The sequence below is a fragment of the Manihot esculenta genome, chromosome 15 (genome assembly GCF_001659605.2).
Source record: "Manihot esculenta cultivar AM560-2 chromosome 15, M.esculenta_v8, whole genome shotgun sequence".
NCBI lineage: Eukaryota > Viridiplantae > Streptophyta > Magnoliopsida > Malpighiales > Euphorbiaceae > Manihot > Manihot esculenta.
In genome coordinates, this window is record NC_035175.2 from 6,834,958 (window position 1) to 6,904,603 (window position 69,646).

At 37.9% G+C, this 69,646-nt stretch overlaps 7 protein-coding genes and 1 long non-coding RNA gene across 10 annotated transcripts; 4 read left to right on the forward strand and 4 right to left on the reverse strand.

Moving 5' to 3' along the window:
• Positions 1 to 2,848: 2,848 nt before the first annotated feature.
• LOC110601841 (ribosomal protein L11 methyltransferase) lies at positions 2,849 to 9,565 on the forward strand. Of its 2 annotated transcripts, XM_021739192.2 has the most exons (7): positions 2,850 to 3,187; positions 3,384 to 3,467; positions 4,522 to 4,662; positions 5,451 to 5,516; positions 5,818 to 5,985; positions 8,345 to 8,674; positions 9,107 to 9,565. In XM_021739192.2, exons 1-7 carry the CDS (start codon positions 2,936 to 2,938, stop codon positions 9,209 to 9,211), a joined length of 1,146 nt encoding a protein of 381 aa, XP_021594884.1. In that variant the 5' UTR covers positions 2,850 to 2,935; the 3' UTR covers positions 9,212 to 9,565. The 2 variants fall into 2 exon arrangements, with proteins under 2 accessions (XP_043807211.1, XP_021594884.1); XM_043951276.1 differs by lacking the exon at positions 5,451 to 5,516 and having other exon boundaries at positions 2,849 to 3,187.
• Positions 9,566 to 9,852: 287 nt separating this feature from the next.
• On the reverse strand, positions 9,853 to 13,010 carry LOC110601839 (micronuclear linker histone polyprotein). 2 transcript variants are annotated; one of them, XM_043951274.1, is made up of 4 exons: positions 12,931 to 12,949; positions 12,678 to 12,799; positions 10,314 to 12,122; positions 9,853 to 10,173 (listed from the first exon to the last, which is right to left on the reverse strand). In XM_043951274.1, exons 2-4 carry the CDS (start codon positions 12,726 to 12,728, stop codon positions 10,108 to 10,110), a joined length of 1,926 nt encoding a protein of 641 aa, XP_043807209.1. In that variant the 5' UTR covers positions 12,729 to 12,799; positions 12,931 to 12,949; the 3' UTR covers positions 9,853 to 10,107. The 2 variants fall into 2 exon arrangements, with proteins under 2 accessions (XP_043807209.1, XP_021594882.1); XM_021739190.2 differs by having other exon boundaries at positions 12,678 to 13,010.
• A 27-nt stretch (positions 13,011 to 13,037) lies between these two features.
• On the forward strand, positions 13,038 to 17,527 carry LOC110601840 (putative pentatricopeptide repeat-containing protein At3g15200). Its single transcript, XM_043951275.1, has 2 exons — positions 13,038 to 15,232; positions 15,909 to 17,527. Exons 1-2 carry the CDS (start codon positions 13,626 to 13,628, stop codon positions 15,910 to 15,912), a joined length of 1,611 nt encoding a protein of 536 aa, XP_043807210.1. The 5' UTR covers positions 13,038 to 13,625; the 3' UTR covers positions 15,913 to 17,527.
• LOC110601613 (RING-H2 finger protein ATL16) lies at positions 16,629 to 18,726 on the forward strand. The gene is made up of 3 exons (XM_021738806.1): positions 16,629 to 16,758; positions 16,956 to 17,035; positions 18,364 to 18,726. Exons 1-3 carry the CDS (start codon positions 16,629 to 16,631, stop codon positions 18,724 to 18,726), a joined length of 573 nt encoding a protein of 190 aa, XP_021594498.1.
• A 465-nt stretch (positions 18,727 to 19,191) lies between these two features.
• LOC110600858 (30S ribosomal protein S20, chloroplastic) lies at positions 19,192 to 22,012 on the reverse strand. Its single transcript, XM_021737763.2, has 3 exons — positions 21,726 to 22,012; positions 21,309 to 21,475; positions 19,192 to 19,591 (listed from the first exon to the last, which is right to left on the reverse strand). The coding sequence occupies exons 1-3, from the start codon at positions 21,886 to 21,888 to the stop codon at positions 19,355 to 19,357; spliced, it is 567 nt and encodes a 188-aa protein (XP_021593455.1). The 5' UTR covers positions 21,889 to 22,012; the 3' UTR covers positions 19,192 to 19,354.
• A 10,768-nt stretch (positions 22,013 to 32,780) lies between these two features.
• Positions 32,781 to 35,384, reverse strand: LOC110602524 (protein CUP-SHAPED COTYLEDON 2). The gene is made up of 3 exons (XM_021740062.2): positions 34,643 to 35,384; positions 34,262 to 34,545; positions 32,781 to 33,653 (listed from the first exon to the last, which is right to left on the reverse strand). Exons 1-3 carry the CDS (start codon positions 34,821 to 34,823, stop codon positions 33,072 to 33,074), a joined length of 1,047 nt encoding a protein of 348 aa, XP_021595754.1. The 5' UTR covers positions 34,824 to 35,384; the 3' UTR covers positions 32,781 to 33,071.
• Positions 35,385 to 52,515: 17,131 nt separating this feature from the next.
• Positions 52,516 to 55,624, forward strand: LOC110602571 (D-amino-acid transaminase, chloroplastic). Its single transcript, XM_021740120.2, has 5 exons — positions 52,516 to 52,739; positions 52,816 to 52,892; positions 54,117 to 54,292; positions 54,444 to 55,117; positions 55,356 to 55,624. Exons 1-5 carry the CDS (start codon positions 52,721 to 52,723, stop codon positions 55,463 to 55,465), a joined length of 1,056 nt encoding a protein of 351 aa, XP_021595812.2. The 5' UTR covers positions 52,516 to 52,720; the 3' UTR covers positions 55,466 to 55,624.
• Positions 55,625 to 62,748: 7,124 nt separating this feature from the next.
• Positions 62,749 to 64,492, reverse strand: LOC122721993. Its single transcript, XR_006348831.1, has 2 exons — positions 64,431 to 64,492; positions 62,749 to 63,025 (listed from the first exon to the last, which is right to left on the reverse strand). It is a non-coding gene; the product is annotated as an uncharacterized LOC122721993 (long non-coding RNA).
• Positions 64,493 to 69,646: the final 5,154 nt, after the last annotated feature.

Sequence of the window (69,646 nt, forward strand, 5' to 3'; positions counted from 1 at the left end):
GTTTGAAGTTTTTAGAGAGTAGAAGGAAGGATTTTTATTCATATTCTCAATATAACAATTACATTGTACATCTTATGGAAAATACCTCTTTAAATGATGTATGTTCCAGGCGTGAGGTTCTGGATTCTCTTGTAAGAATTCAATTCTGTATACTCTTGGTCTGATGACTTTGGTGACTCTAAATGGTCCTTTGCAAGTTGGTACTAACTTTTCCATAACAACTCTTTTTCCTATTACTTCTAGCCTTCCTAGGGTGAGTACCGAGCCGCTTTCTACTGATAAGCAGTTGTTCACACTTGTGCTTCATCCTTGATTTCCTCTAGGGCGTCCAGATTACTCCTCAATTTCTCACCATTGAGGTCTTCATCATTGAACTGAATCTTGTGTGTGGGGATTTGCAGCTCTATGGAAACTACAGCTTCTGTCCCAAAGGCTAGTGTAAATGGTGTTTCCTCTATCGGTGTCTGAGGTGTAGTCCGGAATGTCCACATAATACTATTTAGCTCAGATGCCCAATTCTTTTTAGCTCCGTCTAACCATTTCTTCAGCCCTTGAAGGATAGCTCGATTCGTTACCTCAATTTGGCAATTCGTCTATGGATGAGCTATTGAGGAAAACTTATGCCATATATCCATGTTTTCATAAAATCTCAGAAAGAGTTGCAGTCGAACTGCTTTGCATTGTCCGATACGAGTGTCCTGGGTATCCCAAACCGGCAGATGATGTTGCCTCACACAAGTCTATCACTTTTCGAACTGTGATGGTGGGCACAACCTCTACCTCAGACCACTTGGAGAAGTATTCTACAGCTACGATCATGAATATTTTCTGCCCCAGAGTCTTAGGAAAAGATCCCAGAATATCTATCTCCCACTGCGAAAATGACTATAGACTAGATATACTTGACTGTGGCATAGCCGGGCTGTTGATTATATTGGCGAACCTTTGGCAAACATCACATTTCTTCACAAATTCTCTGACTTGCTTCTCGTCTCCATCTTTTGTCCTCCTATTGCTCTATTGAGGGATTTGGTAGTTCAATGTGGGTTGGAGCTCATTGGTATTAAGCCCTTCGGTTACAGGTGGTCTGCTCAACGGGATATTAAGCCCTCTCTACTATAACATATGGCTTAGCTAGTGGGCAGTGTTCTATAACTGGAGAGCCATGCTTTGCAGTTCTTGGTCAGATAGGAGAGTTCGGGGCATGGTCCCGATTAAGCTTGGTGAAGGGTTAAGCAACATGGGTGGCTGATTTGCTGGAGCGGTTGGGCTAGAGAACTAGAACTGTGGACCTTCCTGAGTCAGAGATCAGGTCGTTTGGGGTGTTTTCGGTATAGTTTTCGCTGCGATTGGCCATGTGAATTCCAGTGGGTAAATAACGATAAGGTCTCCTTCGTTCCCACAAATGGCACCAATTGATATCTGAGATCTAACAAAAGGTTAGGCTCAAAGTACGTTTTGATAAGCTTGGTTTGTCTCTCCTCCTTGTTTCCTTTTATACCTTTCTCTTTTATTCTCTAATGACGTATAATTGTCGTCATGCACTCGTACCCTACTCTAGGCGTATATATGGGGCGTATATATGGATATATTGCGCCCTTTTCTTCCATCAAACGGATATTGAATTCCATCCGGCACCATTTAAATACAATTTCAAGTATTACGGAGTGATGACCGCTGGATTTCACCACCCCGGTCTGAGGCCTGTCCCATGATAACAACCCATTACTTGAAGGCTCTTAAGCCTCCCGCATGAACCAGGTTCAGCCCGCTCGGCCTGAAGACCGGACTCCCTCTAAAGCCTCTCAATCGGGTCGGTCTAGTCCTTTCGGCCCTAAGATCAGACCTCCCCTGGGCTCCAGTCCTAATCTCATCTTCCAGCCCAGTCCGGAGGAGAAAAGGTAGCCAGCCCATTCGCCTAATGTGTCCATCCGCATGCGTGCCTAGGGGAATTAAATGGCCGTTACGCATGGAGCAGAGATCTGATATTCTCGTATGTTCATATCCGTATGGCAGAGACAGGTGGCCCATTGGCAGTGAGGCCGTTACACGTCACTGGTAGACAAAGAAAAAGAATAAAAGGAGAGGAGGACCCTCCTCTCAAACTAAGTTCACTCAACCATTGTAAAATCCTATTTTTCTGAATTTCAGATCATCACGGAGTTTGTTGTCCCATAATATTAATGAATATTCGAGATCAAGGCCTTACGTATTGGTTCGCGTGCAGTCCGACTTGTTGAGGCAAGTGCTGGACTTGTATAAAGAGTAGGCCTGCACATTGAATCCTAATTGAACTAAAGTCCAATCTTTCTAGCATTAGTATAGACTTTACCAAGACTCGAGTGTCTAGAGCCCGACCGATGTTTTTAAAAAATAAATTATTTTTAAATTAAATTATATAAAATTATTTAAATTAAATAGTTTTATTTTTGTATTTTAACTCTTCTGCATGTAATTTTTCAAAAATAATTGAAAATATGCTTAAAGATATATATTTTTTTAATTTATGATTATATTAAAATTAATATACAGATTTTTAATTTTTTAAAAATTGATAATTTAAGTTTTGTATTTTATAAATTAAAAATTCATTATTTTTAAATATGAAAAAACTTTTGGTTGAATGAACTTAATACATTAAGCATATTTTAGGGTGTGTATGTTGATTTTGATATAACTAAAAACGAAAATGTAATTTATCATTTTTATCCGTCGTGTAAGTGGCATTGCAGGCCAAAATTAGAAAATTCGTAAATGGAAAAAAAAAAAAAAAAACCTTGTGAACGATTTTTTTCTTTTTTGGCACTAAATCTCTGAAAATGAAAAATTTAATAGAAACTTAACGAAGATATACAATCCCGTGCCAACTAGCGGTTGCTTCCCTCCCGTGGCCCCGGGTCTGCTAAGTGCTAACGGCATCCGACTGCAGCGAGAAATGTCAAAGAGTCGCTTCTTCAAACACCTATCTTACACTTTCTCATGGGGTCTCCACCGCCCATTATCTCTCTCAACCTTCAAAGCTTGTCAATATCAATCAAAACCCAATTCTTCCCTCTTCTCAAAGATGATTTCTTCTTCCTCTTCTATTCGTTCTTGCACTTCACTTGCTGCTTCGCACGATACATCTGCAACTACGGATTCCTCTGCTTACCTTTCTGTTCGCATTCGCTGTCCAAAAGACGTCGCTGTGAGAATCATTTCTTCTTTCCTTCGAATTTTGCGTTCTTTTGGAACAAGCTTTTGTGGCGTATTTGAACCGAATTTGATAATACAGTCCTATAATTCATAGTTTGATAGCGTTATAAGCTAAAAATCTATGTCATGTAGTAGAAGAAGGCTTCATGTGATTTGACCTGCATGCTGCTGCTTTTGTTGTTTATCAGGATATGCTTTCAGAAGCTCTTTTGTGCTTTGGGGCAAGTTCTACCAGTATAGATGAACAAGATGACTGTGAAAGCTCTCACGAGGTTCCCTATATGATCTGTTATTCATTTATTTATCCTGTTTGGAACACAATGCTAAGGGATATTTGATCTTCTAGATTTTTTTTTTTTACGGAATACTTGCTTTATTTTTCTTTCTATTTTCTGATCTCTTGGAAGAAATGTTAGCAAAAAACAGTATCAATTCGTTACATAGGCACGCCCATGTCTGAAACATGGCCCAACTCATTTTCGACTCTGAAAACAGGGCAGCAATGGCTAACCCGAATTTTCTTGTTTCCAACTTAGCTTAGTGCTTATACCACTTCTCCAAATCCAAAAAGGATTCTCCCAAAAGTAAACTTCCTAAAAAATAATACGAATTAAAGAAAGCTAAAAGTTAAAACTAAAATAAATATTTAAACCATATGATCTCTAAAATATATAAAAATTAAAAATAATATACCTAAAAATGCAAATGTAATACATAAGAATTTATGCTAATTATGACACATAAAAAACCTCGACTGAACCAAACTTTTAGAACAAAAACCAAACCGATTGGACCAATTTGTTTTGGTTGGTTTGGTTTCAGTTTAAACTGAAAACTATACAGGCCTAATGGCTAATATATACTTTTGTTCAATTACATGCAGATGTTGCATGTAAAACGGCATATATGCAAGTGGCACAGCTATTTTGAAGTCAAATACTTCAGAGAGTATGCTGCCTTACCATAAGCTTTTCTTGCTGCTGTAATGGATTTTTAAATTCTCGACAGGCTATTCTGCATAGATCATAACCTGAATAGATGTCTTTCACTGTGACAAACTTCAGGAATTGTGTCCCCCTTTTGTGTCTAATATTTCGGTAGTAATATGAAAATTCCAGCTTTGGATGACCTTGTGATGATACAATGCTTGATTCTCATTTCCTGAATAAAAAAATGATCCTATTGGCAATCTCTTTTAAGTCGTGTTAATTGCATATATGATAGGCTGCTATTTTTCTAGTCCTCTAATTATGGTGTGCAGTATAGCAAACCCATAATTCAATGTCTGCCTCACATTCTTTTTTTTTTTTTTTCCTTTTTCCTTAGATTCACATTGATTCTGTATTTCCTCAATTTCAAGATGTGGATGTGTCCCTGTCACAAGCTGCTGATTCCATAGGCTTGAAAGAGATACCTGCTTACGAGGTTAAGATGGGGAAGCAATGTGACTGGATTAGAAAGACTCAGGTTGATTTCTTTGATTATTGGTGGTTAATAGTTGATGTAACTTTATTTTTTTTCTCCTTTTGTTGATTCTTGGTTTCAGTTAAATGGATGTTTCTTTATTTTATCTAAGTTTCTGTGTGATTGATTATCTGTCCAAAACTTAACTGTGAAAAGAAGACACTTTTTTTGTGCAGATTAGGGCCCTTTCTTTTATTGGCTAATTTCTTCAATTTTTTTCATGAGTATCACAATTCTGTGTGTATGACAGAGAGATGGAATGAGAATGCTATATGAAATGTAACAAAGCAATCCTATGTGTGCATGGATTCTAAGACCCATGAGCCATGACAACCACAGCTGAGGCTAGAATATAATTTTGCTGGTTACCAGTATTCTTGTCTTGCTACAGTGCGTGTAAGAATGGATTAAAAGCAACTATTCTCTTTGCCAAAGTAGGGCACTGAAACTTCCAAATGATTAAGCATACCCAGCAGAAATTTTCTTACAATTTAGGAATTATACATTAGTTTTGAGTTGGAGGTCCCTGGTAATAGTTCTTTATTTGGATACATGAACATCTATGTGTATGTTGGTTTTTGACGCACTATCATGGACTATCCAGTAACAAGAAAGAATAAGAAACTGTAAGTAATTATTTATGACTGTAATTTGTCACAATGTGTTGACAGATAATGTTTTTGTAACAACATGGATCGTTAATCTTATTTTTTCCCAAGCAAATGACATTGAACTGTGCTATGAATCTCTAATTATTTTATTGCATTTTGGTGTATGTTTTGCTGTTACAGGAATCATTTCATCCTGTGGAAGTTACTGAAGGACTTTGGATTGTGCCTGACTGGAGAGCCCCCCCAGTATGACTATCTAAAGTCTTCTTCAATATTTTACTGGAATCACTGGTTACCATATTTAGGCATATTTACCTTTTTGCTTTAAACCAACCTAGAAAGCCGGTGCGTGTGGAAACATGCATGTGGGCTCATGCCTTTTGACTTTTCTTCAAGAAGTGAGCATTGAGCTGCATTTTACTTGAAAGTTCTGTGTGTGTTAGGAGACTCATGAAGTATGCAAATGCAACTAAACATTAAATGTAAAGTTGCCTCTTGAATATTCTCAATCTCTTAAGGAAATATCATATTTGCCTATCCTCCACAGGATGTTAGAGCAACAAATATAATTCTGGATCCTGGATTAGCATTTGGAACTGGCGAGCACCCTACCACTAAGTTGTGTCTACTGCTGCTACGGGGTTTGATAAAAGGAGGAGAACTTTTCTTGGACTATGGTACAGGTTCTGGAATTCTTGCAATTGCAGCACTTAAGGTAATTATTTTTGCTTGTATAATCCAACTTCTGATTTAAATTAAATTAGGGCCTCATCTTTCTAAGTTCTCAGTTCAAGATATTATGGGTTATATCCTATCAAGTTTATGTGTAACCTAGTAATATGAACCTTTGATAAATTTCTTGTCGGTTTGTGTCATTTTAGTCTGAAGAAAAAAAAAAGAGTTGATAACTTGGGACTCCAAAAAAATTCTTCTAACTTGAAGTCCTTGCATTTGTTTATCTAGTAATCAAAAGTAAGAACTTCCTCATCTTGTATGCTTCATTAGCATGGAACATGGTTCACATACTTATGGGATGAGCTCGTCTTTGATAAAATTAATAAATTATTTGCTCAGTATCTCACATGATATCTGTCTGTACAAGTACTTGTAGAAACATCCAGGCAACTGAAATAAAGATGACCAAATAAGCTTTTGATAGTGGATTCAGTGCTATTGTATGTGACTGAATCCTCATAACTACATCTGAAACATGCACACTGAGTCATATCCTGAATAATTAGACTGATCTTCCTTTGTTTGCTAGCGATATCTGGAGTTCTCATTAGTTATTTGATCAGTATAGAAGTTAAGAATTATGTGCATAACTGTTTAATTTTTAGGGAAAATTACAAAAAAGTAACCTGTGATTTAGCGCATTTTCAATTCAGTCTGAACTTAAATTCGTGTCAAAGTAGTACCCTGTATTATTTCGCTGTTAGCAACGCCTTTTGAATTTGATGACGTGGCAATTTTAAAATAATTTAAAATATTTAAAACTAATATTTAATAGATAAATTAATATTAAAAATAAAAGAAAAGCTAAGTAGACCCATCGTTACTCTCTTCTCTCCCATTGTTACTCTCCCATTTCAGTTCTTTGAAATCTCTAATCCCCAATTCAGAGAGAAATGAGTTCACAATAGATCATGTATTCCCATTGTTACTCTCTTCTCTCCCATTTGCAGTACTTTGAAATCCCTAATTTCCAAATCAAAGAAAAATGAGTTCAAGCAACCTGAAGCAATGATATGATTAAAGGAAGGAGGAACATTGTGAGGTGTCGATGCATGCTTCCAGCAGCTGTAAGGACAGCAATGACCGAAGGCAATTAAGGTAGAAGATTCTATAGTTGTGGTCATTTTCAACTTCCCTATAGATCTAATTTCTTTAGATGGATTGATGGTGAAAATGGCAAAAGTTGTGCTGTAGCTATTCCAAGAATGATATCAAGAATAGAAGATTATGAAGATGAAATTTGTTGAATCCCATGTCGGTTTGAGAAAGGGCAATGTGTCCCGGCCATAGGCAATCCTGCCCCCTTCAACTAGCTTTTGGAGTGAGTTAGATCTGGCTTAGATTTCATACGGTATCATGAGTCTCCCACCGATATTGGGCCTCCTATAAATGTGTCACAGTGTGCTCTCCTATAAATGTGTCACAGTGTGCTCTGGGCGTGGGAGTGTTTGAATCCCACATTAGTTTGGGAAAGGGGGTGTGTTTGAATCCCACGTGAGTTTGGGAAAGGGGCAATGTGGCCCTTATATGGGCCATAGGCAGAATGAATTAGGCTTGACCTAGATTTAACAAAATTGATGAATTTCATGCAAGAGATATAGAATTGGTATATGAGATGTACAAAATGAAAGATGTGAACAGGATAATGGAAAATGAATTACAAGCTTACATTATGAAAGTTGATGCTCCGAGGAAAATGGAGATGAGCAATACTGTGACTTTACCAATCTTACTAACACAATGTCAGTATGAATGGAATTCTAAACCTTGCAATTAATTAGATGCACCTTTGCTTCAATCAATTTAATTAAAAACAAATTAGAGCAAAGCAAGAACCCTAATTTGGAACACAGTAAAAACCCTAATAATTTAGAGAAAGATGCTAGAACTGAAAGAGTTTAGTTTTTTTCTCTCCTTTTCTTGGCTTCTAGTCAAAATATGACGACACTTTTTTTTATTTCATTTAAATCATTTTAAATTAATTTAAATATTTTACATTATTTTAAAATTGCTACGTTTTCAAACTGCGTTTGCTACATTGTTGTTTTTTGCTAACGGCAAAATAATACAGGGTACTACTTTGACATGAACTTAAATTCAGACCCTAAAATGAAAAACACGCTAAACCACAGAGTACTTTTTTGTAATTTTCCCTGATTTTTAATATTCATTGTTTCTTTCCTGAATCTTTTCTTTTAATCTGGCTTCTTTCAATTGTCATTACTAATTTCATGTACTTGTTTTTCCATGGTACATTCTCATGTGATTTTCTAATATGAAATTTTTGTGATGCCAATTGATTGTCAAGTACTTTTTCGTCAATTTGACTGGGAATGCAGTTTGGTGCTTCTTTGTCAGTTGGACTTGATGTAGATCCCCAAGCAATCACATCTGCAAGTCATAATGCTGCTCTGAACAATATAGAGCCTGAGACAATGGAACTACGCTTAGTTTCCAAGAAAACCTGCTCGCCCTTGATGGATGAGGGGACAAATGAGGTTGTCAAAGAGCAAAGAACTGATGGAATGGTACCTGTATCTGAAACAGAGAAATATGATGTGGTCATTGCTAATATACTTTTGAATCCTCTCTTGGAATTAGCAGATCAAATTGTTTCTTATGCTAAACCTGGGGCAGTTGTTGGCTTGTCTGGTATTCTATCTGAGCAGGTATAGTCCAGAATGGCTGGGTGTAGTTTCAGTTTTTATGGCTATTTAAATAATTTCTTGCACTTAAAAGAGTTGAGGCAAAGAAAGCCTGCCGTAAAAAAATCTTTAGCAGTGCATCTCTTCTTTTTCAAGTACCCTGGCTGCTCGAAACCTCAAATTCCCGTCGGCCATTATCAAATCTCTGATATCTCATGGATCAATAACTTTAACCTCTTGTTTTTCCGTACTACAAAATATGAAAGCCAGTGGCTAAGCGTTGCATGCTTTACCTCTTTGGATAAAACAACCTCAAATCTACATGTGATAGGACAAATTGGTGACAGCTGGCTTATGAAATGTCAGAAATGAAATCTATATCAGAACTTTGGGAACGTTGAGGAGAGTTCATTATGTGCTTGGATCTGATTCAGTGTTATCATTTCTTTCATGCAGCTTCCATACATCATGGATCGATATTCAGTGCTCTTGGAGGACATATCCGTGTCAGAGATGGATGGCTGGGCATGTGCAAGTGGAAAAAAGAAAAGTAGTCTATAGCAGATGCAGATGAAGGAGGCAATCAGTACTGTAGGAACTATTCACTTAAGAATTTGTTATTGGACTATTAGCAGAAGCACCAAATGCCCAAATAAGAACTTTCGTCACGTCAGGCGACAGTGTTCAATTTCCAATCTTATTTTTGCCTAACCGGATCTGAAAGCCAAGAGTTCACTCCTCCAACATGGATTGTGGAACATCGTGAAAAGATACCCTTTTTTTTTTTCCAGACTGAAAAAGAAATTGAATTTTTGTCCAAGTGATATTTCTGACCCTTGATTTGATCTATTTTTCTTTTGTAAAAATACCATGAATTGGTGTAATTATTAAGTTTAAATTTGCTCATGTTGACTTTAAGATTCCTGCAAGTTTCTCTCTCCATTCATGTACTTCCCCATATACATATTGTAAAGCAAGTAAATAATTTGTTGAAGCAAATGTACATCCAACAGATATGATGAAGAGGTTTAACAGCTATTGGGATCTGTTGATGAAATGTTCATGCAATTGTTACCTTGAAGTTCTATAGTAACTGATGACTACTAAAGCAACTAATATTACTGAACGTGTCCCAAGACTTGTTAGCTTTGATATCACATGAGAAAACACTCGATACTGCTATTACAGATGCAACAACAATATGAGAATCTAATTCACTAGTAATTATGGGTTTGTCTCATGTACCGAATACAACATTTGATAAAGTAAAATATTCATTTGTCAAAAGAAAGATACAATGCCATTTTATTTTCAACAAGTGCAGGTGCAACATAAAAGGAAAATAAAAATTACTTTCTACAGTCATATTCTGTTAGAAAAGTAGCACCATTCGTTTGGTGATAGCCAGAAAACACACAACATGCCAAGCATTCTACAAATGATGTGCACCAGAAACATCACCGCTTGAGTTGCCTCCTAGCCAAAGCTGGAGCCTTTTTAGGGATGTACACCTTGTAGCTTACCTGGGTCAGGAAAAGAGAGTGAAAGTTGAGAGTATATAAATAAAGTAAATATTGGAACATAAACAGATAATTATTACAGATATTCGCACCTCAGGTTCACAAACTACTGAAGGAATTTATGAAAGATTTAGAGTACTTACCTGTACCATTTCCCCACCCCGCATCACAGACATTGTCTTCTGCTCCAATTGTGAACCATCCTTACCATCATCTTGCACTTTATTTGAGCTTGTGTCTCTTACTGCAGTTGCGAGGTGAGATGACAACGCAGCAGAAGTAGAACTAGAGGCATTATTAACTGTGACACCTTGGCCACTGCTGTTTAGTCGTGTCACAGAAGATACCGACTTGTTCTCCAACAGCGAGACCTCCTTAACTTCCTCTTGCAATTTAATCAAGCCAACATCTTTTCCTGTAGGTGCATGGCAAGATGAAGACTTGGCAGAAGCAACGCCAGAGATGTTGTTAACTATGTTGATATCATCATTGACGCTTACTGGAGTTGCATTATGTTTACCAATTCTACTTGCATTCACCAGTTTTGGCTTGTTAGATACCTGTGAAGCAGGCATTGCCACTGCAGCAGTGGTAGCATTTGATAATGCTTGTTTCATTGCTGATGTATCAAGCTTCGGTTTGTTAATACCAGAGCCAAAACTCATACTGACCTTTTCCCTGCCAGAAGCACCCACATGGTTGGGTAGATAAGCATTGTTCTTAGCAGGAGCAGATTCATTGCGGCCACTCTTCACAACAACAATCTTCTCATCTTTTTGCACAGAAGAGGAAAAATTTCTCTTATCTCCTTGAGCACCATCATCCTTGGGAGACTCAGTTTCACTAAGTTCAGCCTTTGCAGTGGATGGTGACTTCAGAGTAACGATACTTGTATCTTTCTGATTAACAGCACCCTTTGCATTTGTCTGGAACCTTCTTAGATTCTCCAGGGCCTTTTGCCTTAAAATTGACTCCAAATCATCACTATTCACATTACCGGAAGCCTTACATATGTCGTTTTCCTTTTCCTCTACAGCATCATTCGTTGCAATCCCATCCCAAGCAGGTTGACTACTCACATAGTGGTCATCTCCCTCTTCATAACTGTCTGTGAGTTTGGCAGTCTTAATGTTTAAACCAAAAGTACTTTCTATTTCCTCAGTCTCTAAGGACCTTTTCTTATCAAATGCAACATGAGATTGATGAGCTGATGCCGCCTTATTCTCTCCATCATTACTATCATTGCTTTTGCTAGATGGGTAATCGTCATGATCATATATAATCTCCTCTTTGTGCCCATCCCAATCCAACTCTCTTCCCTCCTCATCCTCCTTTGTAAGGGTAATAATTGATCTCAGCCGCTTTGAAATGTTCCCACCAGTCATTTTCACTTCACTCTGATAATCACTACGTCCATCATGTCTACTACAAGAAGAACAACTCCTTGACCTATATCTACTCCTTTTAGTTCCACTCTTAACATTCTTCAGTTTTCTTATATTGTTGTCTTTTCTTTTAGACCTGCCCCTGTGGTTCTCATATTCACTCTCATCACTACTACTGCTTGAACTCTGACAAGTTGAACAACTCCAAGACCCACTACTCCTAGAACTAACACTTGCATTTCTCCTAGATTTATTCTTTTTCTTGTTCCTAGACGTTTTCTTCCTTGCCTTGGAATCATCTTGTCTCCTTGACCCTTTCTGCTTTCTCAAGTGACGAGAATCCTCGCTGCTGTAAGAGCACGAGCGAGCCCTCCTTTTAGTCCCCTTCACATCCTTGCGAGCGCAGGACCTAGCTTGAGACCTTCTACCTTGGTAAGTGTCCTCAGCGCTAGAGGAAACAGATGATGGACTTCTTGTATCATCACTTGAATAAGAATCTGAATCATCATGTCGCCAAAGCTTCTTTGATATACTTCTCTTAGTCTTACTTCTCTTCTTTGTCCGACCCTAAATGAAAAAAATATAAAGCATATGGTGCATGAGTAAAAGGCATTAAAACTACCAAAGAAAAATAATTCAGAATCATGATCAGGTAAATTTACCAAATCCTAATCTCCATCATTATAAGAAGTTAAAAAAATAGGACTTCGCAATATTAATTCGAAGTCTATTTTTTGTCCTTCAGACAGAGCCAATTGTAAGAGAGTGAGAGAAACAGTTAACCCAATTGCTGAATTTTCTTAGATTTATTTATACTAGTAATGTTCCTACTGTAATTGCTCGTCAAAAACTAAATGTACAATATAAACGTACAGTACTACACACACCCATACGAAAGCCCATGGCTGCAAGAGAAAAGGGTATTGAATCAAACAACGAGTTCAGCATAAGAGCTTGAAATCAAGGTATAATTGAGTAATGGGATAGAAAAAAAAATCTAACCTAAAACGTATAAAGAATGCACATTTAGAGCGCTACGGCACAACTGAGTGTGGAATTAAAAACAAAAATCATAACAATTGTCCAAAATCAAAATTCATCAATATCAATGAGAGAGAGTACCTGAGAGGAGTTTTTAGAGCGCTTCCTCTTACTAGAAGAAGATTTTCCCATTTGGGTGTTCCTTTCGCTCTCTCCCACTCGCTCTCTCTATATATATTATATATGTATAAACCGCTGAAGACCTGCAAGAACCAAAAATCAAACCAAAAAGCGAAAAGGATAAAGAAAAGATAATATAAAGGAAAGAAAAAAAGAAAGAAATGCTAGAAATGGATGAAGAAAGAGAAGAGAAAGAAGGGATCAAAATAGAAACTGGGTTTTGGGGTGATGAATGAAACGCATAATGAAAGGTCGGTTAGGTCCCCTCCAAAACAGGAGCAGAGTTGCAAAGCAAAGTACCCTTGCAAAGGAAGCGACTTTATCGTTAGCTCTTCCTAGTCAAAAAGCCCAATAAGCGTGGAGTATAGGCCCAATAAGCGACTTAATTCTCCTCTTACCTGAAAGCTTCTGCATCCTAAAAAACGACGTGCATAAACAATGGCGTCCAACTCAAAAACGCGGCTTTCAAAATTTTTTTCTACAAGAAATTAACCAAACGGGATTTGGTTAAAATCACTTGTAAGTTCTTTCAAAAAACCACCTTTAATTCTATCAGGAAAAAAGGCCACCTTTGGTCAAAACACCTTACTTCTGCTGATCAATTACTACTAAAGAAGGATCAGCGGCCATAAACAAACCATCGTCGCGGCAATCTACCACTCAACTCTCTTGGTAAATCTCTCTCTGTTTTGTTGTCGTTTCTCTCACCCTTTCCTTTGGCCAAGCTTTTCTCTCCGCCCAATTGGGTTTTTTGTTATTGTAGGTTCTCTGATTCTCGTCTGTAGTTTTTCTGCGTTCTGTTTGAAAAGGAAGGGAAAGAGTAAGAAAGAAAGGGATAAGAACTGATTTTGATTTGCGGAAGTGTTTGCATACCTTGGTTAATTTGTTTTTCTAATAATAATCAACCAAATGAAAATTTGCGAAATGCCTCCCATATTCCAACAATTGCAAACCATTTTCTGGCAAAACTTTTACTTGACATCCAAACTTATGTGTCCAACCATACCCACAGCTTACATTCGCTTTCTTCACATCCCACTTGGCCGAAATCCAGAAAGGTCCAAGTCCCTGTTCAAAGCGCTTCACTTTGTTCACTCGGTTGCAGATTCCGATTCACTAACTGCAATCCCAAATGAAGGTGCAATCAAAGTCCAAAACATCTTAAACACTTACAGAGACGGCCCCACAAGGAAGATTGAGCTTGCTCTCCATCAATGCTGCTTCACAATGACGGAAGATCTAATCCTGAACGTACTGCAGAGGCACCGTTCTGATTGGAAACCAGCTTTTATATTTTTCAACTGGGTTTCTAAAGATGGCCAAATTACATTGGGTTCTGGTGTTTATAATGAGATTCTTGACATTCTTGGAAAAATGAGACGGTTTGAGGAATTGACACGAGTGCTTGATGAAATGTCCAACAGAGGGGGACTTGTCGATGAGGAAACCTATAGAGTTCTGGTTAATAGATATGCAGCTGCACATAAGGTGGAGGATGCAATTGAGGTTTTCAATAAGAGAAGAGATTTAGGGCTAGAGCTTAACTTGGTGGCATTCCAGAAACTTCTGATGTGTTTATGTCGGTACAAGCATGTAGAAGTTGCGGAAACTTTGTTATATTCTAAGGAAAATGATTTTGGCGTGGATATAAAGACGATGAATATTGTTCTGAATGGGTGGTGTGTCTTGGGAAATGTGCATGAGGCAAAGAGGTTTTGGAAAGATATAATTAGCTCTAAATGCACGCCAGATTTGTTTACATATGGAACTTTCATTAAAGCATTAACAGAGAAGGGAAAGTTAGGCACAGCAATGAAAGTGTATCGAGCTATGTGGGACAAACAGTGCAAACCAGATGCGGTGATATGCAATTGTATTATTGATGCGTTGTGTTTCAAGAAGAGGATTCCGCAGGCTCTGGAGGTTTTCAGGGAAATGAGTGAACAGGGTTGTTTACCAAACGTGGCTACCTACAACTCGCTTATCAAGCATTTGTGCAAAATTCGTAGGATGGAGAAGGTTTATGAGCTTTTGGATGAAATGCAGGAGAAGAAAGGGAGTTGCATGCCAAACGATATAACTTTCAATTACTTGCTCCAGTCATTGAAAAAGCCAGAGCAACTTCCTGGGGTTTTGGAAAGGATGGAGATGAACGGATGCAAGATCAATGGTGACACATATAACTTGATCTTGAAATTGTATGTGGGTTGGGATTGTGTGGAAAGAATATTAGGTACTTGGAATGAGATGGAGAAATATGGATTGGGACCTGATCGAAGATCCTATACTATTATGATCCATTGGCTCCATGAGAAGGGAAGATTTAAGGATGCTTTGCATTACTTTTGTGAAATGACATCTAAGGGAATGGTTCCAGAGCCAAGGACTGAGATATTAGCCAATGCAATGAATATGAAGTTGAAAGAAAATGATGCTGAACAGGGGGAAAAAGGTATAATAGATAGTAAAAGATCATCGAGGCCTGTGCATAAAAGGACAAGGAAGACAAGAGCAAGGTAATCCTGTGATAGCATATCTTCGTTTTGACTTTGCTTGACTGTAGCCTTTTTCGAAATGCATGCATGAGTTGTTGGTCTTTTAAATTTATCTGTTTTATTTAGCCAAAAGAAAAAGACAAGAAAAAGTTGCCAAGAGAAAAAAATAAAAGAAGCCAAGATCAGAGGGATATATGCAGTCATATTATATGCTCAAGTTATTCTGTTTGTGCTGTAATTAGAATTAAGCATCAATCGTTCTGCACATGTTCCTGAGCTTGTAGTCTTCTTGAATGATATGTCACATGATTTATTCTTCTTGAATAATATATCACATGATTTCTTCTCCTGTCCTTGGTTATCATTGTTGTCTTCATAGCTATCATTTAATGCTGTTTTTATCGGAAATTTCTTACCTACACCAAGGTGTTTGTACAGTACCCCCATCAGATAAGAATTTATTAATTCATATTGAAACATAGAGCTACTATCATTTTAATTAAAAAACACTTATTTATTGGCTGGGCGTATGCACCTGGTATGTGTAAGAATTACCCCTTTTTTCTCTGATCACAATAGATGCTAAAGATGGTGACTATGAGTTGAATTCATACGTTTTTGTTTTAGAAGTGCTTTTATTATGGCCATTTGAAAAAGAAAGCTGAGAGGCTTCTTTTTTTTTTTCTTTTTTTTTCAGATGATGAAGTTATACAAAAGGTGCATCAGTTTTGTGGATTCCGTAAGAGGTTTAGGCCATATGAGCATCTTTCATTTTGCACTTCTGCTTCAACTCCATCATACACATTTCCATGGATCTCCTCTTCAATTCTCAAAAGCAGTTCCTTTGAGAGATTCACCAACTGAAACGTCAAACATGCTTGTGGAATCTCAGAGAAATTGATAATCATCTCTCATGAGTCTGCCTTAAATTTAATCAAACATGAGAGGGATCCACAACATGCATTGCAGCAGAAGGGTTTCAATCACAATCTTGCTAACTATTCAACCATAATTCATAAGCTTGCTCAGGCCAAGAAGTTTCAGGTGGTTCATGCACTTCTTGGTCAGATGACTCGTGAAACTCGCAAATTTCATTAATATATTGCTTAATTATATGAAGCATCTCTCCAAGTCTTATCTGCATGAGAGAGTGCTTATGATGTTCTATGCAATTCAGCCAATAATTTGCGAGAAGCCATCAGCATGTGTCTCAATCTGTTGATGAAGCAAAAGCAGATTGATTTAGCTCAGAGATTTATATTACATGTCTAGTAGTGTCTCTAAATAAGAACAAGTAACTGCACTTTTAACATTTTGGTCCCATTGCCAATTGGGATGTTGAATCTGCTTTACAAGTTATGAAGGAGATGAAGAAGTTCAAGAAGTCCTTCCTGATATGATTGCATGCTCAACTGTAATGGATGTGCATGCGAAAGTGGAAGAGTTAAAAAAAGCAATTGTCTTGTTTGAGGACATGGTGGCTAAGTATCAGATATTGCCTGCTGCTCTTACTTGTACTGCTTTGATTAAGGGCTTTTGCCGTGGGGGTAAGTTGATAGGGCCAGGAAGGTAATGGAGTATATGAGAAATAATGGATGCAACCAAATTTATTTAATTCAGACTTGATGAATGGATTTTGTAAAAAGGGAAGATTGAGGAGGCCAAAGAGCTTTTGACGGGAGCTTTGTTTTGGAACCTGGTATAGTTGGCTATACTACATTGATAAATTGCTCCCGTGGGACAGGTAGAATGGATGAAGCCATGGAGTTGCTTAAGATGGCAGAAATGAAGTGCAAAGCAGATTTTGTAACTTCTAATGTGTTGGTTTAAGGTTTGTGCAGAGAGGGCAGGTTTGACGAGGCACTTAGATGCTCGGGAAACTAGCTTGTGAGGGTTTATATCTGAACAGAGAGAGTTACATGATTGTTTTGAATTCCTTGGGCCAAACAGGTAAGCTGGAGAAGACTTGTGAACTGTTGGATTTGATGCTGAGTAGAGTAGAGGCTTTGAAACCCATCATGTAGAATTCAAATGAGTTGCACCATTTTCTGGATTAGCAGAATTCAGAAATGGGGTTAAACCAGAACCTGATTCCTGAGCTATCTTAGTTGAATATATATGCAGGGAAGAAAATAACTGTTTTCATTTGAACTGCTTGACAAGTCAGTTACCGAAGAAGCTGGCAATTCTATGCTGTTTTCATCTCAGTTAATATTTATAGACGTCAATTCCTGTTGCTTATCTGTAGCATATTGTACTAAACTAGCCAATGCCATCATTTAATGCGGATAGATGTTATCCATTATGTGTTTTAAATATTAGGGAAAAAAGTGTAATGAAAAATTTATAACTATTAGGCGAGACCCATTAATTTACTCTCAAATCTTACTTTTGGGTGAGTTCAATAATTATTAAATTAAATATTTATAAAATATTTTAAACAATTCATTATAAAATAGCATGAGCCAAAATACGAAAATACATGTTTGCTTTTTTATTCCCCCCCTAAATAACGAAAGGAAAGAAATACATTTTTGATAATCACAACGGGTAGTCTAACAAGAAGTTGGTTAATGTGAATTTCCTTTTCCACTAAAAGGAAAAAATTTCATTAACATAATGATTAGTTTTTTTTTTTTTTAATTAAACTATTTAATTTACGCAAATATAGGAGATATCAAGTTGAGAGGCCACCATAGCAAATCCAAATATATAACTAAAATAACTATAATTCTTTTCAGGTATCAACTCTTGAAGTAGTCTGATAATAATATGATCTAACGTTTGTTTTTTAACACCATTAGCATAACCATTTAACAAATTCCTTTGTAGCTCAGTTGACGTTATAGGTAGAAACAAACTTGATTATTTAGCTAAGATTTTGGCTAGTTTTCAACCAAGTTTCTTTCAGTTGATAGAGCTTTCAAACCACCAAAAACCAAGCAAGAATTTAAAATAAGCTGGTTCAAGCCCTTCATACATACACACATATCACCACATCCACATCAAGAATGATTCCTTTAGTTCTTGAATTCTCGCCTTCAAATCATCATAACTTAGTTTCTGAGATGGGTTTTTTTATCATCATCTTACTCTTCATAATCTTATCATGCACTTTTGTGGTTTTTTTCATGTTTTATACATCATTGAAGCATATCATTGGACCTCTGATGTTGAATGATGACCTTAATGATCTTGAATTTGGACGGTTTGCATATAATTATGATTTAGAGTTACATGAAGAAATGCTTGATGAAGTTTCAAGCAATATAGAGAAGGAAGCAGAATCAAAGTTCATCGATCGCTTGTTGCCGTCTGTGAAATATGAAGAAGATGAAGAAATAAAATTGAAATATGAAGATTGTGCAATATGTTTAAATGACTACAGAGATGGAGAGTTATGCAGGATTTTTCCAATGTGTAAGCACATGTTTCATTCAGATTGTATAGACATTTGGTTGGAGAAGTCTTTAACATGCCCCATTTGTCGTCAATATGTTTTTGGCTCATCATGATGAGTTTCAATGTTAGTTTATACACAGCAATGTAGAATCAATATGTATTTTGCCAATACAGATCAAATAAGCAATTTTTAGTTTTCTTTTTTACTTGTGAAAAATATGCATCTTTTGCAACGACAGCACAAAGATATACAGTATGCTGTTGACAAGGCTAATTCATGCCATTAAAAAAAAGGAAAGAGTTTGTAAAAAAAATTTTTATCACTGGTTCTATTAATCCATCAAACGATTACCCTATGCGAAGTAATCCATCAACAAGAAAAGCAACTCGGCGAAAAACAAAGTGGGATCTCGATTCAGGATGATCACCAACAGTGGATGCATGACTAGATCATTTGTAAATTGTATCGTTTATCCACACCATTCTGAGCCTCTGCACAAGCCTGGCATTGCCAAAACCTGAATCTAGGTCATTTAAACTGAACGGTTTCCATTCCCAAGACCGAAAAGGCAACCAGGTAAAACAGTCTAGAAGCAGCATATATAGCAATAGCTATGAAGGACAAAACCTAGATAGATACAGTAAAATCTCCCAAAGGAATTACATTTGTGTAACAAAAAGAGAGATAGTAAGAATCTTTCATACATAAAACTCAGAAATCCTCCTCTAATTTAAAACGTCTCAATTGGCAGTTACTCCTGCAGGAGCAGGGGTATACCAGCCATGATGAATCTCTACTGCCTTTTTCCTCCTAGCTAGTCGTGATTTTCTTCGCGCTCCAGTGTTTCTATGCATCGTTCCTACTTTTACAGCCTTATCAATGACTGAGTATGCCTCTGCAATTAGTTTTTCAATGGGAAGGACCTCCTCAGCTTGTGCATCGGGCTTCTTCCTCAAATCATCTAATGCTTCCAACACCTGCAATGGGTAGCATATAATTTATGAGCAAACTCATTTAAAAGAGTTGCATATATTTTCACACCACAATACCAGAAGCAGGTAAACAAGAAGAAAAAAAGAATCTTATATTATTTCCTTTGAGTCATAATCAATGTATAGAATGATCCAGCCATCCTATGCTAATTGCCCTTATCAGAATGGATTCTTGTTTAAACAGCAACCATGGGTAGTTCATCTATTATCCAGATTACAAATAAATCTCCAATCCTCTCAAGAATCGTTCGACATAGAAATGCTGCATACACTAGCTTCACAGACATGGACATGGAGTTCAAATTATCTGATTCTCATTCTCTCAGCCTCCCCCTGCCCCAACATTTTTCTTTTGTGTTTGTGTACATAGGAATTTTATAAAGAGATAGGGTTAATCACAAACGTAAAGTGGTAATTTCGATCAAGAAATTCAAAGCCATCGTAGATGTTGAATCCACATCGGTTGTAGAAAGGGGTAATGTACCATTATATGAGCCATAGGCAATCCTCCCCTTAAGCTAGGCTTTTGGGGTGAGTTAGGCCTGATCCAAATTTAACATGGTATCATAGCCTCCCCATCCGATATTGAGCCTCCCATAAATATGTCACGCACCAGTAAAAATTCTACGAGTGAGGGGTTGCGTTGAATCCCACATCGGTTGTGAAAATGGGTAATGTGCCCTTATGTGAGCCATAGGCAATCCTCCTTTTGGGTGAGTTAGGCTTGACCCAAATTTAACAGTAGATAATGTGTGTGCCTCAAGAGTTGAAATTACCAGAAAATAACAATCTTGGCCAAAATATAAAAGTTGATGGGGGCTCATTTGTCAATAATTGGCTTGTCTGTTTGCTTTCTGATTCAGACTCAAACAGATAGTAGAAGATCCAGAGATTATAAATTAGCATGTTATTCAAAGGCCAATCAAACCTCTGAAAATAAAGGGATATTGCTGCAAGAAAACTGAGCAAGCTTGCATCTAATGCTTTTCGTTTGAAAGCAACTAAAAGCAGTTCCTAACTCAACTGGGATCATGCTCCATTTCTAAATTTGAAGTAGGTCAGAATATAACCTCAGTACGTAAGATCATAGACAGGATCCACAAAATTTATTCTCTTGTAGAACATAGCAGCTTTTTGTTGTCCAGTGAATCCTTAGCTTCAACTTTTCGTGAAGCAGAGAAACCAGCAACCACCTGGGCAAGCCAATGTCTAAACTCCAGACTTCTCATGAGTAATGAAATTGGGAGACTAAAAATGATTTGCTTGAAACCTCAAGGCAAATAAAGCAAATTTTCAACTCCATGACCAGTCATATTGCAACTCGATAAATTCCCTGGATGATTATCTTCTGAAATGCATAATTCTAGGTATGGCCCTGAAATTTTGAAATTTTAATGTGCCATACAAACTACGATACCAATTATAATGCAGTTGACAATATACGACCAAACTCTGTTAGAGAAGATAATTCACGGCCCGTGTTCAGAATCCGAGAAACCATACAAGCATAAACATTGAAGTCAATATATTGTATAATCCTATTGATAGACGTTTCTCTAAAAGGTGACATTCTAATTTGGATTATGAACTGTAATGTAACTTCTATACATGACTAATTCCCCCTAATTCCAGAACAAAAAATTGAACACTAAAGAACAGCAATTTCTCAGAAGTGAATCAAAAGCGAGGGGCTTGGGGTTACCTTCTTCATACGGGTTCTAATTTCTGACTTGCGTGCTTTATTGTAAATCCGCCTTTTCTCAGCTTGGCGAGCTCTCTTTTCTGCAGAATCAGCTTTTTTCTTTGGAGCAGCTTCACAAACGATTGAATGCCCAATTGGCCTTCTAACTATGCTCATCGACAAGCACCCTAAAAAACAAATACACGGAAACCATTGAACTCGATAAACAATCGGACAAAATCCCGCTAACAACATGAAGAGTTAGCTAGGTTAAAGCGGTTTCTTCCACATAACAATGCATAACAGAACGGATATCGCATTTCTCGAAAGCCAAACGGAGCAAGCGGATACATGCACGTCACTGGGTTCATGCAGAAGAGACATGATAAGACAATTGCAATGCAATTGAGAGATGAGAAAGGGGTACGATTGCAATACCTTTGTTGAACACATTGTGGGAGAGAGCGGAGGAGAAACTGAGAGACCCGAAAGTTGGGCAAGTGGAAGAAGAAGAAGAAGCAGTGGAGCAACTGCTATTGAGGGAGAGGTTCTTGAGCTTTGTAGGAAGGGCCAAGCAAGAGGATAAAACGGCAGCTGCCATATCTGTGCCTCTCTCTTTCTCTGGGACAAACTGGTTTGTGGAGTTTCTGCTTATCCGGGGGAGGTGTTGATGAACTCGCGTCAAGTGGATAGAATGGGCTTTTACAATTTGATATTGAACTTGTTTGGATGCTATTGTAGAGCGCGCCTGTACCCGAATAGGATAAACCCCGTTTTCAAGGATACAGTGGAGAACTAGAATGAGCGCTTCAATTACATGTGCTACTGCAATTTGCAATTTTAATTAGGAATAGTTTCTCAAGTGTCATAATACTTGCTTCTTTTTTTTATTGAAATTCCATTACAACACCTTACATACAATGCCGAAGACAATCAACTGACTCGAATACGACGTCGTTCTGGCAACTGAGAATGGGAGCAGCACACTGACTTGAATACCAAAATTGAAGTCCTCTAAAATCTAAATTGGCCAAGGCGGCGCAATAATTATCATCAGCAATATCTTTGGTCATTTAAATTTTAATTTAATATTCATTTTTAAAATTAAAAATACATAATAAAATAATGAAATAAATCAACATAATTTCAAACTGTTTCTTATTTATTTATTTAAATTTATACTTTTTTTATAAAAGAAAAAGAAGAGAGAAAATGAAATTTAATGAGATATTAGAGGAGAAAGAAACAATTTTTAAATAATGTTAACTTGTATTTCTTACTGTAGTAAATTAAATGGATGTTAAAGTGATTTTAAAAAAGAAATTAAACTTGATTAATCAAATAAAAATATACTAAAAACTAAGCTTATATTAGGATGGATATAAAGTAGAAAATAATTTGATGAAAATAAAGGGAATTCATATTCTCTTTTTTCTGTAAGTAAGAATAAAATAACTGTAACTCTGTAAGATAGAAAATAACCCTTTTATCTTATTACTTTCTCTTCAATCCAGAGGCAAAAAAAAAATAAAGAAAAGAAAGAACAGGTGAGAATCCTAGAGAATAGAGAACATTAAATTTGTCTCTTCCATGGCTTTTTGCAAAATAAAATTAAAAAAATATATATATTTCTTAAATTTTGAATAAGAGAAAAAAAAAATTTTGAATCAGAGTGAATCAATTCTTTACCGCATTTTATAAGTACGGTAGTTTCTATTGCACTTATAAGTGCCGTAGATAGTTGTTGACTCAAAAATAAAAATTTTTTAAATAAAAAAATTTTACCACATGTTTTAAAATGCGGTAAAATTTTATTTAATTTTTTTTAAATGAAAATTCTACCTCAAGTGCAGTAGAATGTTATACAAATTTTGAGATGATTGAAATTAATTTCTATAATTTCTGACGTCTGAATTAATTTCTCAATTTTTATATTACCGCACTTTATTTGTAATGATTGAAATTAATTTTGTAATTTCTTACGGCTGAATCAATTTCTCAATTTTCATATTACTGCACTTTTAAAGTGTAGTAATATTAGGATTTGTTTAATATATATTATATTAATTTTATTTATTTATATATGAAATATATATATAATTATAAAAATTATATTAATATTAATTATTTAATACAATTAAAATTTAATGTAATAATGATCATATATAAATTTATTTTAATAATTAAAATTATATATATATATATATAACATTATAAATATATTTATTTAAATATAATACCATAATTATATTTATTTTAAAAATAATATCATATATTTTATATTTATTTATAGAAATTATTATTTTTATTAAAATTATATTTATAAATAAATAAATAAATATTTATGAATCATAAAAATTTTAAAAATACATATAAATAATTAAAATTATGGAATGTAATAAAAGTAAAACAATATAATTATAAATGATAAAATAAAAAAATAATGCTAATGATGTCCCAAATGTCCCCCGTGCCACATGGACGTCCTCTTTTTCACATGGACGTCGAGTTCTATATGGTCTGCGGTCACCACTTGTACCCTCACCTTCAGCAGCAGCAGGATTAATATTAAGATCAAGAGTCACCGAGCTCGGATTTGTGTTGCAGTATAATGCGATTGTAAATAGATATCATCATATACAAAAGTGGAGTACTGTTGTTCCGGTGTGTACTGTATAAAATTGCCAGAGAATGATTGTGTGCCTAGGCTAGATGAAGGAATATCCACAGAATGTCTAGCCAAAAATGCATTAATGGAGCTAGCATGTCGTGCAAAAGCATCAAAAGTACTACCTATCGGGATCTGCATCTGAAATAGATTATCTTGAATATCAACCTGCTGGAAGGACCACTGTGTCGGGGTTATATGAGATGGTGGCATATAACTACCATGTATCCATATAGTATATTGTGATCCACCTTTTTGTGTAACACTAGGTCCTGCTAAAGACTGTCCAACCTCACCAAATGATCGATGAGTGTGGAATGAAACGAGTGCTAGAATGATGACATTTGCTGGGACAGTGGTATGTACATCAACATCAGCTTCTTGGCAAGAGCTGCGTCTACGCCTAGGCCTCCTCGACGGGTAAACAAGCTCTTCAGGGTCATCTGGCATAGGTTGCGCCCGAGGTGCTGGCTGTGGTGGAGGTATCTCTGTTATTCGTTTCTCTTCCTCCATGGCATAAAATATTGTTGTTGTTTGTCTTTCAATAAGATCTGTGCCTGGATTAGAAAACTGTCGATTAATTAAATGTATATTCTCGATATCATTTTCTTGTTGGCAAAATAATAATTAAATATTAATATGTTTAAAAAAAACATATGAAAATGTAATGAATAATAAAATATTACCACAGTGCCACTCAAATGTTTTAGGACGGACTTCTCGTATCTTATTCATGACATCATAAAATTTTCGGTTCTGATTCTGATTAACTGAAAGGTAAAAATACAAATACTGAATATTTATATATTAAGCACTAATTAAGGACACATAAACGAATGACTTAGATTATATTGAAATTAAATCACTGACTTGCCGTGCGCAAAGCTTCCTTCATATCGGTATTCTTAAATTTCGTATTGTAATTGCTTAATATATGTCGAATGCAATATCGATGGTTGGCTGATGGGGTTGCCACCAATCCTTTTGCATTGCCTTTTTAATCCCAATGTGTCTGTCAGATATGACACATAATTTGTAATACCCGGCTAGAGTCCGGCATCGAAATTCTACTTTCCGATGGAGTTTCGGATGCCAGAAGACTCTAGAAGGGAGAGATGTATGTTTTTTCTCAAATGTTTTGATATGTTCATCGTTTTAAAGCATAAGGAAATGAGTTTTTGAATGAAATGAACCAAGGCATAAAAGCCAGGTTCGGCCGCCGAAGTTGAGGTTCGGCTGCCGAACATGCATGGCTTTCGGTTTCACGTGTGGCCACCGAAGGTGGTCTGGCCAGCCATCTATAAATGGCCCTCAGTCGGTTGAAAGGATAACCATCACCGTTTTCTTTCACTTTCTGAGGTGAGACCCTGTCCTTTGTGAGTATTTCTTCATGTTTTCATTAAATCAGGCAAAGATTTGATTGAGTTTTATGTTATTTGAAGGTTTTAAGCTAAAAACTCAAAGTTGTGAAGTTTGGAGAGTTTGAAGGAGAGTTGCTCCAAAACTCCACGTTAGGATCGTTCATCTTCTTTGTTTCAAGAGGTAAGTGAAGATCCTGAGCTTGTTTTTATGTTTTCTGAAGGTTTTATGTGGTTTTGGGGGAGAGTTGCATGAATAGGGTTTTTTGTGAGGTTTTGATGATTTTGTGAGTAAAGCTTGTTTCTGTGTTATTTTTGTTGTGTGTTTGGGGTTGTAAGGTAGTTTCTGACCCTTTGAGCATATACTTGGGTATATGCAAGTTGAGGAATTGAGGTGGTTGAGATTGAGAGGGTTTTGGTGCTTTTGGCGAGAGGCAGAGCAAGTTTCTGCCTTGCGGATGAACTCAGGTTCGGCCGCCGAAGGTACATTCAGCCGCCGAACCCATGAGGAGGTGGCTTCGGCTGTCCAAGCTTGCCCCCGAGCTTTTGGACTTTCGGCTCTGGAGGGGAGTTCGGCCGCCGAAGGTGCCGCCGAAGGGTAGAGACTTTCGTCTCTGGAGTGCCTTTCAGCCTCCGAAACTTGCCCCCGAAAGGGTTCGGCAGCCGAAAGTGGAAGTTCGGCCGCCGAAGGTGCTTGAGTTTCGTCTCTGGAAAGGACTTTCAGCCGCCGAACCTGCCGCCGAACCTGCCGCCGAAAGTGTTCTGTCCAGCTTTTCTTTTGCATGCTTTGCATGAGTTTTAATATAGTGCTTCTTAAGCTAGTTTGGTCCCTCATTTGAGTCTATCTGTATAGGTACAGACCAGAGGAACCAGAGAGAGCAGCAGTGAGTACTGCTCCAGAGTTTTCAAGAGCCTGCAGAGTCAGTCCAGTTAACCAGAGGTGAGTGGAACTAAACTTACAGTTTTTACTTGAGACATAAACTGCTTTTAGCATACTTCATGCATCATGAATATGCAATAGGTTGATTGCATTAGTATCCACAAATATGTTGCATTGCATAGTTATTTGATGATGTGGGTGAATGCTGAATGATCCAATAGTCTCAGACAGGAAGTCCAGGAGCCTTTGACTACGCCCTGGCAGGTATAGTAAAGACCAGGAGCCTTTGACTACGCCCTGGCAGGTCAGGGCAGGTCTAGTAAAGACCAGGAGCCTTTGACTACGCCCTGGCAATGGTAAGTACAGAGGTGTTATATACACATATACGTATATGACAGGAAGACCAAGTGCTCGATTCTACGCCCTGGCACAGAGTTACTGGGACTATGTGGTGACAGGTTTACTCTTGATGTGGATTGTCTGTGTTATGACGCATTCCATCCGATCATATTTTACTGACTTAATTTACTGTTCTACTCACTGGGCTATAGAGCTCATCCCACTCCCTTAACCCCAGTTTTGCAGGTTCAGTATACAGTATACAGAGGAGATCCACAGAGTACAGAAAGAGTAAAGAGATGTGTAATAGCTTAGAGTGGATATGTAATCTTAAAGAGATGTAATAGTTGTGTATCAAGTTAGAAATGTGCTTGACTTAGTGATGTTTGTTATGTACATGATCTGTATCTGTATATATGTTTTACTGTATGTGAAAAACCAGGCTTAACAGGTATGAGTTAACCCACCTAGAGCAAGCTCTAGTCAGGGGTACAGAGTACAGAGTACAGCGTACAGAGTACAGAGATAGTGCATGCACAGGTTAAGCCTTGGGACAGAGAAAAGAGTTTTTATTTTCACAGAAAATGTAGGATCATGTATGAGAGTTACAGGTACACAGAGCGTATAGTAGGCTTGCTACGGGTTCTGGCGGCCTTAAGCCGACCTGAATCCTAGCGCCGGTGACGGTCCATTTTGGGGGCGTTACATAATTCTTCTCTGTCGGTAACATATAATCGAAGACAATCCATGACCCATCCCCAGTTGTCACTATCCTCTTTATCAACTAATGAAAATGTTAATGGAAAAATCATATTATTTTCATCAAGTCCGGTTGCACAAGGAATACAACCGCTATATTTCTCATATAAAAAAGTTATGTCAACAAAAATGACTGGCCTATAAAACTTGAATCCTTCAATTGATTGTTGAAATGCCCAAAACATTCTATCAAACACTCTAACGTTTCCATCCAAACGACCTTCAATCCAGTGTGGATCATCCTCAATTGCGACAACTGTATCGGGATTGTAATTCACAATAGCATGTATGAACTTATGCAATCTCCTACATGATTCCTCCCATCCACCAAAAATCTTTTCAATTGCAAATTGTTTTCCCATCCATGTTTTCTTATAGGACGGTTCATATCCAACCTTATCTTTGATCTCAGCCTGAAGAGTGGCAACTTTCATATCTGGCTGTTGTTCGATCATGGGTAAGATAAATGCACAAATAAATCTAGAATCAAGGTGACCATGATCTTTATTAACGCCTGCGTTTCTACATGTGTGCGGACCGTGATATCTTGTTATCTTCCAAACATCAGCATTTTCTTTACGTGATGCACGAAGGTGCCATTGACAACCAAATAATTTATCTTTACACTTGATCAAATAAGTCCTACTCTTAGTTTTATCATAACAAAATTGGTGATATCGCAACATATGATACTCTTTAGCAGCAGCGATGACAAACTCTCGAGATCTGAATATCATTCCTACAAAGAATTCTTTCGACTTATCCCAGAATAAATTCGATGGATCTTTTGTATAAGGATCAACTCTCATTACATCAGAGTCAATTTCAGAATACGGAGGTGGAAATATCAATGGTCTAATAGGATTTTCAGATCCACTATTAAAACACATTGAAGAATTTATATCATGATCATCTCCATCATTAAATTGAACACCTGGAATGTTGTCTTCCTCGTCAATCCAAGGATCATCTCCATCTGTGTAATACCCGGCTAGAGTCAAACATCGAAATTCCTACCGTCCGGTGGAATTCGATGATGTCGGAGGTTTCTAGAAGGGTAAAGAAAATGTTTTCTCAAATGTTTTTAAGTGTTTTAAGGTTTTGAATGAGAAAGGAGTTGAGTTTTGAAGAGAAAAGACCAAGGAGGCGTTGGCCAGGTTCGGCCGCCGAAAGTGATGTTCGACCGCCGAAAGTGCCTTAGGTTTCGCCTCCGAAACCTCAAGTTCAGCCGCCGAACGTTGCATGGTTTTGCATGCAGCTTTGGCTGCCGAAGGAGAGGCGGTTGGCCACCTATAAAAGGCCCCTTATCCGGCTTAGAATGTCCTCTTTGGGTGAGTAGACCCAAGTATGATCCATCAGAGGCAGAGTCAGTCTGCCTATATAGTTCAAAGCATGTTGAGAGTAGATGCCTTCCAGCTGACCTTATGGTTCTAGATGTGACTGTTTGACGTCCTTCTAGTGGTGGATTGGCTAGCTACTTGTAGTGCTACCGAGTCTGCAGAGACAAGGTAGTCATGTTCAGAGTTCAGGATGGATCAGAGGTAGTTTCTGGAAGGGACAGAGTAGTGCCTAGAGGTTTGATGTCAGCCCTACAGGCTCCTAGTTTGCTCAGGAAAGGTTGTCAGAGGGTTTCTAGTTCTTGTTGGAGAGTTCTGCAGTCAGGTCAGGGAATCAGCCTCTGTGCCCTTAGCTAGAGAGTTCTTAGTTGTTACCCAGACGAGCTGTCAGGTTTACCATCTGTCAGGGAGATAGAGTTTGGAGTAGGAGTGGTGTCTGGATCCAGAACCATTTCTTTCCTTCCCTACAAGATGGCACCTGCAGAGTAGATAGAGGTTGTAGGCAGAGTAGTAGAGAGGCTTGGTAGATAAAGGTTGTATCCGACCTAGTACCTCACCTTGGAGTGTTCCAGTGTGGTTGTGGGAAACGAATGATGGATCCTTGAGACTTTGTAGTGACTGTAAGTGGTTGAACAAGGTCACTACCAAGGACAGGTATTCCCATGCAGGATTGATGATTTATTGGAACAGCCTATAGGTTTAAGTTCAGTTATGTATTGGCATGTTTTAACATGTAATGTATTCAGAGTTATAGTTTGTGCTTGGTCCTAGAGTTTGGATAATCCATTTGTACATGGATCATGTTTTATGTTTCTTGATGAGAAATGTGTGGAACCAAGGCTGACTTGTGATATGCTAACCCTAGGAGAATGGGTTCTATGTTTTTAAATATAGTGCATGCAGGTCAAGCTTGGTAAGTAAAAGATAAAGCTTGATCATGTATGAGATTATTCCAGCTGTGCAGAGTGTTTAGCAGGCTTGCTACGGGTCCCGGCGGCCTTAAGCCGATCTGGATCCTAGCGCCGATGGCGGTTCAGACCGTTACAGAGGGATATCGGTTTCCGGGCTGTTACAATCTGTATCTAAATCATCAAGAAAATCAGTATCATCGTTTTCACCCTGGCCAACATCCTGTGCATTGTATACAACCGAACAATTATTATCCCGGAGATTGTCTTCACCTTCACCCTCCATAACAATTGGACAACTAGTTGAAGGCCCAATACCTCCATCTTCTGTTCTATGATAACGAGATAAAATATCTACATATAATACAATTGAATCTACTGGCCTGATTATCGATATGTAGTCAAACATTATGTCCACATTTTCGTCATCACTTAGTTGTGCTAATCCATATTTAATAATACTATTATCCAACATCGGTTGTCTAAAAATAATCATTGTTATCATATCTTCCTGCGTTGATAATTTAATGGCACAAATTATTTTAATCACTAATTCTTCATAATTCAATTTCTTTTCGATATGAAACATTTTAGACTGCCCACCAACATAATCATATCCAATATCAATATTAACCATGTGAGTAATCATTTTTCTTCCTAATTCATCTACTAGACAATAATAGTGAAATAAATTACAAATCAAAAAATAAAAGCTAAATACATATGTATCATAACACTATCCATGTTTACTATATAAAAAATTCACTCACTAGACAATAATAGTAGAATAAATTACAAATAAAAAAAATAAAAGCTAAATACATATATATCATAACACCATCCATGTTTGCCATATAAAAAAATTCTCATTTTCTAATATTTTCAATTTTGGTCACAATAACTCAGGTATATTAAATTTTTTAAATAACTAAATTTTCAAATTTGTTATGAATAATATAAATTTATTTCCCCAAAAATTTTTATTTAAAATTTTAAATAAAATATATCTAACTAAATAATTTTTTTCTCCATTTCCTAATATTTTCCCAACAACAACATTTACATGTATAAATTTTTCATATTTTAATCCCTCCATTTTTTTGTCCAAAACCCTATATATATTAAATTTCTTAAATAACTACATTTTCAGATTAATTATAAATTTATTTCACCACTCTTTATTTCATTAATTTTTTAAATAAAATAAATCTAATTAAATAATTTTTTCCTAATTTTCTAATATTTTCCATACACAAAAAATTTACAACATTTATATTTATAAATTTTTTCCTACTTTAATACTACTTTAATACTACTTTAATTCCTACAATTTTGATCACAACAACTTATCTATATTAAATTTTTAAAAAACTTAATTTTCATATTTATTATAAATAATATAAATTTATTTCCCCACAAAATATTACTTTAAAATTTTAAATAAAATAAATTTAACTAAATATTTTTTTCCATCTCTTAATATTTTTCCTCCCCAAAATATTCATAACCACATTTATATTTATAAATTTTTTATACTTTTATTAATTATTTATCCCTACAATTTTTTTTTATTTTTTTATTTTTTGAAATGGGGATGGGGGATTCGAACCTGAGATCTATCAGGTTTAACCTGATGCACTTACCATCAGGCTAAGCCTGGAGTGCTTATCCCTACAATTTTTTGTCACTAACGCTCTATTTTTTTATACATATTTTTTATTTATCACAATATTATAAATAAGAAATTTTTTCTCATTTTCTTATATTACTTTTTATAATTTTAAATAAATACAACTATGCAATTTTTACTATTAATTACATCCAAACTATAATTTTTTCAACAATAAAATGTATCTTACTAATTAATTAAAAAATAAAATATACCATATTTTTATAAATAATATCTAATGATTTACTTGTAGAAAAGTCGATCACAAATTTCACATTTCACGCGTCCACGAAAACTGTATAGAGAATAGAAAAAATTACAAAACACAAATTTTTTTTATTAATAAATTTTTATTTATCTCAATTTCATAAAAAAATTAATATAAAACGTATATTTTTTATTAAAAATTTCAATTCCGCCAATAATATAAAACAAATATAGCAGTTTACTTTGAGAGAGTTTGAGAGGAATATTTAACGGTGAGAAAATATTGAGTAAAAGTTTTTTACAGATGGGTTGAGAGGAAGAGAGGAAATGTTAGAGAGAAATTTTGAGAGAAATCTGGGAGAAAAGAGAAGGGCTTGTGGAGAGAAAAAAAATTGCAGGAAGCATGGAGAGAAAAGGATGGGGTAGGGAAGGTGGGGTTTTATAGTGGGACTAAAATACCGAGCTTCAAAAGCTCGGTATTATCATATATCCTCTATCGCACTTTTACTTTTTAAAAGTGCAGCAGAGGAGAGTTTCTTTGCCAGGTGAAAAGATTCCTGCACCTTGCAGAGATTCTATGTGTTAGAAGGAGATTTCAGCAGGAGGCGTGCCTACATTCTACTGACGGGGCAGAGACGGATTTTGTCTCTGCCCTCTCTACTGACGGGGGCAAAGACGAGACCCGTCTCTACCCTCTCTGCCAGGTGTAGAGATTCCTACACCTGACAGAGACTCTCGTCTACTGCACTTTTAAAATGCAGTAGATATTTTTAAAAAAAATTATTAAAGATTCTACCACTTTTAAAGTGCGGTAAATTTTTTTTATTTAAAAAAGTTTTATTTTTTGATCATCAGCTTTTATTGCACTTATATAGTGCAGTAGAAGATCGATTCACCATATCCGAATTTTTTTTTTTTTTTTTTTTTCAGATCAGGATGTAAGAAATTTTTTTTTTTTTCACATTATTCTGCAAAAAAGCCCTCTCTTCCACAAGCAATTGGGAGAGCAAGCAATCAGTCTCCCGGTCCCATCATCCTAGACCTCCGCATTCTTGTCTGAAAAGTCGGTTCTTTTTTACAACACGGAAAGCTCTGCTGTCTGAAAATGTACAGTACACCCATGGCTACCGATCCATATATGTCTGTTTTCACAATCTACAAGGAAATTGTAATTATTTTTTTTAATATAAAACCATTAACATAAAAATGATTAAAAATACATTCATTAAAAAATTCATAATCTGATTAATTGTGATTAAATCTTAATAATTTTTTATATATACAAACTCTCTATGAATAAAGCAATTGCTCTCAAACTTTAAACAGCATCCTAAAAGATCAAAACTTTATATCAAACTCGCCCATTTATTGTACGTGTCCTTCCTGTTTCAACAACCTATTTAATGCTCTTTCCCTTTGGATCGCAAGAAGATAACAGTCAACTTTGTCATTCGTGCCATCAGAATCCAAAACCACAGCACTTTTACATTAGCATAGTCATCAACACTTAAAAGACAAAAACATAAGCCCTACGGATAGCCCTAATTATACAAGTTTGCAGCAAAGTACATAATTCAGTCATTGGGAAGAAAAAGATACATAATAAGAGGATAATTAACACCACGTACTGCATTACATTATAGCTTTAGCATTAAAGATTCAGTAGGTCCACATGCAGTCAAGCTCCGTGGGACCAGCAGCCGCCCTTCCACCACCACCACCTCCACCATTAACACTACCATCATCTGAACCTGCCAGCCAATTCATGGCAGTGGCACCACCTCCATTATATGGCGTTGGCGCAGCCTGAGACGGGGATGAGAAAAATAAAGGCAGCTGAAGGTTCTCCTGCAGAGACCTCAGGCTGGGGAATGCAGAAACCCCCAAATTTCTTGGAAAACAGCCAAATGGATCAGCAGGAGGTAGAGGTGGCGGAGCGAAGTCTAAGTTGTTTTGGTTAGCAGCAGCAGAGGCTGCAGCTGCAATAGTGGAGAAACAGGACACGTGCTCAGTTTGGGCATGGCTGTCATAGGAGCAGCAGTCACGGTCGTTGAGAGTAGCTGTCGAGGCAGCAGTTGCAGAGGTAGCTGTAGGGTCAAAGAGAGGAGGGAGAGACACCGATGAAGGGGAGCTTGCTTCAGGGTAGAGGTTGATGGAGTTGTTGCAACGGCCTTTCTTGGCGCTGCTACTAGATGTGGCGCCGCCACTCTTCTGAAAGACTCGGGAGATGACCCACTCGTCCTGGTAATCACCCGAAAAAAGTCGACAAATAAGCGAGGGAAGAAGACAAATAGGAAAACAACATTGCCCTAATCTCTGCACTACAACAGCGCAGGATTAACAATTTAGGGTTGAAAAAGAGAGAAATTTGGCATCTATGAAACTTAAAAAGTGGGCACCCAGAGCAATAATGCACAAGGACTCCAGAAAAAGATTGTGAATGGCAGCAAAAGTGCAAAGATCACGGCAAAGACGAATGTTTACTATTTTCAAGATATCAAAAAAAGCAGCAACAAAAATAATGGCAATGCCTTTTCAGCGCCCTTTTTAAAGAAGACTGAACAGCATACGAGTCATTTAAGTGGATGAACCAGTTAACCATAACTACCATGCACCCCATAAATGCTTTTTATAATTAACTTTTGGTTCTAGCTAGAGGGGAAGCCGCAAGCACACTATTCTTTCATCATATGCAACAACTAACAGCTATAACTCTAAACAAACTACATATATAAACCGAAAGTCTTCACTGCTGCCGAGGAACAACCCTCGTAATGGAACAAGGTTGACGTACGTTTCCGTTACTTTATGATGTATCAAAGAAACAACAACAATAATAATAATAATACCTTTGAGCTGCGTGAGAGATAGTGGTAGGCAAATTTGCCTTCGAGGCGATACTCATGCATAACCCAGTTGCTTTTCTCCCCTTTAGGAGCTCGCCCCCTGTAGAACACCAATGTCTTCTTCATTCCCACAAGAGCACAAGTCTTTGAGCTATAAATCTCCCTGTCTTTCCCTGTAGCCTTCCAATAACCAGCTTCAGTGGCTCTATTAGTTCTCAACCCAGTTGGGTATTTTCTATCTCTCAAGCTGAAGAAGTACCACTCTTTCTCTCCCATTTTAGCTTTATCTGCCAAAACAGTTATTTAGAATTAATGGAAACTACTTGGTGATTTTAGTACAGAGAAACTGAATAAGAACTTCATCGAAAGGACTTAATGGGTTACCAGGAAGCTCCCAAGGCTCGCATTTGTTGAGATCCACTTCTGCAATAGCTCTACCAGTGAAGTTGCTGTCCAGAACCTTCTTCAGGAGATAGTATGTGATAAGCTCCTCGTCGGTTGGGTGGAACCTAAAGCCCGGAGGTAAATGGGCATCACCGTTGTCAAAATGGCGGTAGCTATCCATGATATTAAAGAAACACCAGATCAAGATCAAACAACACCAGTTGTGCTCTATAACCTTACAACAAAGCCAAAGAGAACGCGAAAATCCTAAAAAGAACCGATATCAAACCCCATATAGCATAGAGCCTATAAACCAAAGTAAAGAAACAGCATGCAAATATTGTAAACCTAAACAGAAAAGAAGAGAAGATTCAAGAAAAGCGAAAAAGAAGAGGGTTTCGTTAACTTAGTAATCTAGTTTGTGGTTTAGCTAGTTAGGCGAAGAAAGAGTTTATAACGGTGACAGAGAAGAGGGTTTCATGGGGATTTGATGAATCGAGCGGCAGAGGTGAAAAGGCTAGAAATGATAATGAGAAGGTATATGATCTGTGTTTTCTCTGCACTGTCTCTCTCTCTCTCTGTAGCTAGTGGATATGATAAGAGCCAAAGCAGAGAAAGAGCGAGATAGAGGAAGGTGATGTATGTGTCTGAGGAGTGGGGTTCTGTTTGGAGTATGCGTGCGTGCGTGAGAAAGTGTGCAGGTATTCTCTGTCAGTGAAGAAAATGAAAGGGAAGGAACAGAAAGTAGTTTATATGAGAAGAGATCCTATTTTAATAAAGAGAAAAAACAAAACACATTGTAAGATAGAAAATAAAAATTAAGAAGAAAGAAATAAGAGGGAGAGAGATTTCACCATGAATCGATAAAGCTGTTTCATATCTCCTCTGTCAGCACAGTACAAATATTAAATTATCATCTCGACAGAGACCTTGCTACATACACGCCATCTCCATCTACCTCTCGTGTGAGAGATCAGATTTGCGAGGTTAAATTTATTTTTTAAAATATTATTAAAAAGATGCTTCCAAATATTATTTAATTATTTTAAATAGTTCTAGTAGCAGTGTGATCCCTTCATTTGTGGGGTTTAATAAGAGCCCAATTGCAGATTTGCAGAGTACTCGCATATCTAATGATGTGGATTCACTGCTTCCTTCCACAGTTCATTTTTTCTTAGTTACGAGTTATTCATGGCCATTCTTTTTTTGCTAATAAGGTTCCTACATCAGACCACAGTTTCGACACATGAGACAAAAATGATTTCCTCAGGCTCTGGGAGTAGCTAAAAGCAAGGTGGCAAAGCTTTTCACCTCACCATTTCACCATTTCCCAACTCCCCTTCCCCCTTGCTATAGCCCTTTGTAGCCTTTTCCAGCTACTGAAACATTGCAATGCTGGGGTTCAGTTGTTGATGTAATATTTCTTATTTTTCTACCTTTTACCTTTTTCAAATTCACACTGTGTTTTTAGCTCCTGTTTAAAATAACATTGATCCTTTTCCATTAATATTTTTATTTATAGCTAATGAATAAACTCAATCTACATTGATCAAAAGAAAGAAGGGAAAAGTAGCATCTCAATTTCTAAGCAAGTCCTCCAAACTGAGTGGTACTTCACTGTGGAAGTCAGTTGTTATTGCAGTGTATAATTTCATATTCCAAATGCAGCAAGCAAAAAATATAGAAAAATACATTATAAAGTTTATACATTATTTCATTTCAAATATCTATGTGCAAGTCATTTTGATTGATGCATTTAACTATTCAATCTGTTGTTTCAGATTGAAAATATTGCATATTACAAACAACCATGATGTCTCTTATCCATCTTTCTCATTTATCATTTCAACAGTGAACAGAGAAAAGGCTCTATCATGATCACTGTCCACATCATTATACATAAATTTGACAAATTTATCATTTATGTTTATAGATTAATGGGTTTATGATAACATAATATATAATTTCGTAACAAAGAAAAATTAATTTTCAGCCTTTCTTGGCCACATCCACGCCGAACTCTATTGTGAAACAGGTTGTCCATTCTTAATTCTAAGTTCTGGTTTGGTAATTTGATGTGGTGTCGTTTTGAAAGGGGAGAGATTAATGGTTATAAATGAATAAAATAAAAATGGGGTGGCAAAATTTCAACAAACGAAATGATTATTTTGGCATGCATGCATCAATTCAAACAATCCCATCCATCACCCTATCAAACAAGAGAGAGATTGATGCTATAGGATTTTGACACATCATGCTCGCATTTTGAGACACAATGTGTAGCCACCTCACAGCCTTTTACATCAAACTCTTTTATCTTTTTATAGTTGTCAAGGCTTTTGCAACCCAAAAAGGCCGAAAGAAAAATACTCTCCCCCATAATCTTCTCTTCTCTTCTCTGCTCACCTGAGTGGATTTGGGGCTTATAGGGTTTGGCATTTTACGGATTCTCTTGATCTCTTGTAGTTTTTAGCCCATCGAGAAATTAACTCTTCTCCCACGTGTGTCTTTTGAAAATGATCAATCCTTTCGGTCCTCACACCAATGTTGATTTGCTAAATCTAAGGAAAAAAGAAGATCCGTCGCAGCCGTTGCTTTCAATTAATTGCAAAAAGCTTCTCTTTGATCTTAATACTGAATTTGTATTATGTGTTTTATTAGTTAAAGTTGAAACAGGTAAGGAATACCGAGGAAAGCAAAAATAATAATAAATAAAATTATTATTCACTTGCTATGGCTACAACTATATTTTTAAATTTAAATAATGATACTTTTACAGTAATTATAAAATTATTATTTTAATATTATTAAAATAATAATTTTTTAAAATAAAAATTAAAAATTAAAAAAATAAAATTTAAAATCTCTCAAATTTATTCGAATTTACTTTTGTAATACCCGGCTAGACTCCGGTATCAGAATTCCTACCGTCCGGTGGAATCTCGGATGTCGGAAGCCTCTAGTAGGGTAGAAACATGTTTTCATAAAATGTTTTAAGGTATTTCATGATTTTAAGTATGAAAATTTAATGAGTTTTGCATGAAAAGTCTTTGGAGGAAAACCTAGGTTCGGCCGCCGAAAATCAAGTTCGGCCGCCGAACATGCATGCGTTTTGAAAGCACGTTAGGCCCCCGAAAGCATGAGTGAGGGAAGACCAGGTTCGGCCGCCGAAAGTCAAGTTCGGCCGCCGAACATGACATGCATGCAGAAGCACTTTCGGCCCCCGAACGTGGCCTGGCCAGCCACTATAAAAGGGTCACTTAGCCGAAATGGGCGAGCTTTCTCCCATTTTCGGCCATAGCTAGCTTCCGACCTCCCTCTCCCCAGATCTAGTGTTTTCCTTCAAATCCCCACCGTTTTTCTTGAGTTTTAAGCTTGCATTGAAGATTTTGAACTTTTGGAACAAGTTTTGGAGCTTTGGGAACTCAGGAGCTCATTTTCGTGGATCTCCAAGTTTAGGTCGTCTTCCTCTCGATCTTCAAGAGGTAAGGGCCGATCTTAAGCTCCTTATATGTTTTAAAGAAGTTTTATGAAGTTTTATGGGGTAGAAATGCATGTTTAAGTTAGTTGAGCTATGTTAGGTTTTATGGGATTTTTGAGCAATGTGGCATGTTTGAGTATGTTTGAAGTGTTGTAGTTGGGGTATATGCTTGTTTGAGGCCCCTAGGAGCTTTTATGCATGTTTTGGTTGAGTGGTATGCATGATTTGAGCTTGGGAGGCGAAATGTGCATAGGAGAGCTGAGTTTCTGCCATTCTGGGAGAAACCAGGTTCGGCCGCCGAAGGGACTTTCGGCCGCCGAACCCCCTTTGTGGAGGCAGGCCTTTCGGCTGCCGAAGTTGCCCCCGAAAGGAGACTTTCGTCTCTGTCTGGGACTTTCGGCCGCCGAAGGTGCCGCCGAACATGCATGAGTTTCGCCTCTGTCTGGGAGTTTCGGCTGCCGAAGGTGCCGCCGAACCTGCCTGACTTTCGGCTCTGGAGGGACTTTCGGCCGCCGAACCTGCCGCCGAAAGTGCCCTGTTCAGCCATTTCTTGCATGTTTTATGTGATTGTTTCATGATGTTTTTGGGGGGTTTTTGGGGAGTATATTAGAGTTATGTTTATGTATGTTTGGTCCCTCATTGGAGTCCACCTGTGTAGGTTCGGACCCGAGGAATCGAGGACCCCAGCAGTGAGCCAGCTGCTACAGAGTTGTCAGAGCTAGCCAGAGGTGAGTGGAATAAACCTTAAGTTTTTTAAAATAAATGAATATGAATTTTGAGCATGATCCATGCATCATGAATGCCATGAGATATAGTAGGTTGCTTGCATTAGAATTCACGAAAATGTTGCATTGCACTTATGATGTTGATGTGGATCGGTTATTGGATGATCCTTTAGTCCTCATATGATATGATGATGTTATGGCATGATATGGTATGGAAGTCCAGGTTGTACCCATTCTACGTCCCTGGCACGATGTAAGAGGAAGTCCAGGTTGTACCCATTCTACGTCCCTGGCACAGTTGGACTGTATGATATGTTATGTTATGTTAAGAGAAAGACCGGTTGTACCCATTCTACGTCCCGGCACAGTTGGACTATGTAGAGGACTATCGGTGACAATATCATCCGAGATGTGATTTGTTGTGATGTGTTGCATTCCATGAGAGCATGAAATTTTAAAATATTATTTCCACTATTCTGCTCACTGGGCTTTGTAGCTCACCCCTCTCCTCTAACCCCAGATGTGCAGGTACAGGGTAGACCAGAAGGTTAGCCAGAGCTTTGAAGTATGTCTTATGTTGTAATAGTTAGAAAGTGGACATGATAAATTGTAAAATGATGTATAACTGAATAGTTATGTTATGTGTAATGATATTGAGGTTATAGATGTGCTTGACCCTATGAGTATTGTAATCCCTTGTTGATGCATGATCTTAGATATTTGATGATACAGATGTTAGCCAACTCATCTCATGTTGTATCGCCCGTTGGGGCATTGATGAGATCCCACAGAGGGATCATGATTATGATCAGGACTATGTACATGTTTGTTCAGGTTGAGTTGGATAAATGAAAGAAAAGTTTAAATTTTTATGCATGTTGTTGATCATGTATGGGATTATACAGGTTTACAGGATGTATGTTTGGCTTGCTACGGGTCTCGGCGGCCTTAAGTCGACCCGGATCCTAGCGCCGGTAGCGGTCCGATTTTTGGGTCGTTACAGAATGGTATCAGAGCCCTAGGTTCATATGGTCGGACCTAGAGTGTCGGGCTCATAGATGTTCTAGAAGGTCAAGCATAATAGGAAGATCATGTCCACTAGGATAGGATGTGGAGTCCTGTCTTGTATGATGATGTGTAATGCCATGATTATATGCATGTGCATTAATGATATGCTATGCTATGTGATGTATGTGATGAGGGTTCATGTGTGCCCACATGAGCCATATGATGCTAATGCTTGCTTGATGTGTACTGTTTTTCAGAAAACAGGATGAGAGGAACTCGTCGATCTGCACGATTGACTGGAGTGCCACCTGAGGATGAGGGCACGAGCGCCCGTCCTCCTACATTGCCTAGGGCAATGTCTTATAGAGCCAACAGAGAAAGGGTGTCAAGGGACCCTAGAAGGTCTTTTGATGTTAGCAGAAGGGGGACAGATAGAGGAGGAAGTTCTTCAGGAGTGAGGGAGGTTATGGAAGAAGATCAGAGGAGGGATGGGAACTTGGATGTGAGCATGGAGGAAGAAGGGACAGGGGAGTCTCAGGGAGGCGTTCAGGCCTCGGGGTATGGTTTTCCACCCCATTATCCACCCTTCCCACAGGGTTCAGGGTATCCGATGGGAGGTACATCGGATTACTCCAGCTTTAATCCCTACCCTACCTACATGCCTTATCCACCTTTCTATCCACCTTACACACAGTACCCAACTTATCCACCCTCACCCTTCTATCCAAACCCGGCAAACCCCACCTCGGGGAATGCTGCACCTCCACCTCCACCACCTACAGAACCAGCAGCCCCAGTTACTCAACCTCCTAGACCTAGCTCAGCTGATGGGAGCAAGGTGAAAATGACAGATTACCTTAAGCTGGATGCTCCCAAATACAAGTCAGGGGATGACCCCTTTGAGTATCTGAGAGTGGTGAAGACAATAACTGATGAGCTAGGGGCAAGTGACAGCAGGGCCATTCAGATGGCAGGGTTCACTCTAAAGTGCAAGAAGGCACGGGAATGGTTCAAGTGTTATGTGGACCCGAGACTAGACGGTATGACATGGGAAGAATTTGCGAATGAGTTCGCTGGATGGGCTTTTCCAGACAGTTCCAGAGAACTGAAGATGATTGAGTTTGAGCAACTAAGGCAGTCAGAGCATATGGGTGTAGAGGAGTTCACGGATAAATTCTTGGAGCTATTGCCTTTTTCAGGGCAAGCTCTAGATACAGATACGAAGAAAGCCAAGAGGTATGTTATGAAGCTGCATTCTAGGTACTCCTCATTGATTCAGTCAGCTGAGAGAGAAAGTTTCCACACTGTGGTGGATATGGCTCGAAGAATGGAAGCAAGTGCTATAGTTGAGGGGTCAGTGAAGCAGTCAGTGACCCAGTCTTCAGGGGTTAAGACCCCAGGCAGAGGAGGACCAGGTTTCTCTTCTCAGAGCTCAGGTAAGAAGAGGTGGGATAACACCACCAGGAAGTCGAAGAAGAATAAGTTTTGGAACAAGTTGAAATCTGGTCTGGGATTTGGCGGTGGCTCGAGCTCAGGCTCAGATGGTACAGAATGCCAGAGATGTGGAAGACCGCACAGGGGAGTGTGTCGAGCTGGGACTAATGCATGTTTCAGATGTGGACAGGAGGGACACATGGCTCGGGATTGTCCTAGAGCGCCTTTTATGGGCCAACCCCAGCAGACAGCTTCTGGTAGTGTGGCACAGCCAGCAATTCCAGCCACAACTCAGGGCAGTGGCAGAGGTAGAGGGAGAGGGGCAGCCTCTTCTTCTGGTTCCCGAGGTGAAGGTCCATCAGCTCCAGCCAGGATCTTCACCATGACACAGCAGGAGGCTAACACATCCAACACCGTGGTGTCAGGTAATCTCGTCATTGGGTGTTCTGATGTGTATGCATTAATGGACCCGGGTGCATCTCATTCATTTATTGCTCCGAGAGCCGTTGAGAGGTTGGGTCTGATAGTCTCTGGGTTAGAGTGTCCCCTATGGGTCAGTGGACCCAAGTGTGACCCGTCGGTGGCAGTGTCAGTCTGCCAGTACAGTCCAGTTTTTGTTGAGGGAAGATGCCTCTCCGCCGACCTTGTGGTTCTAGATTTGACAGACTTTGACGTCATTCTAGGGATGGATTGGCTATCTACCCATGGTGCTACCTTGGACTGCAGAGACAAGCTAGTCAGGTTCAGAGATCAGAACGGGTCAGAGGTCGTCTTCAGAGGAGACATGAGGGGCACACCTAGAGGTCTGATATCAGCTCTTCAGGCTCGTAGGTTGCTTAGGAAGGGATGTCAGGGGTACTTAGCTCATGTGAGAGAGCTAGACAGTCAGGTCAGGGAGCCGGCCTCGGTGCCAGTTGTCAGAGAGTTTCAGGACGTTTTTCCAGATGAGCTTCCAGGTTTACCACCTGCTAGGGAGATAGAGTTCGAGATAGAGTTGGTGCCTAGAACTAGACCGATCTCTATCCCTCCCTACAGGATGGCCCCAGCAGAGTTAAAGGAGTTGAAAGAGCAATTGCAAGAGCTGGTAGAAAAGGGTTTCATCCGACAGAGTACCTCACCTTGGGGTGCCCCAGTCTTGTTTGTAAGGAAGAAGGATGGATCCCTTAGACTTTGTATCGACTACAGGCAGTTGAACAAAGTCACTACCAAAAATAGGTACCCTCTGCCAAGGATCGATGATCTATTCGACCAGCTAGCAGGAGCGGGTTGTTTCTCCAAAATAGATCTAAGATCGGGGTACCATCAGCTAAGGATAAGGGATGAAGACGTGCCGAAGACAGCTTTCAGGACCAGATATGGGCATTTTGAGTTCCTTGTAATGCCGTTCGGGTTAACCAACGCCCCTGCAGCATTCATGGATCTCATGAACAGAGTGTTTAGCCAGTACCTGGATCACTTCGTTATTGTCTTCATAGATGATATCTTGGTGTATTCCAGGAATGCAGAGGAGCATGCCCATCATCTGCGGTTGGTCTTGCAGACTTTGAGGGAACATGGCTTGTATGCCAAGTTCTCTAAATGTGAGTTCTGGCTGAGGAGCATTTCGTTCTTGGGGCATGTAGTGTCGGAGAATGGGATAGAGGTAGACCCCAAGAAGACAGAAACTGTGGCTAACTGGCCTAGACCCACTTCAGTGACAGAGATTAGAAGTTTCTTGGGTTTGGCAGGTTACTACAGGAGGTTAGTTCAGGACTTCTCGAAGATAGCAGCCCCTCTGACCAGACTAACCAGGAAGAATCAGAAGTTTCTGTGGACCGACCAGTGCGAGGAGAGTTTTGAAGAGCTTAAGAAGAGGTTGACTTCAGCACCAGTTTTAGCTCTGCCATCTAGTGATGAGGACTTTACAGTCTTTTGTGATGCGTCCCGTGTGGGACTGGATTGTGTACTAATGCAGAATGAGAAGATGATTGCTTATGCTTCTAGGCAGCTGAAGAAGCATGAGTTGAATTACCCCACACATGACCTAGAGATGACAGCAGTAATCTTTGCACTCAAGATGTTGAGGCACTACCTCTATGGGGTAAAATGTGAGATCTTCACAGATCATAAAAGTCTGCAGTACATCCTGAGTCAAAGAGATTTGAACTTGAGATAGAGGAGATGGGTGGAGTTGCTGAGTGACTATGATTGCAAGATTCAGTATCATCCGGGTAAGGCGAATGTCGTGGCAGACGCCCTAAGCCGGAAGTCACTAGGCAGTCTATCCCACATATCGGCAGAGAGGAGGCCAGTGGTGAAGGAGTTCTACAAGCTTATTGAGGAAGGTCTACAGATGGAGTTGTCTGGTACAGGTGCCTTGGTGGCCCAGATGAGAGTGGCACCCGTGTTTCTGGAGCAGGTGGCTCAGAAACAGCATGAGGACCCGGAGTTAGTAAAGATTGCCAGGACTGTTCAGTCAGGCAATGATAGTGAGTTCAGATTCGATAGCAAGGGGATCCTCCGCTATGGGAGCAGACTATGTGTACCAGATGACATAGGGCTAAAAGGAGACATTATGAGAGAGGCTCATAATGCAAGATACAGCATTCACCCCGGAGCCACCAAGATGTATCAAGATCTAAAGAAGGTTTATTGGTGGCCAGCGATGAAGAAAGAAGTGGCACAGTTCGTGTCCGCCTGCGAAGTATGTCAGAGGGTGAAGCTGGAACATCAGAAGCCGGCTGGAATGCTTAACCCGCTACCTATTCCAGAGTGGAAATGGGAAAATATAGCTATGGACTTCGTAGTGGGGTTACCGGCGGCGTCCAACATAGTGGACTCCATATGGGTGATTGTGGACAGACTCACCAAATCTGCTCACTTCATTCCTGTCAGGAGTGGCTACTCTGTAGACAAGTTGGCGCAGGTATATGTGGATGAGATCGTCAGGCTGCATGGGATTCCTGTTTCGATAGTGTCAGATAGAGGGCCCCAGTTCACCTCCAGGTTTTGGCGGAGTCTGCAGAATGCCATGGGTACCAGGTTGGATTTCAGTACTGCCTTCCACCCCCAGACTGATGGACAGTCAGAAAGGACCATCCAGACTATCGAGGATATGCTCAGAATGTGTGTGCTGGACTTTGGCGGTTCTTGGAGGCAACATCTACCTTTGGTGGAGTTTGCCTACAATAACAGCCATCATGCTAGCATCGGGATGGCTCCATATGAAGTTTTATATGGAAGGAAGTGCAGATCACCTGTTTGCTGGGAGGAAATTGGAGAAAAGGCCTTGGCAGGGCCTGAGCTAGTAGAGATCACCAGCAGGGTGGTACCCATAATCAGAGAGAGAATCAAGACTGCTGCAAGCAGACAGAAGAGTTATGCAGACGTTCGCAGAAGACAGTTAGAGTTTCAGGAGGGGGATCTGGTATTGCTCAAGGTGTCTCCAATGAAAGGAGTGGTTCGTTTCGGGAAGAAAGGTAAACTAGCCCCACGATACATCGGACCCTTTGAAATCTTGCAAAAGATCGGGAATGTGTCGTACAAGCTGGACTTACCTGCTTCAATGGAAAGAATCCATCCGGTTTTCCATGTTTCAATGTTGAGGAAGTTTGTGTCAGATCCGAGCAAGGTTCTTAGTGAGCCTGATGTGGAGGTCCAAGAGGATCTCACCTATGTTGAACAGCCAGTACAGATCATAGACACCCAGATCAGAAAGTTAAGAAACAAGAAAATCCCGATGGTGAAAGTCCTGTGGAACCACCACAACTTGGAAGAGTGCACTTGGGAGACACGGGAGTCTATGCTCCAGCAATACCCTCATCTCTTTTAAGGTTAGATCCCTATGTGTTTATGTGCTTTACATGTATGTTGTGTTTTATGCCATGCTTGCTATGTGCTAATTGAGGTACATTCGGGGACGAATGTTCTTAAGGGGGGAGAATGTAATACCCGGCTAGACTCCGGTATCAGAATTCCTACCGTCCGGTGGAATCTCGGATGTCGGAAGCCTCTAGTAGGGTAGAAACATGTTTTCATAAAATGTTTTAAGGTATTTCATGATTTTAAGTATGAAAATTTAATGAGTTTTGCATGAAAAGTCTTTGGAGGAAAACCCAGGTTCGGCCGCCAAAAGTCAAGTTCGGCCGCCGAACATGCATGCGTTTTGGAGGCACGTTAGGCCTCCGAAAGCATGAGTGAGGGAAGACCAGGTTCGGCCGCTGAAAGTCAAGTTCGGCCGCCGAACATGGCATGCATGCGGAAGCACTTTCGGCCCCCGAACGTGGCCTGGCCAGCCACTATAAAAGGGTCACTTAGCCGAAATGGGCGAGCTTTCTCCCATTTTCGGCCATAGCTAGCTTCCGACCTCCCTCTCCCCAGATCTAGTGTTTTCCTTCAAATCCCCACCGTTTTTCTTGAGTTTTAAGCTTGCATTGAAGATTTTGAACTTTTGGAACAAGTTTTGGAGCTTTGGGAACTCAGGAGCTCATTTTCGTGGATCTCCAAGTTTAGGTCGTCTTCCTCTCGATCTTCAAGAGGTAAGGGCCGATCTTAAGCTCCTTATATGTTTTAAAGAAGTTTTATGAAGTTTTATGGGGTAGAAATGCATGTTTAAGTTAGTTGAGCTATGTTAGGTTTTATGGGATTTTTTAGCAATGTGGCATGTTTGAGTATGTTTGAAGTGTTGTAGTTGGGGTATATGCTTGTTTTAGGCCCCTAGGAGCTTGTATGTATGTTTTGGTTGAGTGGTACGCATGATTTGAGCCTGGGAGGCGAAATGTGCATAGGAGAGCTGAGTTTCTGCCATTCTGGGAGAAACCAGGTTCGGCCGCCGAACCCCCTTTGTGGAGGCAGGCCTTTCGGCTGCCGAAGTTGCCCCCGAAAGGAGACTTTCGTCTCTGTCTGGGACTTTCGGCCGCCGAAGGTGCCGCCGAACATGCATGAGTTTCGCCTCTGTCTGGGAGTTTCGGCTGCCGAAGGTGCCGCCGAACCTGCCTGACTTTCGGCCGCCGAACCTGTCGCCGAAAGTTCCCTGTTCAGCCATTTCTTGCATGTTTTATGTGATTGTTTCATGATGTTTTAGGGGGATTTTTGGGGAGTATATTAGAGTTATGTTTATGTATGTTTGGTCCCTCATTGGAGTCCACCTGTGTAGGTTCGGACCCGAGGAATCGAGGACCCCAGCAGTGAGCCAGCTGCTACAGAGTTGTCAGAGCTAGCCAGAGGTGAGTGGAATAAACCTTAAGTTTTTTAAAATAAATGAATATGAATTTTGAGCATGATCCATGCATCATGAATGCCATGAGATATAGTAGGTTGCTTGCATTAGAATTCACGAAAATGTTGCATTGCACTTATGATGTTGATGTGGATCGGTTATTGGATGATCCTTTAGTCCTCATATGATATGATGATGTTATGGCATGACATGGTATGGAAGTCCAGGTTGTACCCATTCTACGTCCCTGGCACGATGTAAGAGGAAGTCCAGGTTGTACCCATTCTACGTCCCTGGCACAGTTGGACTGTATGATATGTTATGTTATGTTAAGAGAAAGACCGGTTGTACTCATTCTACGTCCCGGCACAGTTGGACTATGTAGAGGACTATCGGTGACAATACCATCCGAGATGTGATTTGTTGTGATGTGTTGCATTCCATGAGAGCATGAAATTTTAAAATATTGTTTCCACTATTCTGCTCACTGGGCTTTGTAGCTCACCCCTCTCCCCTAACCCCAGATGTGCAGGTACAGGGTAGACCAGAAGGTTAGCCAGAGTTTTGAAGTATGTCTTATGTTGTAATAGTTAGAAAGTGGACATGATAAATTGTAAAATGATGTATAACTGAATAGTTATGTTATGTGTAATGATATTGAGGTTATGGATGTGCTTGACCCTATGAGTATTGTAATCCCTTGTTGATGCATGATCTTAGATATTTGATGATACAGATGTTAGCCAACTCATCTCATGTTGTATCGCCCGTTGGGGCATTGATGAGATCCCACAGAGGGATCATGATTATGATCAAGACTATGTACATGTTTGTTCAGGTTGAGTTGGATAAATGAAAGAAAAGTTTAAATTTTTATGCATGTTGTTGATCATGTATGGGATTATACAGGTTTACAGGATGTATGTTTGGCTTGCTACGGGTCCCGGCGGCCTTAAGTCGACCCGGATCCTAGCGCCGGTAGCGGTCCGATTTTCGGGTCGTTACAACTTTCCATTAAATTTAGAATGTAATTTAAAAACAATTTAAAAATTATCACAAAAAATTAATTTTTTATTATACATAATAATATATTTTAATTAAAAAATTATTTTATATTTAATAAAATTATAATTTTAACTATATTATCTATTTATTATAAAATAATTAAATTACTTTTATATATTTAATAATAAAAAATTATAAAAGTTTTAAATTATTACCATTGATTTATACTTATAGTTAAATTATATAAAATAATAATTTATAATTATTATTTTAAATATGTTTTTATAGTATTGATTAATAAAAAATATATATTTGTTGCTATAATTATTTATTTTAATTGTAAATAAAATATATAATATACTTAGACATTTAACGTTTGAAAGTGATTTTTTTCTTTTTTTTTTTTTCTAATCCATTGTATATTTAATTTTATGATAAATTGATAATTATACTATTTTGATCGATTTAACTTTTATTTTATTCAAATGGATTATTTTTTCAAAAAATTATTTTTTAATAAATAATTTAACTAATTAGACTTATTAAAAAGTAACATACGATCAACCAAAGTAATGGCTAAAGTTAAATATGAATCTCCCAAATAATAGCTAAAGGATTTATTTATAGACAAAATGTGATATATAAAATTAAAAAAAATGAGAGAATATTCAATTTAATTTCCTATATTTTATTTAGATAAAATAAAAAGTAATTTTTATTATTTAGAAGTTAAATATACGAAAGTAAAAATATAGAGTTAACATTCAGTCGATTTAATTTAAAATTAAATCAAATTGAATAAATTAAAAATTAAAATTTTAATCGGTTTGATTTTTTAATTAATTTTTTATTTTTTAAAATTAAAATTAAAATCTTATATTGATTCGATTTAATTTGATCGGATGGATTGAATTTTTTAATAAATTTTTTATTTTTATATTTTATTTTTAATATTTTAAGATTTAATTAAAATATTTCAACTTTATTTATAATTTAATATTTTTATATTATCAAAAATAATATATTATTATCACTAATTAATTAAATTTTTAAATTTTTTTTAATTAAAATTAAATCAAATCAAAATAATTGAAAATTTTAAAACTAAAAATCGAATCGAAATAAATAAAAAATCAAACTAATTTTTAAATTAATTCAATTCAATTAATTTTTTCGTTTTGAATCAAATATTACTCACTCTAGAAATACACATTTTGTAAATTTACAATCTTAAAAGAAATATATCTTAAATGAAAAATTAAACAATAAATGAAAATGATTTGCAAATTTTACCATAACTTTAGGACTCCATTTATTTCTATATAAATTTTAGGGGTCAAAATAATCAAAGGAAGCCATTTTTCTTATTTTGTAAATTTTATGAACATTATAAAACGTTCAACATAAATTTTATTAACATTAATTATTTTTTTATCATCACTGCTAAATAATAAAGAAATTTATCTTCTTACTCTATATTTTCAATGATTAAATATTTATATGTCTAAATATTTTAATCAATTTAAGTCTATATCTCAAAATTTTAATTTTAAACAATTAAAATAAAATTTAAGATTTTATTCAAAATATAAGATTGTGGCCATGTAATTCTACTTTGATATTTTTATTATTTTTTTAATTTATACTTTTTACTTATTGGCTAAAATAATTTAAATATTTTTATGTATTCACCTTCAAATAAGAAAAAAATTAAATTAATCGATAGTATTTTTTATCATTTTAATAGTAACAAAGAAAATGGAATTTAAATAAACACAACAAAAATAAAAATAATGAATAAAATAAATTAGTTTGGAGAAAAAAAACAGCTAAAGTGAGATACATGATTATTTTATTTTTCAAATTAATCTCACTTACTATTATTTTTGGTATTTTTTATCATTTTAATGGAAAAAAATGGAACTTAAATAAACACAACAAAAATAAAAATAATGAATAAAAGAAATTAATTTGGAGAAAAAAAATAACTATTTTTGGTATTTTTTATAATTTTAATGGTAACAAAAATAAAAATAATGAATAAAAGAAATTAGTTTGGAGAAAAAAAACAACTAAAATGAGATACATGATTATTTTATTTTTTAAATTAATCTCACTTAATATTATTTTTAGTATTTTTTATCGTTTTAATGGTAACAAAAAAATGAAACTTAAATAAACACAATAAAAATAAAAATAATGAAAAAAAGAAATTAATTTGGAGAAAAAAAACAACTAAAGAGAGATACATGATTATTTTATTTTCCAAACTAATCTCACTTATTATTATTTTTTTATTATTATTCTATTTATTTAAATTTTATTATTAAGTATTGTAAAAAAAAAGCCACCTATCAATTTAATTTTTTTCTATAGCAATGCGTTGATTAAGAATAGGACTATTGATTATTTGTGTATTTTGATAATTATATTTTTATTTTTTAAAATTTAAATATTAAAATATAAATATAAATTTAAAAAAAAATTAGTTTATTTTATCAAATAAATAAAAAAGTTGAAATATTAATATGAAATTATAAAAAAATTTAAATTATTTTATTTAAAAAATAAAATATATTTTAAATTAAAAATAATAATAATAAAAAGCTATTAAGACACTGATATTTTTAAATTTTAGTTAAAATTAATTTGATTTTATAGATAAATTTTAAATAAATTTTAAAAAATTAAATTAATTTAATTATTTAAAATTAAAAATTTAAATATAAATATATATTAAATCAAAACGTTTGGATTATTTAAATTTTAGATTATTTAAATTACTCGACGTTTACTAAAACATAGAAGTAACAAAGAAAAACTTCCCAAATCCCAATTTCATGTTCTTAAAAAAAATATTGGGAAAAAGGATTTTGTTTCGTTTGGTTTGTCTTTTAGCGATTAGCAGTGTACATTTCTTTTCTTTTTTTTTAAAAAAAAAAAAAAGACGAAGGCCCGATTATTAAGAGAGTGCTCATGACGACAATGGTATGTCAGCTTCTCCTTATCCAACTCTCCCTTCCGCCGCCCTTCGCCTACGGCGCATCGTTGCGCGAGTCAACATCAACCCCTCCCCTCCCCTCCCCTCCCCTCTGGGCCACTACTTAACGTGCGCAGCATCTTTACACCACCGCCCTTAGAAAGGCACTGTACGCACCCCCAGCCCCCCAGAAAACAGCCCATAAATAAATATTAATAGGAAAACGCTGCATACTATGTATTATTATTATTACTATTTACTGTCAGTCCATTATTCGTATGGTTTATATTAGGACACGTCTATCACTGATGTGGGCCCCATTTTTATCTTTCCACGTACACTTGTTTTCTTGTACCTTTTATTCTAATTATTATTTAATAAATATTAAATTATATTACGACATTAATAAAATTTTATATACTGTTAATCGTAGAATAGATTATCTTAAATTAATAAAAAAAATATTTATGTGTTTAATTAAAATTTGTCTAATTGCCTTTGAAAACAAGTAAGTACTTAGTTTCTCTCCTCCCGTTATCTACACATGGAGAAGGTCTTTTTTCGACTACCGGAGGTCTGTTGCTTGGCCTTGGCAGAATCATCGGTGTCGGCTGAGCTGCCTAGGTTAGCTAGTGTTTTTGGGCTTCTTTACTGGGTCCCTAAGGCTCCTTGTTATTGGGCATAAAATTGATTGTAATCAGGTCTCTGCCCTCTACATTTCATGCAATGCAATTTACAGCTGACAAAAAATAAAAATAAAAATAAAAATCCTGCTGCCGTCGGTTGCTCCATGATAGAGTTGATATTTTACTTTTTGATGTTTATTCTGTGATAGTAATGATGTCATTATTATAGTATACATGTATTTATATAAATTGAAGGATTAAGACAACGAATGTTTTGCCTTGTCTTGATTGACTAACATACATATTATGTGACAATGATGGCGTCATTATTGGGGACCAGTGTTCAAAAACTTAAAATTTGCTGTAGTATTAATACAATTAAACCTTGGAATTATAATTGAGATTAAAAAAAATGGATACTATCTCAAATGCGTATATGTTGTAATTTGATTGAGATATCTTCTCTCCGTATAGCAATGTGTTAAGTTTGTGTCCTGTCAATGCAATCTTAAATAAAAGATAGACTTTAATTTTTGAGATAAAATTCAAAAAATATTAAATAAAATTGAAACGATATGTTAAATAATTGATGTGAAAAAATCTCAATATATAAAAGTTCATTTATTGAATAATATTATTTAGCAATAATTTATATTTTAAAAAAATTATTTATTTTATAAAAAATATTTCTCACATTTTTTTTATTTTCAATAATTATTTTGATATAATGAATTTTTTAAATAATAATAATTAACTTTTCACAAAATATAAATTTTTATATTATTTCAAACTAAAATCCATTTGATGTTTGTAATATGTTTGGTTTATTATGCCTGTATTTCATTTTTTTTAGTGGCATACGATCTGTATCATAGAGTACAGATTCCTTAGCCTCATTGTTACCCGACAGAGAACGAGATGAAGCCATAGAGCACGATATAGTAAAAAGAAAAGAATTTTCATGTCGTAGGCAAACAAAAAAATATCACTTTCCCTAAGATAAGTGAAACTTTAACAATTTTGGGATGAGATGAAAACCAATCTGTTTTAGCATTTTCTGACACGTCTAGGAAAATTTGTATATAATTATTAAATGATACTTAATTTGGAAATAGAATTAGAATGTTGCATTGTTTTAAAGAAACTAATTGATACATCGAGTCACTCAATTTTATTTAAATAAAATTTTCACAAAAAGCCACCTGGCTTTCTTTTCAATTTTATTTATTTTTTTAATATAATTTAATAAATTATTTTATAATTAAAAATTAAAAGGATAATATATTCTGGAATGATTACATAATAAAAAATTACATAGAATTCACAACACAGATAAAAATTTTCTCAATCCCATTACCATTGGCTGCTGACTCGGCCAAGCCATGGTTGGTAATAAAATTCCAAAAACAAAAGAAAAGGAAGCACACCTGATTCCAAAAGCTGTAACAGAAACTGCTACGAGTTAACAGAAACTGATACGACTCAAACTCAACTTACGTTATTCTATTACTTCAGGCTTATTATTTATTCACTATAAGACTTCTCTTCATCAATTATACATCTCCCTCTTCAATTCCCTGCTTTCTACAGATTCTTTCCCTATCAACTTTTGCTTATCATCCATGGAGCATCAAAAATCAGGTAATACTGTTTGGGATTTTTTCTTTTTTTCCTTTTGGCAAATTGTTGAGCTTGTTTAATGTTTTATGTCTTCAAGATGAGATTGTTGCGCTGGAGGTTGAGAAAGAAGTCTGCAGTGAATTTAAGGCTCATGTGTTCTCTTCTTCTGCAGAGGTTTAAAACTCTAAAACTCCATAATAATTTTCCATGCTTATGTATTGTTTAGGGTCTTCTTTGCAATCTTCTTACATCTTTGATAATCTCCCAAATTGGTCCTGTTTTTAGGACAATATTGCTCTGCTATTTGTGTTTCTCTTTCATGCAGACATTCAGGCTATTGCTCTGTTGGCTATTGATCGTTTAGGGAAAATAGGCAGTGGGTTGGGAGTGGATGTGGGATTGTCAATTGTATGAAAAAGAGAGCTGTTTTTTATTAGGTCTACAATTCCTAGCAGCTCATGGATTTGATGTGGTTATTTTTTAAAAACATACAGCAAGTTAGATTGTGATGCATTGTGTATAATGATGAATGAAAGGATTCTATGGTATGCACACTCACGCCCAGGACGGGGGAGGAGCCCTAAGGGGAGTGTCTAAATCCCCGCACATTACCCTATCCAAACCCATGTGGGATTCAATATGCCCTTTCACCGGTGGTTTACACCATGCAGTGGAATAAGAGTTGCAGGTTGGGGAAATCTTTTCCTTGTGTTTGGCAACTTAAAAAAGAGGAAATGTTTTTGTTTTGTTTGGATAGAGAGAACCTGAAAGGGAAATGTAATTATAAACAAAAAGAAGAGAACGTTTTGATTACTGTTAAATCAAAGAGGGTAATAAGGTTCTCCATCAAAGTTAAAATTTTTACACCCTAGTATGGGTTTTTGTAATTAGTTTCAACTCCTGGAAGTGGAACGATGAGGCATACGCTCCCTTCCTTTCCATTCTCCTCCTTTTAAAAAATTTTTTAAAAAAAGTAGTCAAACGAGATAGTCAGAGATTCTATCTCCATTCTCCTTCCTTCCCCTTCATTCTGCTCCCATCCATGCATAGTGTTTTGTTTAATATGGTGGTGAAGGTGAAGCAATTTAGGAGTGTGATAAGGTTTGCATTAAAAAATAATTTGGCTTTGTATTTTATCCTGACGCAAGAATTGGCTTCCAACTGATACAGATATGATTAAATTCATCCATTCAGATTGATGCCTGCCCTCATTCCCCTCAAGGGTGTCAACTAGTTCAGTGATTTTTGTGATTCAAATAGAAATATAGGAATTATCAACTTCAATAAGATTTAGCAAATAGTCCCGTGACTGCAGGAGAACTTTACCTCATCCTTCTCCATTCTATTTCCATAATATTTTACTCAACTTTCTTCTCCATTTCATTGTTGATCAATCAGTTGCTTGAAAGGCTACATGAGAAATGGAGTTCGGTGAAAAAGCAACCATACCCAGCAATGTATTCAAGCGTGTATGGAGGAATAGTTCTTGATCCTGCAATGATGGTGATTCCTATAGATGATCACATGGTTCATCGAGGGCATGGAGTGTTCGATACGACTATCATTTTTGATGGGTATGCATAAACATCTATGTGTCTTATATTTTAGTTGGCATTCTATGAATTTCAACTCGTTCTAGGCGTCCACTCATTGTAACTTTTCTTTTCCCATCATTTTTCAAGTACAATTGGAGTTAAAATTTCTTAAACTATATGGCTTATGCAGATATCTATATGAGCTTGATGTCCATTTGGATCGGTTTCTAAGATCAGCATCAAAAGCAAGGATATCTTCTCCTTTCCCTCGCTCAACTCTTCGAAGCATTCTTATCCAAATGACAGCAGTATCAAAATGCAAGAAAGGAACCCTAAGATTCTGGCTAAGTGCAGGCCCTGGAAACTTCTTGCTTTCCCCTGCAGGTTGTCCAACTTCTGCTTTCTATGCTGTAGTTATTGATGATGACTTCTCCCAGTGTAAGGAAGGGGTTAAAGTGATAACTTCCACTATCCCCATGAAGCCACCTGAGTTTGCAACTATGAAGAATGTGAATTATCTCCCAAATGTCCTTTCAGTAATGGAAGCCGAAGATAAGGGAGCATTTGCCTCCATCTGGGTTGATGACGAAGGCTATATTGCCGAGGGGCCGATTGTGAATGTGGCTTTCATAACCCAAGATAAGGAGCTTATCTTACCTTTCTTTGACAAGATCCTTAGGGGTTGCACTGCATTAAGGCTTCTTCAACTAGCACCTAAATTGGTCAAGCAAGGGCGGTTAAAAAGTGTTAAAATGGCTAATGTTACTGTTCAGGAGGCTAAAAGGGCAGCTGAAATGATGTTTGTTGGAAGCACATTTCCTCCCTTGCCGATTATCATGTGGGATGAGCAACCCATTGGAGATGGTAACGACATTTCTTTGTGGCAGATATCGTTATTTGTGGTTTTTAATGTGGAAGCTCTTGATTAGCAATAAAAAGGAAAATAAACCTTCCAAGTTGCTGAATTGCTCATTGAAAGTTCACTTTTCTTGTTGCATAGCATGAGATATGATTTTATAAGAACTGTTTTTTGCAATTGATTGGTTATGGATGAGTTATTGATTTCTTGTAAAATACTTAGTTTCTTTCTTCTTGTTTGCAGGTAAGGTAGGAGAGTTGACCATGGCACTCTCTGATCTGCTTTGGGAAGATATGGTTGCAGGCGTTGGCATGCGAAGGATACCTGTTCCTTATGAGAAGCTAACCTCATAGATTCAATAAGTGAAACCAAAGGAATGGTTTAAACTTTGAACTTAAACTTCAGCTTCACTCATTGCTCATTGCTGTTTTCCTGCAACTTGTCAAGGGACTTGCTTTGGCTAGTCATTGTTCATGGAATAAAAAATTTGAAGTTTGCCTCTGTTCTCTTCATTATTTGAAGTATATAGTTAACATAATTATACCTTATAATCATCATCTGCACTAGATGGTTGGCAAGACATGTTTGGAAATTCTCAGGTCATCTGGGTTTGATTTCTCTTGAAATGTATAAAAAGTATTTTAGCAAGACAACTAAGTTGACCTATCCTCAAACTGGTTTTGTCAAATACATGGTTTTAAAATGTTCTGCAACAATAGCTGGGAAAACATTTTCACCTGGAGATAGATTTCCTAGCAGCTTGGAAATCTTCTAGGAATTTAATTCTCGGGTAAAATGTATCGAAGAATGAAAAATCCTTGCAAATTAATACAAAATACAGGACAAAAACTTGAAAGTCATCACATCTTTATATATATCGTTCTTACCATTGAAATCATGCTAATGTAGCATCATGAGGAGGTAATAAATATAGTTCCATGGGATTGAAGAACAAAGTAAGTTGTCATTGCAGAACAACTCCCAGCTCTTCCTCACCTCTAAAGATATAGCAAAGAAATTTCCCCATGTCACCCATTCCGAAGAAGGAAGCCTGAGCAGCAATGAATTGGCAAGCACTAGCCTCCAAGGATTCATCACAGCCGACAAAAGCAGGTGCCTTGAGCTTTATCATCTTGGACGCAAGCTATGAGTAAATATTTGCAAGAGATGTGAGAAAGGCTAGTTCTTTTTATTCTTTGAAGATGGAGAAGAAAGCAGTGCCTGCTTAGCTTTGAAGCGAAATGCATATAATCCACACCATTGAAATAGCATCTTACGGTTGCTTTTTATCTGCATCTAAGTGCGTTTTCTTTTGGTAGTTCACATGTCTTGCTTGTGACCACTGTCTGCCACCGTCGCTGACTTTTTCTTCTACCTGTTTTCAATTTCTGTTTTCTCAGGTTTAAAGAAAAAAGAATGGACAAATTATTTACTTCAAAATCTTGATTAGAATTTCCTTTTTTAGAATGAGAAGCACTTGCCCTGCTTGCCGCATGCTAACTTTGAGTGCGAATTAAATCTCATTCTTAATTGGTATAAATTTAATTAGTCAAATCTCATTTCAATGCTAACCTATTTAAATTTACTAAATTTTTTTAAATTCATCACATATATAATTTTTAAATTTTAGTATAATTTGGAATTCAATAATTTTTTAGTGAATTGAAAAGTCCATCATATTTACTATTGTGCCTTTTCTTTTTTGAATTTCATTAATTAAGAGTACAACAATTCAAAGTTGCACTGTAGCCTTGAAAGGTCTAAGGTTCAACTCTCCCAACCCCTATTTTAAAAAAAAAAAAAAAAATTCAAAGTTGACGGTATATGAACCAAGCCACTTATAAATATTTAAGATTGGAAAAATTACTTTTTAATCCCTGAGGTTTAATGTAATTAACACTTCTGTCCCTCTATTTTGACGACCCAACACTTAAGTCCCTCACTTTATTTTCTGTCCAAATTCGTAGTCCTTCCGTCCAAAATAGCCGTTTGGGATACGTGAATTGACAAAATTAACCCTCATTAAACCCAAACCCAAATGCCCCTTCTTCTTCTTCTCCTTCTTCTTCTTCTCCTTCTTCCTACCCTTTTATGCAACTTCTTCTTCTTTCTCCTTCTTCTTCTTCTCCTTCTTCTTCTCCTTCTTCTTCTTTCTTCTTCTTCTTCTTCTTCTTCCTACCCTCCTTTCTGCAACTTCTTCTTCTTCTTTTTCTTCTCCTTCTTCTTCCTACCCTTTTCTGCAACTTCTTCTTCTTCTTCTTCTTCTTCTTCTTTCTCCTTCTTCTTCTTCTTCTTCTTCTTCTTCTTCTTCTTCTTCTTCAACTGGAGAAAACATGAAAGAGAAAAAAAAAAGGAATTTCACATTAAAAGAAGGGTATTTCTGGAAAAAATTATCATCTCTCACTTTTGACTCTTTGATCAAACGGTTTAAATGGACGGAAAAACTATGAATTTAGACGGAAGAGAAAGTGAGGGACTTAAGTGTTGGGTCGCCAAAATAGAGGGACAGAAGTGTTAATTACGTTAAACCTCAGGGAATAAGAAGTAATTTTCCCTTTAAGATTTGATAGAATTTTAAATTAAGGAAATCCATTTTCTGAATGAGTAAAGTGGATTTGGGCTTTTAGAGTTTATAGTTTATTGGGCTTTTATTTATATAGGTTTTAGAAACACTTTTATGTCTTTTTAGTTTCATGGCCCTGGATCTGTAATTTTTGAGTTCTTTTGAGCCTTTTAACAACCATCCTAATATCTTTGATAAAAAAAAAAAAAAAAAAAAAACATAGCAAGAGGATATTTCAAATAAAAATAATTATTTTTGTGAATTTTCAAGTAATAAATCAGAATATTTAAATAAACTTTTTTCTTACTGTTTTATTCTCATTTTTCTACTACAAATTAAATTCAACAATTCAATATGATAGGAACTAGATAATTGAGTTTGGGATTAAGTTAGATATTTATTTTAATTGTTATTTTGAAATATGATGAATTATTAACCTATGAATTTGTCCATGTGAGAATCTCAAGGAGTCACTCAGGTCTCGGGGTTTGTTCAACCATCCCAATATCAACCCTTCCCACAGGGCCCTGGATATTCGATGGGAGGTATATCGGATTACCCTAGCTTTAACCCTTATCCCTCTTTCATGCCTTATCCATCTTTCTATCCACCGTACCCCCAATACCCAATGTATCCACCCTCACCTTTCTATCCAAATGTAGCAAACCCTAATCAAGGGAATGTTGCACCTCCTCCACCATCCCCTGAACCTGTAGCTCCTGAAGTCCAAGTACCCAAACCTAGCTCATCTAGAGGGAGCAGAGTTAAAATGACAGATTACTTGAAGTAGGATGCTTCCAAGTTCAAGACAGGAGATGATCCATTTGAATACCTGAAGACAGTAAAGATGATTACAGATGAGTTAGGAGCAGATGATTGTAGAGCCATTCAGATGGCGGGATTCACTCTTAAATGCAAAAAGGCTCGTGAGTGGTTTAAAAACTATGTGGACCCAAGATTGGACAGTTTAACCTGGGAGGAGTTTGCTAATGAATTTGCAGGATGGACTTTCCCTGATAGCTCAAGGGAATTGAAGATAATTGAGTTTGAACAGTTGAGGCAGACTGAGGAGATGAGTGTGGATGAGTTTACAGATAAGTTCTTGGAGCTGTTGCCGTTTGTGGAGCAAACTTATGATACAGACCAGAAGAAAGCAAAGAGGTATACCATGAGGCTCCACCCTAGGTATTCCTCCTTGATTCTTGCAGCAGAGAGGGAGAGCTTCCACACTATTGTGGATGCGGCACGAAAAATGGAGGCTAGTGCCATCATTCAGGGAACAGTTAAGTAGTCAGTGGCACAATCTTCGGGTTCCAAAACTCCAGGTAGGGGAAAGCTAAATCCCTCTTCTCTGAGTACAACAGCTTCAGGCAGTAAGAAGTGGGGTAAAGCCAAAGCCAAAAAGAATAAGTTCTGGAATCGCTTGAAATCAGGTCTGGGACTCGGTGGTGGCTCGAGCTCGGGTTCAGATGGCACAGAATGTTTGAGGTGTGGTAAGCTACACAGGGGAGCGTGTCAGTTTGGGACTACAACTTGCTTTAGATGTGGGCAGGAGCCACACATGGCACGGGAGTGTCCTAGGGCACCTTTTATGGCACCATCCCAGCAGACAGCTTCTAGTAGTGTGGCTCAGCCAGCAGCTCCAGCCGCTACTCAGGGCAGTGGCAGAGGCCGAGGGAGAGGGGGCAACCTCTTCTTCAGCAGGTTCCTGAGGTGAAGGTCCATCAGCTCCAGCTCGGATCTTCACTATGACTCAGTAGGAGGCGAACACATCCAACACCGTGGTGTCAGGTAATCTCATCATTGGTTGTTTAGATGTGTATGCTTTAATGGACCCTGGTGCATCTTATTCTTTTATTGCTCCGAGAGCCGTTGAGAGGTTGGGTTTGATAGTCTCTGGGTTAGAGGGGGTCAGTGGACCCAAGTGTGATCCATCAGTGGCAGAGTCAGTCTGCTAGTTTAGTCCGGTGTTTGGTGGGAGTAGATGGTTCTAGATTTGACGAATTTTGATGTCATTCTAGGGATGGATTGGCTATCTGCTCATGGTGCTACCTTGGACTGCAGAGACAAGGTAGTCAGGTTTAGAGATCAGGATGGGTCAGAGGTTGTCTTCAGAGGAGACAGGAGGGGTACGCCTAGAGGTCTGATATCAGCCCTACAGGCTAGTAGGTTGCTCAGGAGAGGTTGTCAGGGGTATCTAGCTCATGTGAGAGAGCTTGATAGTCAGGTCAGGGAGCCTGCCTCAGTGCCCATGGTTAGGGAGTTTCTAGATGTCTTCCCAGATGAGCTTTTAAGACTACCATCTGCTAGGGAGATAGAGTTTGAAATAGAATTGATGCCTGGAACCAGACCAATCTCTATCCCTCCCTACAGGATGGCACCAGCATAATTGAAAGAGCTAAAGGAGCAGTTGCAAGAGTTGGTAGATAAGATTTCATCCGACTGAGTATCTCACCATGGGGTGCTCCAGTGCTGTTTGTAAGGAAGAAGGATGGATCCTTGAGACTTTGTATCGACTATAGGCAGTTGAACAAAGTCACTACCAAGAATAAGTATTCGTTACCTAGGATCAATGATCTATTTGACTAGCTAGCAGGAGCATGTTATTTCTCCAAGATAGATTTGAGATCCGGGTACCACCAGCTGAGAATAAGAGAAGAAGATGTGCCGAAGACGGCATTCAGGACTAGATATGGGCATTATGAGTTTCTAGTGATGCCGTTCAGGCTAACCAACGCCCCTGCAACATTCATGGATCTCATGAGCAGAGTGTTTAGTCAGTATCTGGATCACTTTGTTATTGTCTTCATGGATGATATCTTAGTGTATTCCAGAAATGCAGAGGAGCATGCCCATCATCTGAGGTTGGTTTTGTAGACCCTGAGGGAGCACGGCTTGTATGCCAAGTTCTCCAAGTGTGAATTCTGGTTGAGGAGCATTTCATTCTTGGGGCATATTGTGTCAGAACAGGGAATTGAAGTGGACCCCAAGAAGGTAGAAGCTGTGGTTAACTGGCCCAGACCCACTACAGTAACAGAGATCAAGAGCTTTTTGGGTTTGGCAGGTTACTACAGGAGGTTCGTTCAGGACTTCTCTAAAATTGCCACTCCTATGACCAGATTAACCAAGAAGAATTAGAAGTTTGTGTAGTCTGATCAGTGCGAGGAAAGCTTTGAAGAGCTGAAGAGAAGGTTGATATCAGCACCGGTGTTAGCTCTGCCTACCAGTAATGAAGACTTCACAGTGTTTTGTGATGCGTCCGGTGTGGGACTGGGTTGTGTGTTGATGCAAAATGAAAGGGTAATTGCTTATGCTTCTAGGCAACTGAAGAAGCATAAGTTGAATTACCCTACACATGACCTAGAGATGGCAGCAGTGATCTTTGCACTCAAGATGTGGAGGCATTACCTTTATGGGGTCAAATGTGAGATCTTCACAGATCATAAAAGCTTGCAGTACATCTTGAGTTAGAGAGAGTTGAACCTGAGGCAGAAAAGATGGGTAGAACTGCTCAGTGACTATGATTGCAAGATTCAGTACCATCCGGGTAAGGCAAATATCGTGGCAGATGCCCTAAGCCGGAAATCACTTGGCAGTCTATCCCATATTACAGTAGAGAGGAGACCGGTGGTGAGGGAATTCTATAAGCTCATTGATGAAGGACTGCAGTTGGAGTTGTCTGGTACAGGTGCTTTGATAGCCCAGATGAGAGTGACACCCGTGTTTCTAGAGCAGGTGGCTCAGAAACAGTATGAGGACCCCGAGTTGGTGAAGATAGCAAGAGCAGTCCAAGCAGGCAAGAACGAAGAGTTTAGATTTGACAACAAGGAGATCCTCCGCTATGGGAGTAGATTACCAGATGACGTGAGTTTGAAGGGAGGCATTATGAGGGAAGCTCATAATGCTAGATACAGTGTTCACCCTGGAGCCACCAAGATGTATCAAGATCTGAAGAGAGTTTATTGGTGGCCAGCTATGAAGAGAGAAGTGGCACAGTTCGTGTTCGCCTGTGAAGTATGTCAAAGGGTGAAGCTGGAACATTAGAAGCCAGCTGGAATGCTTAACCCACTGCCGATTCCAGAATGGAAATGGGAGAATATAACTATTGATTTTGTGGTGGGGTTACCGGCAACGTCCAACAGGTTGGACTCCATATGGGTGATTGTGGACAGACTGACCAAATCTGCTCACTTCATCCCTGTCAAGAGTGGCTACTCTGTGGATAAATTGGCGCAGGTGTTCATTGATGAAGTGGTCAGGATGCATGGGGCTCCTATTTCAATAGTGTCTGATAGAGGACCCTAGTTCACCTCCAGGTTTTGGCGGAGTCTGCAGAATACTATGGGTACCAGGTTGGATTTTAGCACTGCTTTCCATCCACAGATTGATGGACAGTCAGAGAGGACCATCCAGACAATTGAAGATATGCTCAGGATGTGTGTGCTAGATTTTGGCGATTCTTGGAGGCAGCATCTACCCTTGGTGGAGTTTGCCTACAATAACAGCTATCATGCTAGCATAGGGATTGTAATACCCGGCTCGACCTCGGCATCGAAATTCATACTTTCCGGCGGAATCTCCGTTGGAATATGGAATTCTAGGATGTCGGAGCTTTTTAGAAGGGTAAAAGAAAGGTTTTCCAAAATGTTTTTGCATGTTTTTAGTGTTTTGGTTAAGAAACTTTGAAGTTTTGAAAAGAAAAGACCAAGGAGGGAAATGCCAGGTTCGGCCGTCGAAGGTAGCTTCCTTTCACTGCCACCGAACCCCATGTTCGGCTACGGAACGTGGTGGAGGTGTGGAAGCAAGGTTTGGCCGCCGAAGGTGGTTGATCGACCACCTATAAAAGGGTCCCTTATCCAGATTAGAGGTGAGTTTTCCCTCTCTTTTCGGGTATAGGTGAGTTCTTGACCTCCTTTGTAACACCCCTTACCCTATCAAAGAGTAGATAGAGCAAGGAATGTCACAAACTATACCTTTTTAGATATATCAGGACTAAACAATTTCTTTTATCTGTAAATACCAAGTTTTTAGGTAATGCATGTAACTTTCATCAAGATTAAAATAAGCGTGAGATTTTTAAACCAAAATTTTCGGCAGAGTTTTCTCTGTTTTATTAGCACTTTAACCTGTAATACATATGAACATCACACTTATAATAATACTAACAACTGTCACTTGATATCTTACTATTCTTTGTTTACATAACCTTCACAACTCACTCTATTTAATATGTACATGCCAAAATAAAACTGTACTATGACTCCGAGACTCAAAACAACCAGCTATGATGATGGCCTTGATATCTGATGTAGATCTCTGATAACTTCTGTTGCCCTATTTTATCTACAACCTGCGTGAGGTAAAAACCAACACGCTGAGCTAATGCTCAGTGGGTGATAGCAAACAAATAACAAAATAGAGCAAACAAGTTCACGTATACAGATAATCGGAATAAAAACATCTTCTTTTTCCGTTATTGCACATTTTCTATTTATAATAAATTACCACAGCTTAGTGCATGTAAGAGATGCAAACATATTAACACTCACTAATAAGTTCACAAAATCAAGTATCAATCTTAATTAAGATCTTAGCCCTTATAAACACATAGTAGGATCGTCTAGGTAGATAAGGAGTTATAACGGTAGGCACAGAGTGCCGAACGGTAGGCTCAGAGGCCAAAACTGTGATAGCAGGGCTCTATGACCGTGCTTATGAGGTACCTGATATGTAACCTCAAATAAAAATCATGTATCGGTAGCAGTACTGCGAACTCTGTATGTTTATATGGCATGCCATACCCTTATACTAACCTCGACTCCTATTACGTTTACCAGGGCCAAGCACTATTAATTCAATGTATCAATGTAAAATGCATGCCATTTGAAGCTATTTGAATTCATTTTCCAAGTTACATATATCATATGCCAAGATTTACAATATGGAAAACTCATGGCAAATAGTGCAAAACTTTATTGACTTAGCATTTTAATGTAGAAAACTACATTCTGCCATATATTGCATCAACTTTTCAAGTAGTTTAGAGTTATAATTTAACTTCATTTTCTTCATAAGAAATGTACATTTATGTCTTATCTTTCCAACAAGGTATGATTCATGCAATTCTGATCATCCTAACTTAAGTTATGAATTTTTCTTTACCAGCTGCTCAATCAGGTCTTAATCAGTCCAGTATTAGTACCTGTTTATAGTATCACAAAAATTATCAGATTCATACATTTCTATACAAATTCAAGCTTAAGTGTCTTCTACAAAGTTTTAGGTATACTTCTTAGGATTCATTTGGCACTGGTATTAACAAATTTCACTGAGTACATAATTAGTTATAGTATAATCAATACACATTGTTCCGGATGCACTAACTCTGTATCCAGTTTAGGTTCACTTCAAATTTTCATCATCTTACCTACAGATTCAGAATTTGGTCAATTCATAAAAGTTTTAGATCTTTGTCTTATATTTCATTTGGTATATCTTAGGACTAATTTCAATAAATACACAATAAGTTATAAGGCTTCCAACACTGACTGTCCTGTTAGAACCTATTCTGGCAGATTTGCACTTTTAGCTCTCATGTTAAATTTCTTTACTCTAAGCCTTTCAAACATCATTTTAACATTCATATAACATATTTATACAGTCAAAGCAACATTTCCAGCAAGTAAAATCAACCCCTAATTTCACTTATTCATGGCAGAATCCAAGGAAAACAGAAAATCATACAAACACCAAACCTTTCTTGAATTCCTCCTTTCTTTTCCTCTTCTAATCTCTAGCTATCTCCTTTCCCTTTGATGTTCCTTCACCTAGGTCAATTTATGTCTTAGGAAAGGATTGAATAAACTATAAATTAAAGCTTTATAATTCAAATCCATGCATGAAGAAATGAGATGATGCTATTTCCTACTCATTTCTAAACTTACCTTTGATTTTCAAGCTTGGTGTATATGGAACCCTAAACTTTTCTTCTTCAATCCCTTCAATATATGGCTCTATTTTGGTTAAAGAAAGAAGTTGATTTGGTGAGGTTTTGGCTTGGCTTTGATGGGAGAAAGAAAAGAAATTCTTTGGTTTCCTATGGTGTGAGCTACGGCAAAGTGAAATGGAGAAGATGACAATCCCTTTTTCAAATTGCTTGGTCATTTCTTCATCCAATAGCTAGGTGACACATGGAAAGTAAAATTTGACTTTTATATTTTAACTTTCCATATTTATACTTTAACCCACTAAACTTTTTACCATATTTCAATTTAGTTTTTAAACTTTCAATAATCATAGATTGACCTACTAAAATATGCTTTTAGCCTTTAGAAGTCCTTTCCACTTAAGCAAGCATGACGGATTTAAAACAAACACCTCAAGCAAGCACGTCAGAAAACCCTAAGCACCTCCCAAAAGTGACTCGTTCCCGACTCGCTAATCACACTGTCTACTTTATTTCTGAATATGTCCGTTTCTATATTTGAGTTTTCTATAATTCAGTTATTAGCAGATTAGAGTTATGCTAGTACCTCCCCTAAGTAGCTCGGGGTAAGCTAGCACCTCCCCTAATGCCACTTACTTTAGTAGTGAAATAGCCTAACCCATACCTAGTGATGTCACTGCTCTAGCTATGGGTTTGAGGATGTTACATCCTTTGGTTGATTTCTTGGTTTTCTTTCAAGTTAAGCAAGTTTTAAGTAGTTTTCATGTTGGTTTTGAAGTTTTTGAGCAAAGAAGCAAAGTTGTGAGGCTTGGAGGTTTCAGATCTGTTTTTCCTTGCATCTCCGAGTTTAGACCATCAATCCTCTCGATCTTCAAGAGGTAAGCATGGATCCTCACCTTTCTTTATGTTTTAAGTGAATTTTGAAGGGTTTAAGTGTGGTTTTTGCATGGTTTGCATAGGTAGGGTTTATGTTGATCATAAGCCATATGTGTGTATATGTGTTGTTTTTGGGAGTTTGAGCTAGTTCTAAGCCCCTATATGCATGAATAAGGGTATATGCATGTGTTTGAGAGCTTGCTTGTGAGTTGTGAAGGTTTGGATAGGTTTTGGAGGCTGGAAACTTGAGTTTGAAGTGAGTTCTGCCTTCTTGGCGAACTCAGGTTCGGCCGCCGAACCCCTTGAGGAGGTTGTTTTGGCCGCCTAAACCCGCCCCCGAAAGTTTGGACTTTCGACTCTAGAGTGGAGTTTCGACTGCCGAACATGCCGCCGAAGGTTGTGACTTTCGTCTCTGGAAGGACTTTCGGCTACCGAACATGTCTCCGAAAGTGCCTGACTTTCGGCTCTAGAGGGACCTTCAGCCGTCGAACCTGCTGCCGAAAGTCTCCTGTCCAGCCTTCCTTTGCCTGTTTTTCCATACATATTTGAGATGTTTTAGGGGGTTTTTGGAGAAATGTTAAGAGTTATGTTAGAGTTTGTTGGTACCTCATTTGAGTCCTCCATTGTAGGATCGGACCCGAGGAACCAAGGAGGCCCTCAGTGTTAGCTGGTTCAGAGGTATTCCAGCATCTACTAGAGGTGAGTAGAACTGAACTATGTTTTAAATTAAGGAAAAGGTTTTAGCATGACTCATGCATCATAAATGCCATGTATATATGTTAGGTTGTTTGCATTAGTACGCATGACTCATGCATCAGAAATGCCATGTATATAGGATGTTTGCATTAGTATTCACGAATATGATGCATTGCATAATATGTTGTTGATGTGGATGGATATTGGAGGATCCTTTAGCCCTCGATGTGATATGTTATGATATGAGATGGAAAGACTAGGTGTGGCCTAATCACCCCTGGCACAATTGGGTATGTTACGATCTGTAGAGGGTTATTGGTGACAAGTCCATCCGTGAGGTAAATTGTTGTAATGTGATGCATTTCATGGAGGCATGTTTTATTAATATGATTTTATAGTGCTCTACTCACTGGGCTCTAGTAGCTCACCCCTCTCCTTAACCCCCAGGTTTGCAGGGCCAGAGATAGCATGGGATAGCTACAGGAGAAAAGTTTATGTAATAGTTCAGTAGTGGACATGTTTTGTAAAATGATGTAAAGTCATGTAATGTATATTGATGATAGAATTGTGCTTGGCCCTAGAGTTGGTTGATCCCTGTTGTACATGATTTGTATATTATTATGTTTTATAATGATATATGTTGAGAACCAAGCTTAATGTATGATATGATGACCCAACTAGAGCATTTAATGAGGGCTCTAGTATGGGATTTTATGTTTACAGAGATAGTGTGCATGCACAGGTTAAGCTTGGTAGATGTAAAGTTTCAAATGTTTATGGAAATTGTTGATCATGTATGGGATTTACCAGGCTTACAGGATGCATAGTAGGCTTGCTACGGGTTCCGGCGACCTTAAGTCTATCTGAATCCTAGCACCGGTAGCGGTCCGGTCTCCGGGTCATTACAGATTGGTATCAGAGCTCTAGGTTCATATGGTCGGACCTAAAGAGTGTTGGGCTCATAAATGTCATAGAAGGACAAGCGCAATAGGATCAATCATGTCCACTAGGATAGGATGTAGAGTCCTGTCTTGAATAATGATGTGAAATGCCATGACTTTTTGCATATGCATTCATGATATGTTATGTGTGTTTTGGATTCATGTGTTTCCACATGGACCATATGATTCTAATGTTCATGTGTATGTGTTGTGTTTTCAGAAGTCAGAATGCGAGGTACTCGTCGATCTGTACGATTGACTGGAGTTCCACCTGTGGATGAGGGCATGGATGCCCATCCCCCTGCTTTGCTAAGGGCAGTGTCTGGCAGGACAAGCAGAGAAGGTACATCAAGGGACCCTAGAAGGTCTTTTGATGTAAGCAGAAGAGGAACAGTTCAGGGTGAAGAGCCTGAGGATGTGAGGGAGGCTATGGATGTGGACCAGAGAGAAGGAAGTGTGGGTGTTGGCATGTTTGAGGAGGGTATGGGAGAGTCTCAGGGAGGCGCTCAAGCCTCGGGGTTTGGTTATCCACCCCAATATCAGCCTTTCTTTCAGGGCCCAGGGTATTTGATGGGGGTACATCGGATTACTCTGGCTTTAACCCATATCCCACCTTCATGCCATATCCTCATTTTTACCCACCATATTCACAGTACCCTATGTATCCACCCTCACCCTTTTTTCCAAGTCTAGCAACTTCTTATCCAGGAAGTGTTGTACCTCCTCCACCACCAGCAGAACCAGTTATTCCTGTTATCCAAACACCTAAGCCTAACTCACTGGAGAGGAGCAAGGTAAAGATGACAGACTACTTAAAACTGGATGCTCCTAAGTTCAAAACAGGAGGTGATCCATTTGAGTATCTGAAAACGGTGAAAATGATAGCAGATGAGCTGGGGGCAGATGATACTAGAGCCATTCAGATGGCGGGGTTCACTCTGAAGTGTAAGAAAGCAAAAGAGTGGTTTAATAATTATGTGGACCCTAGGATGGATCAGAGTTTGTCTTTAGAGGAGACAGGAGGTGTAACGCCCCGGAAATCCGGACCGCTACCGGCGCTAGGATCCGGGTCGACTTAAGGCCGCCGGGACCCGTAGGAAGCCTGACCTATAACCTGTAAACCTGTATAATCCCATACATGATCAACAACATGCATAAAAATTAAAATTTTTCTTCATACAAACTGTCATCAACTAACTCAACCTGTGCATACTCTGAACATCTACATAACATAGTCCCTCTGTGGGATCTCATCAAGCCTTAAAGGCAAAACAACCTGTGTTGAGTTAGTTTACATAAACATCATAACATAAGATCATGTATATACAAAAGGGATTAACAATATATTATGGTCAAGCACAACTCTATCCTCAATAACCTCATTACATAACATCCTGAATATTTTTACATTTCATCGTAATACAATTGTCATGTCCACAAACTAACTATTACATACATATGACTTTTTCTCGTCTTGCCTTCTCTATCTATCCCGTACCTGCAAACCTGGGGGTTAGGGGAGAGGGGTGAGCTAGATGCCCAGTGAGTAGAACTATAAAAGAAAATATTTAAAACATGCTATCATGAAATGCGTCACTGCACAAATAAATCACACCACGGATGGACTGATTCAAAAATCCCTCAACTCCATGCCCGGCCCTATTATGGGCACCACAGGACTTCGTATTGCCCGGCCCTATTATGGGCACCACAGGACTTCGTACTCGGAGTTATTGCCCGGCCCTATTATGGGCACCACAGGACTTCGTATTGCCCGGCCCTATTATGGGCACCACAGGACTTCGTATTCAGAAGGCTAATGAATCATCCTAATGTCCATCCACTGTCATCTATCACAACAATACAATACGGCATAGTCGTGCATTCTAATGCAAACAACCTATAATATGATCATGATGCATGAAGCATGATAAAAGCATTTCATTTCTTAATTTAAAAAGGTTAAGTTTAGTTCCACTCACCTCTGGCTGACTCTGACAAACTCTGTAGCAGCTGGCTCACTGCTGGGGTCCTTGGTTCCTCGGGTCCGAACCTACACAGGTGGACTCCAATGAGGGACCAAACATACATAAACATGACTCTAACATATTCCCCAAAAACCCCATAAAGCATCCTGAAAATATCACATAGAGATATGCATGGGGTGGCTGAACAGGGCACTTTCGGCGGCACCTTCGGCGGCCGAAAGTCCCAGACAGAGACGAAACTCAGGTAGGTTCGGCGGCACCTTCGGAGGCCGAAAGTCCCAGACAGAGACGAAAGTCTCTTTTCGGGGGCAACTTCGGCAGCCGAAAGGCCTGCCTCCCCAGCCATGTTCGGCGGCCGAAAGTGCCTTCGGCTGCCGAACCTGGTTTCTGCCAAAGAGCAGAAACTTGGCTCCTTTGTGCATCTTCGCCTCCAAACTCACCAATCATGCATATATCTCACCAAAACATGCATACAAGTTCCTAGGGGCCTCAAAACATCAAATACCGCAACTACAACACTTCAA

What these genes read in the sequence shown, in the direction of transcription:
- LOC110601839 (XM_021739190.2), bottom strand. Translation starts at nt 12,728, where the DNA reads ATGGGAAAATCTTCTTCTAGTAAGAGGAAGCGCTCTAAAAACTCCTCT. An exon ending in GCTCTAAAAACTCCTCTCAG is followed by an intron (nt 12,123 to 12,677) that starts GTACTCTCTCTC and finishes TTTTTCATTTAG; the next exon opens with GGTCGGACAAAGAAGAGAAG. An exon ending in GGGGTGGGGAAATGGTACAG is followed by an intron (nt 10,174 to 10,313) that starts GTAAGTACTCTA and finishes TTCCTGACCCAG; the next exon opens with GTAAGCTACAAGGTGTACAT.
- LOC110602524 (XM_021740062.2), bottom strand. Translation starts at nt 34,823, where the DNA reads ATGGATAGCTACCGCCATTTTGACAACGGTGATGCCCATTTACCTCCG. An exon ending in CGAGCCTTGGGAGCTTCCTG is followed by an intron (nt 34,546 to 34,642) that starts GTAACCCATTAA and finishes CTGTTTTGGCAG; the next exon opens with ATAAAGCTAAAATGGGAGAG. An exon ending in ATCTCTCACGCAGCTCAAAG is followed by an intron (nt 33,654 to 34,261) that starts GTATTATTATTA and finishes GGTGATTACCAG; the next exon opens with GACGAGTGGGTCATCTCCCG.
- LOC110602571 (XM_021740120.2), top strand. An exon ending in ACGACTATCATTTTTGATGG is followed by an intron (nt 54,293 to 54,443) that starts GTATGCATAAAC and finishes TGGCTTATGCAG; the next exon opens with ATATCTATATGAGCTTGATG. An exon ending in TGAGCAACCCATTGGAGATG is followed by an intron (nt 55,118 to 55,355) that starts GTAACGACATTT and finishes TCTTGTTTGCAG; the next exon opens with GTAAGGTAGGAGAGTTGACC.
- LOC110600858 (XM_021737763.2), bottom strand. Translation starts at nt 21,888, where the DNA reads ATGGCAGCTGCCGTTTTATCCTCTTGCTTGGCCCTTCCTACAAAGCTC. An exon ending in CCACAATGTGTTCAACAAAG is followed by an intron (nt 21,476 to 21,725) that starts GTATTGCAATCG and finishes TTTGTTTTTTAG; the next exon opens with GGTGCTTGTCGATGAGCATA. An exon ending in TTAGAACCCGTATGAAGAAG is followed by an intron (nt 19,592 to 21,308) that starts GTAACCCCAAGC and finishes TACCCATTGCAG; the next exon opens with GTGTTGGAAGCATTAGATGA.
- LOC110601840 (XM_043951275.1), top strand. Translation starts at nt 13,626, where the DNA reads ATGAAAATTTGCGAAATGCCTCCCATATTCCAACAATTGCAAACCATT.
- LOC110601841 (XM_021739192.2), top strand. Translation starts at nt 2,936, where the DNA reads ATGTCAAAGAGTCGCTTCTTCAAACACCTATCTTACACTTTCTCATGG. An exon ending in ACTGGATTAGAAAGACTCAG is followed by an intron (nt 4,663 to 5,450) that starts GTTGATTTCTTT and finishes TTGCTGTTACAG; the next exon opens with GAATCATTTCATCCTGTGGA. An exon ending in TTGCAATTGCAGCACTTAAG is followed by an intron (nt 5,986 to 8,344) that starts GTAATTATTTTT and finishes CTGGGAATGCAG; the next exon opens with TTTGGTGCTTCTTTGTCAGT.
- LOC110601613 (XM_021738806.1), top strand. Translation starts at nt 16,629, where the DNA reads ATGGATGTGCATGCGAAAGTGGAAGAGTTAAAAAAAGCAATTGTCTTG. An exon ending in TAAGGGCTTTTGCCGTGGGG is followed by an intron (nt 16,759 to 16,955) that starts GTAAGTTGATAG and finishes CCCGTGGGACAG; the next exon opens with GTAGAATGGATGAAGCCATG. An exon ending in TTGTAACTTCTAATGTGTTG is followed by an intron (nt 17,036 to 18,363) that starts GTTTAAGGTTTG and finishes ACATCATTGAAG; the next exon opens with CATATCATTGGACCTCTGAT.